This window comes from Mauremys reevesii, unplaced genomic scaffold (assembly GCF_016161935.1).
Source record: "Mauremys reevesii isolate NIE-2019 unplaced genomic scaffold, ASM1616193v1 Contig136, whole genome shotgun sequence".
Lineage (NCBI taxonomy): Eukaryota > Metazoa > Chordata > Testudines > Geoemydidae > Mauremys > Mauremys reevesii.
In genome coordinates this window covers 101,050-173,138 of record NW_024100756.1, presented here as the reverse complement: position 1 = coordinate 173,138, position 72,089 = coordinate 101,050, and the positions used below count along the sequence as shown (strand labels likewise).

Sequence of the window (72,089 nt, the reverse complement as noted above, 5' to 3'; positions counted from 1 at the left end):
CAGGCAGAACAGCACAAATGAAAGTAAATGCTAACAAGCTTTCATACACAGCATGAGCAAAGCACATTTTCTTTCAGTCAGTGAAACACAGTGCGAAACAGCAAATACAATGCTATGTTTGATGTGGAATGAGTACTGTAGTAGTAAGCCATGTAATGAAATTGGGAAATACCGTATAAGCTACATTTCATAGTTTGCTTCACTGGAAACTGTAATTGTTCTCTTTTCTTTTTCTTTTTTTTTTTAAATGAATACAGAGTGGATTTCTTCAATATGATATATTATTTGCTTCCTTATCACACACCAGATCATTGGGTTCTTGCGGTAAGATGTTTTCTATTGTACTTCAGGATTATGGTCACTAAATGTGGTATTATATAAGAGATTTGTAACACAGCTGGGTAGCAGTGGTCTCATTTCCCATATTGCGGGTTTTCAGTGAGTTCAGTGCATGCAAAGGAAAGTGGAATGTAAATATAACTCTTGACATTCCAAGAACTGAGCTTTTAAAAATAAAATGATACTGTGAAATTCTGTTGTTAATGTTACTTGAAAGAATGCAGTTTGTAATGATTTGATCAATGAATCCACAATATGCTTTTCTCCTGTGTGTTAGACATCACAAATGAGAATATGTTAATGGATTGTTTTTGAGAAGTCATTATAAAATAGCAGAATTTATCACTTTGCCAATATAACTTGCGTATATTTAAACTTACAGATAGCATTGATGCAAACAAAATAATTATTAACAATTGACCCCTTGTGTGATGAGATGAGATATGAAAGAACATGTCTAAGGAATTGGAGGTGATTTTTAAGATACTTACTTTTACAGTGTATATGAACTGTTAATGTGAAAATATTTACACAATGAGACTAAAATCTTCCTGTTAGCTACAAAGAAAAATTGAAACAGCATGTGCTTACTAATGTACTTTGAGTGGATTTGTGTAACTACTTCACAGAATGTGGACCCGAAACGGTAGCATGTTGCATGAGTGTGAAGGTGTTATCAACATGGGGCACAGCAAAGCAGGTGATACATTGTATAAGAGTGTGACAGTAATATGAAAGCGTGTGTGTGTGTGTAAGTATGTTAATATATATACCAGTGGTCCCCAACCTTTTCGTCTGGCGAGTGCCAAATGAAGGACCGTGATGGTGCTCGAGCATCCGCCAAAATGCCTCTGAATTTGTGAGCGGCGCCTCTTGATGGCGCTGCTTGCGCCAACAAGCGATGTCATCCAGAGGCGTCGCCACCAAATTTGGAGGCATTTTGGCAGATGCTCGACCACCAGCCAGAATGCGGGCGCATTTAGATGCCCCCGTGCCCGCGGGCACCGCGTTGGGGACCACTGATAGATAGATATCTAATGCGCAATAAGTCATGGCAATCATTAAGTAAATAGCGATAGAAAGGATTTCTATCTCTGTACAGAAACTGTTTTTTTTAAAAAAAAAAAGGGAAAGAAAAGCTCATTTATACAGTCCACTAATGTACTCTCTCAAAGTTTCAGATACTTCATCAAACGATTAACGAGCAACTCCCCATCTGATTGGAAGAATAAAATTCTTCAGCATAATAAACAAAAAGTGATGGCCACAACTGCAGACCACTTATCTTAAAGGTTTTGAATACAAAATTGCCATTATCATTTATGTATGTGAAATTATCAGGGGTGAAAGTAAATGTGGAAGATTACTGGTGTCCACTGCACCAGCGTCCTTGCCATGGCGTGTGGGGTATGCTCTGGGCCCTCAGAAGGGATGGGTCTTGGGTGGAAGATGTGGGCTGGGGGGCCAGATTCCCTCAGCCAGCCCTTCCTGACAGCTGCTGTTGTGGTGGGAAGGAGCCCCAGGCCCTTTTGAATCACTGACCCCCAAGGCAACTGCCCCTTTTCCTCCCCCACTGTTGGTGGCCCTGCTGGTATCATCCAGCAGCGCTGTCAGACCCTATGGCAGGGCCACAGATGTGAGGAGAGGAGTAGCGGGGACAGGGACCTGAAAGCATAAAGCACTGCCACAGCAGCACTGTAACGTCGTCCGTGTGCGGGCCGGAACCGGTGGCCAGTTCTTACCAGCATGCTGGCTCAGCCCACTTTCACCTCTGAGAATTGTGATATTTTTTCTAAATAGAAGTGTTATTAGTTTGCAGAAACGTATTTGCGGCAGAAAGACAGCCTCTTGTGATGTTTCTATTGAATTGATAATGCTGAGTTTAGAAGACAAGTAGCAATTGTTCTAGTGAAAGAGTCAGGTAATAACTTTCTCCCATGTACTATAGACTCATTAGGCACATGTGAAGGTAACCGAAAAAGTGGAATTATGTTACGGAACAGACCGTTATCTTAATACCCCTAAAGTGGGGTAACTCACGGGTCTGGTTCTGTAATTGTGGCTATTCATCAATAATATCTTCAAGTACCAAAAAATTAGATTGGGGTGAATGGTTGCTATTGATAGACCAGTTAAATAAAATTGGATATTTTTATATTCAGGTGCAGTAAAGTAAAACTTTGAAAAAATAAGACTCACAAAAAAGAAAAAAATGTTGCAACCAGTGACTGGATTAAAATAGCGACAGTAATTACTAACTCGGGATTTGCATTTAGAGTGTTGGTCGTGACATGATCAGCATTTCATTGCGCTATATTGATTTTTTTTTTTCAGAAAGCGTGGAGGACTACTGCATATACTGCAACCTTGTCAGTTGTGAAAAGGAAAGTGAGGATTGCACGATGGTAAGAAACATAGGATTGTATCAGAAACATATGCCATAAGCTGCTTAAGAATCAGGATTCTTGTAAAAATTCCACAACAGTAAACATTCCATCATGGTGATAGGCCAGAGGTGAGCAAACTGCGGGCCGTCCTGCCCGGCCCTTGAGCTCCTGGCCGTGGAGGCCCCTCCCGTTCTGTCCCTCCTCTCCCGCAGCCTCAACTCGCCGTGCCGCCAGCACTCTAGGCAGCGGGATTGCGGTGGGATGGCTGGCTCCAGCCATTCAGTGCTGCTGCCAGTCCTGGTGCTCTGTGTGGTATGGAAAGGGGATGTGGGCGGGGTTGAATATGTGGCAGTGGGTCCGGGGGGGCTGACTGGTCGCAGCTGTGGGTGGTTTAATTGGTGTGGGCGTCCCAGGGTGGGGGGGAAGGTCGGGGGCGGGGATGTGGATAGGAGTCAGGGAAAGGAGGCGGGGTGGGGTTAGATAAGAGGTCGGGTTCCGGCAGGGTGGTTGGTGTGGGGAGTCCTGGGAGGATGTGATCAGAGGACAAGGAGCAGGGGAGGTTGGATGGGTCAGAGTTCTGAGGGGGGCAGTCAGGGGGCGGAAAGGGGCAGATGGGGACAGGGCCCAGGCTGTTAGGGAAGGCTGTGCCTCCCCAACGCAGCCCTCCATACCGTTTGGAACCCGATGTGGCCTTCAGGCCAAAAGTTTGCCCACCCCTGTGATAGGCATATCTTAGGTAATGCTGACGTGGATGGAATAGCATGAGCGAATGGAAAGTATTTGTAACGTTACAACTTCTCTGATTTCATTTTCTCAATTGTTACTTATCAAAGGTCCAGTGTGATTCTTGCAAGAGGTGGGTACATATGCCCTGCATTCCAGAAGGAACAAATCATGAAATCCTCACTGATGAGGAAGAAGAATACGAGTGCAAAAAAGTGCATAGTTCAGTTCTTTATCAGAAAAATGACATTATCTGTAAATAGTTGTTGTTAAAAATGGCTTTGAACAAAAGCTAACCTTTTATTTATATACGGATTACAATAAAGTTTTTAAAATTGGAAAAACACTTCTCTGTATTTGTGTCCCTGTGTATAAGGCAAATTATACAGGCAGCAAGAAGGGAGGGAATAGTGAGTGTTTTGGACCACAGAACCCCATCCCGAGCCTGCAAAATCCGGGACAGAGGCGCAGGAAAGAAGGGGGCAAAGAGGGGGACTGAGCAGCCCTGGGTCCCTCCTGCGAGGAGGCATTGGGAAAGCAAGGGAGCATGCAGCATTCAGACAGACGCCATTGTGCCAGTAAACACCCGCCTGGCTTTTGTTTCTATCACTTCTCCTTTGTCTAAGGTGGGTGTAGCTCCCCCTGTCCAGGAGGGTGAGGCTGGGCTCCGGGCTCCCACCGGACCATTTCTCCAGCCAAACCCGCTCTGCAAGGATGCCTTTTGCAAGCGCTTTAAACCCAGGGCATCTTTGCGAGCTGGCTGCTGGGGAGAGGGAGTAGAGGAAAGGGGCCAGGGCTCATTCTGGCTGGAGCATCCACTGGGTGGATCAGTTTAGCACGCCTCGCAGCCGTCCTGTTCTCCTTTGCTAGCTGCATTCAGTGGGCTGCAGGGAGTGTAGCAGGACAACTGGGGGCAGGTCTGCCCTTCATGGTGCTAGGATGCGTGTGTCTGTCTGCAAGTGTCGAAGCCAGGCAGAAGAGGAGCAGTTTCCTAGTCTACAGCATGAGGCTTGGTGTAGCTTGAGGTGCTCCCAGTTTTGGGTTTGGAGACAGAAGGTTGTGATAATATAATAGGAAAAATTCCGACTGGCAAGGGAGCTCTGACTGAAAGGAAAATGTGATAGCCCCCATCACAAATCATGTCATCCCGAGGAGAGCGCAGCTGGAAGGAGCAGTTATTAAATCAGGTGTCCTTCCCAAACTTAGCCACACACACCGATTTTTTTGTCAGGGCACATCACTAGCCTCATAGTGTGTTCCATGCCCACTACACTCGAAGGGTATTTGCACGTTGGTCTGGTGATCCCGGTCAGTTAGAACCACATTCTAGTTTTCTAGTAGCTGAACAGTAACTATATCACAGCTGTGCACCGAGACACGAGCCGAGCTTTTTCATTTGGGGCTGCCTTTTCATCCTCTAACCCATGCCCCCGAGTTCAGGTCTAGTGTATTAATTTCCTAGGTCTGCCTTTCTTCTGACCTGTATTGCATGATTCTTTTCAAATGTGAACTCTCTAACCCTGTAGGTTAACCTCCAGCCGGTACTCGAGAGAAGATCCTATCCCTGTGGAAAATGACACTCCCTCCATTCTCGGGGCATGTCCAGCTTCCAGAGAGCTGGGCAAGAGACTTGTTTGAATCTACATTTAGAAGTAGGCCTTCCCCACAACAGTTGAAAGTGGTGTTGCAGCCATTCAAAATACATTAATAATTTTACATATTGTATTGTTGTTATCTTCCCTCAGGGGACCTTGAAGTGTACTTGATGTGGATTATTCTTATATAATTACTAGTGTAGTTACTTGTAATCACATGCGTTATGGGGCTACTTGATAACACACGCAGGTGCTCATTACTGTCCCAGCGGGTTTCTTGTAGCAGTAAAAAAATCAAATATCCTATAACAAAATGATTGACTTTTCCAACACGCATGCGCATGTGTTCCTGGTATTTCCTAAAAGGGTTTAGCCAACACTTTCAAACTGTTAGGATTAAGAATGAATCATTTTTATAGTTACCTGTGTGGGGAATTTGAAAGTGAACTGCAAATATTCTGAGTGTCTGAATGCAGAGTTGAGGGTATGTAAGATTTAAGGAAAGAGTCCTGTTTTCCTGATACTTTTTTAATGCTGAACTAAAATGTAGTCTGAGAAGCATATTAGCAATGCCTAAGATTGTTCAAGATGTGAGGACGCTCTACAGAAAAATACCTTTTTATACTGATTTAAAGGAACACAAGAATAGGGAAAACATTGCATGTTAGAACTACACTTGCAGAGTATTTATAGAGGAGATATATAATTAGTAAACAATGCAAGTGTGTGCATGCATGTGTGTACATATAAATAGCATGTTAATAGTCCTAGCAGTAACTGAAACCAGTCATTCTGTAGTACACCATGTTATATTACAAGTGAAATGCATTTATAACACAACTATCTATGAACTCTATTTTGAATTAGTAGGATCTCTGTAACCTTCTGGCAAGAAGGATGTACAGCTAAATACACCTCTATCCAACACTGTGGAGGTTAACATTCTTTTCTGTTTTATTCACCTGACTTGCTGGATCCCAAATCTGCCACTCAGAACTCCAAACCACGGCTATCATTTTCTACAAAACCCACAGTGCTCTTGTCACGAGAGGAATGTGATTCGGCTATTAATGTTATGAAATGGAAGACAGTCTTGACAATTTTTCTGGTGGTTGTTGTATATTTAATAATACTGTCTTCAAACCCTGGAGCAGCCACATGAAACTTCTCAAAGAGCCACCATTGTGATTCAGAAGCAGACGTTTGTATCTGAGCATTCCTGTGTGAATGCATCGGAGCTCGATGAAGTAATTCAGGTCATTCATGCAAAAAAGTAACTTGTTCCTATGTTTTAGAAGAATGAATTCTTCTATAGCAATACTTCTGTGATAATTGGGACACCACCGTATTAGCCTTTGAGCTGCAAATGTAGCAAGATGGCTAACTTAAGACAGAAAGGTTGGCAATAGCATTTGTAAACGAGGCTTCAGCTGAAAAGTCATTGCTAATTTTTTTATGTTCAGTGTGCATTATAGATAACTTTTAAATTGAATGCTCCTGTGCCAATTAAATGACTATTGATTAGCAATATGTATAATTTAATAGTTCACAAAGGAATGGGTGTATTGGTTGAGCCTTACTTGCTTTGTCAATATTGGGAAAGCAGAGCATGGCCAACCATTACCTTAAGAAAGTTGAGATTTATCATTACTTTGGCAAACAATTCTCTCTTATCTGGACATTTATTTCCACAGTTTGTTTTAAATACAGCAAAATAATATTAGCTAGCTATCTCCATTACAAATCTTGTGGTGTTGTATTTGGGGAAAGAGGGTTTTTTTAACTCAACCTCAAAGGTTAAATCCTCAGCTGGTATAAATCAGCGTCACTCTGAAGTCAGCTTACAGCACCTGATGATCTGGCTCATCATATCCTCAGGTGTTTCAAATGGCACCGTGAACTCAGGGCTGTACCTTATGACTGGAGAATTGCAAATTTAATACTTCTCTTTTAGAAAGGGGTAAAAAAAACGTGATCTGGGAAAGTACAGGCCCGTTAGTTTGGCCTCAGTTGTATGCAAGGTCTTAGAACAAATTTTGAAAGTAGTTAAGGACATAGAGGTAAAAAGGCAATTAGGATAAAATACATGTTTTTACAAAAAGTAGATCGCTGAGAAGATAACTGATTTTCTAGACAAAGGAAATCGTTAGGCGTAATCTACCTGGATTTCAGTAAGGCAATTGATCCAGTTCCACAGGAGAAATGATTAGTTTCTCTGGAAAAAGATCTTGGAGTCATCGTGGAAAGTTCTCTGAAGATGTCCACGCATAGTGCAGAGGTGGTTAAAAAAAGAAAACAGGATGTTAGGAATCATAGAAAGGAGATAGAGAATCAGACTAAGAATAAATAAAAGCCCTTATATAAATAGAAGGTACCCCCACTTCTAGACTACTGCGTACAGATGTGGTCTCCTCACCTCACAAAAGATATACTGGTACTAGAAAGGTTCAGAGAAGGGCAACTAAAAGGATTAGGGGTTTGGAATGGGTCCTGTGAACGGGCCGCACTCACCCCCGCGGCGCCTCCTGCTGGTGACTCTGGGAATTAGCTCTATTCCAGCGCTGGAGCGCCCTCTGCAGGCTGGTGATCCGCCTGTCCTTTGGCCCCCCATGTCCCTCCCTGGACCCGGTGCCCTTTTACATGGGGTGCTGCCCCCTAGCAGTAACCCCTTTCTCTCTGGGTCTCCCTCCTCAGGAACCCCCACCCTCTATCCCCACCTTGCCTCAGTAGATGGCTACTGTCAGTCATTGTCTAGCCCACGTCCTGGGGCAGACTGCAGTATCAGCCTACTCATCACTGGCAAGGTTGGGTTTGGACCTGCTGCCTTGGCCTACCTCTGGGCTGCCCTCTGCAACCCCTAGTACCTGTTAGCCCTCTGCTAGGCCGCAGCCCGGGGCTTTCAGGCTGGAGTTCCCAGCTCCTCAGCCTTTCCCCAGCCCTGCTTCACTCAGGTATCCAATCTCTAGCTCCTGCAGCCAGGCCCTTCTCTCTCTGAAGGCAGAGAGAGACTGTCTTGGCTTCTGGCTTCCCTGGCCTTCTTATAAGGCCCTGTTGCTCAGTTTGGGGCGTGGCCCCCAGCTGCAGCCACTTCCCCAATCAGCACAGCCTAAAGGCTGTTTTCTTGAGCCTTGGCCCCTTCCCAGGGCTGTTTTTAACCCCTTCAGGGCCAGAGCAGGGGTCCACCCTGATACAGTCCCATATGAGGAGAGATTAAAGAGGCTAGGACTTTTCAGCTTGGAAACGAGGAGACTAAGGGAGGATATGATAGAGGTATATAAAATCATGAGTGATGTTGAGAAAGTAGACAAGGAAAAATTATTTACTTATTCCCATAATACAAGAACTAGGGGTCACCAAATGAAATTAATAGGCAGCAAGTTTAAAACAAATAAAAGGAAGTTCTTCACCCAGTGCTGTCAACTTGTGGAACTCCTTACCTGTGGAGGTTGTGAAGGCTAGGACTATAACAGCGTTTAAAAGAGAACTGGATGAATTCATGGAGGTTAAGTCCATTAATGGCTATTAGCTAGGATGGGTAAGGAATGGTGTCCCTAGTCTCTGTTTGTCAGAGGGTGGAGATGGATGGCAGGAGAGAGAGCACTTGATCACTACCTGTTAGGTTCACTCCCTCTGGGGCACCTGGCATTGGTCACTGTCGGTAGACAGGATACTGGGCTAGATGGACCTTTAGTCTGACCCAGTACGGCTGTTCTTAGGTTCTTATAGTTAAATATGAGAAGATGGGGATTAATACAAGAATCGAAAAGTGGGTAAGGAACCGGGTAAAGTGAGACTACAACTGGTCATATTGAAAGGTGAACTGTCAGGCTGGAGGAGGTTACTAGTTGAGTTCCTCAGGAATCATTCTTGGAACCAATCTTATTTAACATTTTCGTTAATGACCTTGGCACAAAAAGTGGGAATGAGCTAGTAAAATTTGTGGATGACACAAAATTGGGATGTATTGCCAATACAGAGGGGACTGGAATGTCATACAAGAAAATCTGGATGACTTTGCAAATTGGAGTAATAGACATGGGGTGAAATGTAATAGTAGAAAGTGTAAGGTCATGCACTTAGGGACTAACAGCTAGAATTTTTGTTCAAAATTGGGGACGTATCAGTTGGAACCAAGAGAAGAGGAGAAAGACAGTGGTGACTCTGTGCTGTCAATATGATGCAGCTGTAAAAAAGGCTAATGCAATTCTGCGCTGCATCAGGAGGTATTTCCAGTAGAGTTAGGGAAGTGTTAGTACTGTTCTACAAGGCACAGATGAGACCACATCTGGAATCCTGTGTGCGGTTTTGGTCTCCCATGTTTAAGAAAGATGAAATCAAAGTGGCACAGGTGCAGAGAAGAGTTACTAGGATGACCAGAGGCCTGGAGAAGCTACCTTACAAGAAGAGACTTAAGGAGCTTGGCTTGTGTAACCAAACCAAATGAAGGCCGAGGAGATCCGATTGCTCTCTATTAATAAATGACAGGGATAAACACCTGGGAGAAGAGCTGTTATTTAAGTTAAGGGCAATATTGGCACAAGAACAAATGAGTATAAACTGGCCATCAATAAGTTTAGGCTTGAAATTAGATGAAGGTTTATAACCATCATAGTAGAGCCCTGCAGTGGGACTGGGATCCCGTAGGGACTGAAAGAGATTAATGTCTGTTATAAGAGGAGTTAAAATGTTTTTTTTACATGGTTAAAGCAAGATTTGTTTTATTCTTTGGGTGGTAAAAATTGTGTCTGAATTCTATTTATGTATATAACATATTAACCAACTGTGGTGGGTGGTGGTTGTTGGGTTTTTTTTGGTAGCCCAGGGGAATCTGTCCCTCTTGTGGGATTTGCAGAATCTACTTTGTTTGCGAATGGGAGTGGGATAAATATAAAAGAAACAATGCAGGAGTAGGTGGGAGAAGATATTGCAGGGCAGGATGGGAGTGGGTTTAAAAAAATAGTCCCACATAGGGCTTTACATCAGATGAGTGAAGTTTTGGAACATCTTTCCCAAGGGGAGTAGTGGGGGACAAAAATCCTAATTTGTTTCAAGACTGAGCTTGCTGAATTCATGGAGGAGATGGGATGATGCGATTGCCTACAATGGCATATGGCCCCTCCGCAACGGCTATTAGCAAATATCTCCAACAGCACTAGATGGGGAGGGCTATGAGTTACTAGAGAGAATTCTTTCCCAGGTGTCTAGCTCAGGGGTGGGCAAACTTTTTGGCCCAAGGGCCACATTGGGGTTCAAAATTGTATGGAGGGCCGGGTAGGGAAGGCTATGCCTCCCCAAATAGCATGGCCCCTGCCCCATCCACTCCCTCCCACATCCCACCCCCTGTCTACTGCCCTCAGAATCCCCGACCCATCCACCCCCCAACCCCGCTCCTTGTCCCCCGACCTCCCCTCTAGTGACCTCCCCACCCTAACTGCCCCCAGGACTCCATCCCCTATCTAACCCCTACTTCCTTTCCCTGCCCCCTATCCACACTCCTGCCCCTGACAAGCCCCCCGGGACTCCCACGCCCTATCCAACCACTCCCTGTCCTCTGACTGCCCTGACCCACATCCACACCCCTGCCCCAACTGCCCCCCATTTTCCCTGGAATCTCCGCCCAATCCAACTCCCCCTGCTCCCTGTTCCCTGACTGACCCCCTGCCCCTTATCTAATCCCATGCCCCCCCGCTCGCCACAGCCAGTCACGCTGCTGCAATGCTCCCCGACAGGAGCAGCGGGCCGGAGCGCTAGGGACGTGGCTGCGGGGGAGGGGAGACAGCGGGGGGGAGCAGGGATTGGACAGGATGGTCCCATGGGCCGTGGTTGCCCACCCGGTCTAACTGGTAAGTCTTGTCCACATGCTCAGGGCCTAACCAATCACTATATTTGGGCTTGGAAAGGAATTTTCCCCTGTATCAGATTGGCAGAGCCCCTGGGTTTTTTTTTCCTTCCTCTGCAGCATGGGGCCTGGTTCATCTGCTGATTCAAACTAGAATACATGATGGATGCTCTGTAACAAGAAGTCTTTAAATCATGACTTCATTCAGTAACTCAGCCAAAGGTTATGGGTTTATGGGAGGAGCGGATGGGTGATATTTTGTGACCTGTGATGTACTGGAGGTCAGACTAGATGATCATGATGGTCCCTTTTGGCTTTAAAGTCTATGAGACACTTGTTTTACTGCAAATCTTTAAGGCGGAGGTCTGATTTACCAAAGTTGTTTTCAGAGTGTGTTATTTTTTTAAGTTAAATTGGTAAAACATGGAAAGTTTTTATAGTTTGGGAATTTTATTTTTTAGTCAAGTTGGGTTGACTAAAAATGGTGACCTTTTAAACTTATTGAAGCTATTCCTTTCTCCCTGCACCCTAAAATACTTTTTTACTTTAGAGCAAGCTCTTGTTGTGAAGTGTCTTGGTGCTGAACTGTCACTCATAGCTAGAGAGAGTCCTTCCAGAACACAGCTCAGGTATGTTTGGCCTAAAAGTCGTGGGCAGCTAATGCTATGCACATGTTAGGGTAAATGGAAGACTTCGTCCCCACTGCTATCAAGATGGCACCTTTGAACAGATAGTAAATTACTGAAGAAAATAACCTGGCTGTTCTGAGTGTGTCTGATTCTTAATACTATTTTTACATAGCATTTCTTCTTCAGTTCTGATTAGTCTATGTGAATACTCCAGGGGGCCAGAGAGGGTAGACAGCTGGGCGGGGGGAGGAGGATTGGACAGGACGATCCCGTGGGCCATAGTTTGCCCACGTCCTATCTGGCCTGTGTGAGCTTCTGGCCGGGGAGGCGAGCCCAGGCCCTCCCCCGCTATCTCCCTTCCCCCTTCTCTCTGTTGCTTGTTTCTTGGAGTGGCTTCTCACCTCAGGGGTATGGGTCCTTTGGGCTCGGCTGCCGGCCCCCACTGCAGCTCGGCTGTGGCTCCTCTCCCGTCCCCAGCCTCTGCCCCTGGCCCTGCTTCTGGCCCCAGAGCTGTACAGGGAGGCTTTGAAAGATCACAGTGAGCCATAGTAATACTGTGCTCTACCTGGTCCTGCTGTTCTGGGGCCCGTTGGGAATTGTGTGGTGCTTGGTGTACATCTATAAATATTACACAGTCACCGATCCTATTAGTTGTCAGGCTGTACAGTAACAAATAGGTAACTCAGGTGTTCTATGGGTGCTGCAACAGCAGCGGATTCAGCTAACACAGACAGTTACCATGGTTGATATACATCAGAACCTCAGAGTTATGAACACCAGAGTTATGAACTGACCAAGCAACCGGAAGTACACAATCCAGCAGCAGCAGAGACCACAAAAAATGGCAAATACAATACAGCACTGTGATAAACATAAACTACTTAAGCGTACATAAACTCCCCCCCCCCAAAATGGAAAGCAGCATTTTTTTTTCCACATAGTAAAGTTTCAAAGCTGTATTAAGTCAATATTCAGCTGTAAACTTTTGAAAGAACAACCATAACGTTTTGTTCAGCGTTACAAACATTTTGGAGTTACGAGCACCTTGGGAATGGAGGCTGTCCATAACGCTGAGGTTTCACTGTAGTCACATTGGAAAGTGCAAGTTAAAATTCAGAACTCCCTTCCCTTGCTCCCCTAAAGGTTTAAACAAGACGGACTTACTGACTCTTCTTCAGAGTGCTTGTGCACAGCGTCACTCAGAGCAACAGCCCTGGTGAGGATAGCCTGCTAGGGGTGAGGGAATTGCTCGGTTGCGTGAAACTGAGTTTATGGCGATGCTATTGGATACTGGCACCGTTTTCTACAGGTGGTGGTGATTTATAGGTGATATCTCACTCCTGAGGTAACAAAGGTAGAGAGAGCACAGCTGCTGCTGGCGTTGTGAAGCTGTCCGCGTGTTGCTAGCCTGGGTACTGGGGCCACTATAAGGTGGGTGCATAACTGGCTGGATAACTGTATTCAGAGAGTAGTTGTTAATGGTTCCCAATCCTGCTGGAAAGGTATAACAAGTGGGGTTCCGCAGGGGTCTGTTTTGGGACCGGCTCTGTTCAATATCTTCATCAACGACTTAGATGTAGGCATAGAAAGTATGCTTATTAAGTTTGCAGATGATACCAAAGTGGGAGGGATTGCAACTGCTTTGGAGGACAGGGTCATAATTCAAAATGATCTGGACAAATTGGAGAAATGGTCTGAGGTAAACCGGATGAAGATTAATAAAGACAAATGCAAAGTGCTCCACTTAGGAAGGAACAATCAGTTTCACACATACAGAATGGGAAGAGACTGTCTAGGAAGGAGTACAGCAGAAAGGGATCTAGGGGTTCTTCTTCGAGTGCTTGCTCATACTGATTCCCATTAGGTGCGCTACGCGCATGCACGCCATTGGAAGATTTTTACCCTAGCAACCCTCGGGGTCGGCTGGGTCGCCCTCTAGAGTGGCGCCGCCATGGTGCCAAATATATACACTTGCTGACCCAACGGCCCTTCAGTTCCTTCTTACCGCTCGTGTCGGTCATTGGAACAGTGAAGCACGGCTTAGCTGATCTCCACTTCCCTAGCTACTCGTAGTTATCTCGTTAATACTTGTGTATATAGTTCAAATTTCTATAGTTGTAGTTAATTTTATTAGTTCATAACATAGTGTATATAGTTCAGAGGGGTTTGGGGATCCCAAGCCAATGCCAACAGGAGATCCCCACGACTCCAGTCTTAAGTGCCTCGGGGAATCTCACCGCAGATAAGTGCCGATTTGCAAGGCCTTTGCCGAGGACAAAAAGGAGCAGGGCTTTGCCTCAAGCAGCTCCTGATGGAGGCAGATCAGACCATCCTCTGTCGGCACAGCAGAGTGGCACCGCTCACGATCGCGTCCCGCAGACGCTCGGACGCTGCTCACAGTCCCGCACCGCTTCTCCTTCTCGTACCGGTCGCACTCGCAGCACCAATCAGCGTCCCGTTCGCCGGCCCGGTACTCTCGGCACCGATCCAGCTCCCGGCACTGCTCCAGGCACCGTGACTCTCGCAGCCGCTCCTGTCGTCGAGCCTCGAGATCTCGGTCGACCTCCCGGCACCGTTCCCGTTGCAGGTCCCGATCTCGTTCCCGGTACCAGTATGGCTCCCGGTACCAATCCCCGGTGCCGAGTAGAGCAAGATCGGTCAGAGAGGGAGACTCTGCCCAGGGCTTTTCAGCCCCTCCATGGCCATCTCGACACACATCAGGGTCGTCTCATGCGGACAGTTCCTATGCTCAGGACCGTGATTCCGATGTGCCCACGAGTCTTCCAGGAGACCCAGGCCCAAGACCAAGGCCCCATCAGTGGTCATTCTGGATACCTTGGGCGTACTCACCAGGCCCAAGGTGTACCGGTAGTTTCGCCTCGCTCTGTCCCATCGGAGCACCGAGTGCCAGAGGCTACTGTTAGCCATCCCCCTCCGACCGGTATGGAGGAAGCTCCAGTTCAGCCACCAGACTCCCAGATCCACCTGGAGCAGGAGGTCATCCAAGAACAAGAGCCCACACAGGACCCGCTTGTCCCCGGCCTTTCCTCTTCCTCCTCTCCAGATGAGGCGGTGGCAGGAACATCCTCCTCGGGCCCTTCTCCAATCGACCTAAGGGACCATCAGGACCTCCTGAGATGGGTGGCACTCAATATGAACCTCCAGGTGGAGGAAGTCCTGGAAATAGAGGACCCGGTAGTAGATATCCTGTCGGCTGACGCACCCACAAGAGTGGCTTTACCGTTTATCCGGACGATCCAGGCCAGTGCTGATACCATCTGGCAGTCTCCAGCCTCTATCCCGCCTGCTGCCAGTTGAGTTGAGCGCAAGTACACGGTGCCCTCTAAGGGCTACGAGTACTTGTATGTGCATCCTCCTCCCTCGTAGTGCAGTCTGTCAATGAGAGGGAACGCCATGGCCAGCAAGCGCCGGCTCCAAAATCAAAGGAGGCTAGGCGTATGGACTTACTGGGCCATAAGGTGTACACGGCAGGGGCCCTACAACTCCGGGTGGCAAACCAACAAGCCCTGCTTAGCCGCTACAATTATAACACCTGGGCAGCAGTGGGTAAATTTACGGAGTTAGTCCCTCAAGACTCCTGTCAAGAGTTTGCCGCCTCTTGGAGGAGGGGAAGAAAGTGGCGAGAACTTCCTCCAGGCCTCGTTGGATGCAGCCGACTCCACAGCCGGGATTCTGGCCTCGGTGTTGCCATGAGACGCATTTCATGGCTTCAGGTGTCAGGCCTCTGCCGGAGCTACAGCAGGGTCATTATGCGCCTCTGCATGCACACGCCGGTGACTCAGCACAGGCCTTTCCGCCCCAGCCTCACTGCCCTTACCCTGCACCTAGACAAAGACAGGACTTTGGCAGAAGGCGTGGCCGAGGCGGTCATAGGCGACAGTCAGGACCCCAAGGGGGCCAAAATCAGGGTCCCACCAAACCACCAGCGGGGCCAAAGCCAAACTTTTGAAGGCACGCCCGAGGACGGCATACCAGTTATTACCCAGGATCCGCTTTCCTCCCTTTACACCTGCCTCTCCTTTTTCCTCCCTGTGTGGTCCCATCTAACCTCGGATCGTTGGGTCCTATGCATGGTGGAACTTGGGTACCGCCTCCAGTTTATTTCACCCCCCCAACCCCGCCACCCTCCATCCTCATCCCTCTTCAGGGATCCCTCTCACGAGCAATTCCTCTCGCAAGAGGTGCGGATGCTCCTTGCCATAGGAGCTATAGAGGAGGTACCAAAGGACGAAAGGGGCAAGGGATTCTACTCCCGCTATTTCCTAATCCCCAAGGCGAAGGGAGGTCTCACACCTATCCTAGACCTGCGAACTCAACAAGTTCATGATAAAGCTCAAGTTCCTCATGGTATCCCTGGGGACCATCATCCCATCCTTGATCCCGGAGACTGGAATGCCGCCTCGATATGAAGGACGATATTTTCACATTGCCATTTATCCTCCACACAGAAGGTACCTCCGGTTTGTGGCCAACCATCAACATTTCCAGTTTACGGTCCTTTCATTTGGCCTCTACAGCCCCAAGAGTATTCACAAAGTGCATGGCCGTAGTCGCCGCCTCCTCCGCCGCCGGATACACGTTTTTCCGTATCTAGACAATTGGCTCATTCGAGGGATCTCCGAGGCCCAAGTCACCCATCATGTGGGCATCGCCAAGGACCTATTCCTGCCTAGGCCTGATGATCAATATAGAGAAATCCACTCTGATTCCCACACAGAGAATAGGATTCATTGGGGCCATCCTGGACTCCAATCTCACCAGAGCCTGCTTACCTCAGCCTCGGTTTCAGGCGATGGTAACAATTATACAAGGTCTACGGAACTTCCCGACAACTTCGGCTCACACTTGCCTCGGTCTCCTGGGTCACATGGCCGCCTGAACGTTTGTGACCAAACATGCCAGGCTATGCCTCCGCCCCTCCAATCGTGGCTCACCTCGTAAACCGCCCGGCAGAGACAGCATAGACATGATCATCACGATCCCCGCCCCTGAGCATCCTAGGCTCTCTCTACTGGTGGTCGTTGCCCTCCCTGGTGTGTGCAGTGATGCCGTTCCATCTGCCTCAGCCCTCGGTGTCCCTGATGACGGACGCCTCATCTCTCGGCTGGGGTGCTCACCTTGGTCAGCTTCGCACTCAAGGCCTTTGGTCAGCTCAAGAGCTGGCCTTGCACATCAATGTCCGAGAGCTGAGAGCAGTCCGCCTTGCATGCCAGGCGTTTCAGCAGCACCTACAGGGCCGTTGTGTCTCAGTGTTCACAGACAACACAACGACCATGTATTACATAAACAAGCAGGAGGAGCACGGTCCTCCTCTTTGTCAGGAAGCCATCCAGTTCTGGGACTTCTGCATAGCCCAATCGATAGACCTGGTAGTGTCCTTTCTCCCAGGGGTTCAGAACACTCTGGTGGATTGCCTCAGCAGATCCTTCCTGTCTCACGAGCGGTCAATTCGTCCGGACATTATCCATTCTGTTTTCCGGAAGTGGGGCTTTCCCATAGACCTCTTCGCTCCTCACGAGAACAGGAAGCGCCAGACGCTCTGCTCATTCCAAGGCCTCTCCCGGCTCGATCTCGGACGCTTTTCTGATGCCGTGGACGAGCCATCTGCTGTACGCTTTTCCACCGCTCCGCTGGTTCACAGGGTCCTGCTAAATCTCCGCAGGGACAGAGCGCACCTGATCATGATCGCCCAGCATGGCCAGGCAGCACTGGTACACCATGTTGCGAGACCTGTCGATAGCCAACCCGATTCCCTGCCTCTTCGCCCAGACCTCATAACGTAGGATCACGGCAGACTTCACCAACCAGACCTGCAATCCCTGCACTCACAGAATGGCTGCCGGGTAGTTAAACCGATCCGAGTTACGTTGCTCTGCCTCGGTACAACAAGTACTCCTGGGTAGTAGGAAACCTTCCACTTGGTTAACATATCTGGCCAAGTGGAAGCGTTTCTCCTGCTGATGCGAAACGCACAATCTTACTCCCACCGAGGTCCGGATCCATTCCATCTTGGACTACCTCTGGCCTCTCAAACAGCAGGGCCTGGTGGTATCATCATTGAGGGTGCACTTGGCAGCCATCTCTGCCTTCCACCCAGGGGAGAGTGGCCGCCCGTATTCTCGCACCCTATGGTTTCTAGGTTCCTCAAGGGCTTGGAGCACTTATACCCCATGTTCGCCGCCCGCCCCAACCAGACTTATGACTGCCCCATTCGAGCCGCTGGCAACCTGCTTGTTGCTATACCTGTCCTGGAGGACAGTTTTCCTCGTAGCCATTACATCGCCAGACGAGTCCCCGAGCTTTGGACTCTCACGGTGGACCCACCGTATACTGTGTTTCACAAGGACAAGGTGCAGTTGCGCCACATCCGGCCTTCCTCCCTAAGGTGGTATCAGCCTTCATATCAACCAGGATATCTTCCTTCCGGTCTTCTTTCTGAAGCCACACTCATCACGAAGGGAGCAACAATTGCACTCCCTAGACGTCGTAGGGCGCCACATTTTATATTGAGCGGACAAAGCCCTTTGTAAAATGCCCCAACTCTTGTCGCAATGGCAGACCGGACGAAGGGCCTACCTGTCTCCTCCCAGAGGATTTCATCTTGGGTGACGCCATGCGTCCGCATCTACTATGACTTGGCCCATGTTCCATCGAGCCACCTTGCTGCACATTCCACCAGGGCTCAGGCTCCTTCTGCTGCCTTCCTGGCTCACGACTCATCCAGGAGATCTGTCATGCAGCTACTTGGTCCTCGGTCCACACCTTTGCCTCATATTATGCACTGGTCCAACAGTCCAGAGATGATGCAGCTTTGGCTCAGCAGTTTTGCATTCTGCAACATCTCACTCCGACCCCACCGCCTAGGTAAGGCTTGGGCATCACCTAATTGGAATTGATATGAGCAAGCACTCAAAGAAGAAAAGAAGGTTACTCACCTTTTAACTGTTGTTCGAGATGTGTTGCTCATATCCATTCCAAACCCGCCTCCTTCCCCATCGGAGTAGCTGGAAAGAAGAAGGGCCATTGGGTCGGCAGGGGTATATATTCGGCGCCATGGTGGCGCCACTCTAGGGGCGACCCAGCTGACCAATCGAGTGTTGCTAGGTAAAAATCTTCCGACGAGCGTGCATGCGGTGCACGATACCTAATTGGAATGGATATGAGCAACACATTTCAAGAACAACAGTTACAAAGGTGAGTAACCGCCTTTTATAGTGGACCACAAGCTACATATGAGTCAACAGTGTGATGCTGTTGCAAAAAAAGCAAACGTGATTCTGGGATGCATTAACAGGTGTGTTGTGAGCAAGACACGAGAAGTCATTCTTCCGCTCTACTCTGCGCTGGTTAGGCCTCAACTGGAGTATTGTGTCCAGTTCTGGGCACCGCATTTCAAGAAAGATGTGGAGAAATTGGAGAGGGTCCAGAGAAGAGCAACAAGAATGATTAAAGGTCTTGAGAACATGACCTGTGAAGGAAGGCTGAAAGAACTGGGTTTGTTTAGTTTGGAAAAGAGAAGACTGAGAGGGGACATGATAGCAGTTTTCAGGTATCTAAAAGGGTGTCATCAGGAGGAGGGAGAAAACTTGTTCACCTTAGCCTCTAATGATAGAACAAGAAGCAATGGGCTTAAACTTCAGCAAGAGAGATTTAGGTTGGACATTAGGAAAAAGTTCCTAACTGTCAGGGTAGTTAAACACTGGAATAAATTGCCCAGGGAGGTTGTGGAATCTCCATCTCTAGAGATATTTAAGAGTAGGTTAGATAAATGTCTGTCCGGGATGGTCTAGACAGTATTTGGTCCTGCCATGAGGGCAGGGGACTGGACTCGATGACCTCTCGAGGTCCCTTCCAGTCCTAGTGTCTATGAATCTATGAGTCTATGAATCTATGATGCCTGCCATAGTTATTGCTGATTGGCATGGGAAAGCATCCTATTGTGGAGGAAGAAATAAGGCTTCCATCCCAAACCTTCAGCAGAGGATTAAAACTTTCATTGCGCTGTCTCAGGAGGATACGGAACCATCCCTGTGTACATAAACAAACTGCTCCACCTCGCCCCTCTTGCCTAATTCTGCAAGGGGAATGAAAAGCAGATAATGCTACCTCTTGGTTGTACCGCCTCTTCTAATATAAGTGAATTAATGAAAAGTCGATAGCTGTGCCCTGTGTGGCAGAGCTCTGACCTTGCTCCTGTGGGTCCTGCGCTTCTAGGCGGTTTATGCTAGCCTCAGTGGCTCACTGTGACCCTCCACGTAGCCCTTCTCTCTAGGGCCAGGGTTACAGTCTACTGAGCCCTTTTCATCATAGGCCTGCAAGGAGGTTGGTAAGAGAACTCCCACAGTCTCTGTTCAGCCTCCTGTCCTGACAGGGACCTGACTTCCCTTCCAGGAGCTGTTCCTGTAGTGGTGGGTTGGGGGAACCTGGCCCCGCCTCTACTCCGGGTTCCAGCCCAGGGACCCTAATGGTAGCAGTTGTTGGCAGCCAACCTTTCACTGCCAGAGTTGCTACATTTCCTGGGCCACTTCCCACAGCTCTCCTGCGTCTCCCTTCTTCACCCTTACCTTAGGGCTCCTTTAACGATGTTTTAGGGTGTCTTCAGTAACCAGCCCTTCAGCCGCACTTCCTCTCCTCTGGCTCCTGACTCCCTGCTGGACTGGAGTGAGCTCTTTGATAGTATCAGCAGGGCCTTAATTAGAGTCAGGTGTTCTCATTAGCCTGGAGCAGCCCCTGCTCTGGTCAGTCAGGAACAGAAAACTGTTAATCCAGTGGCCAGTATATCTGCCTTCTGCTATTCTGCTGTACCCAACTGGCCTGGGTCTATCACACCTGTTAAATTGGGAGCACCGTAAGTACACCATTGTAATAGGAAAAACAAACAATTACCTAAGGTTCCTTACCCTGCATCGGGCTTGCCTGTGCTCAACTGCTGGGACTGACTGGGCCATGTGGAATCTCAAACCGGTCCTGGTTCATGGGCATAGCTGGATCCCCGGTGGCATGTTCTATATCCTTCACTTCCTCCACCTCCTTGTCCTCACTGGTCACACCAGGGGCTCAGGCTTGGGCTCCTGAGTTATCCACAATGGGGAGTGTGGTTGTCATGGCAGATTGACTGTTGGCCTCTCTGGCCTTCTGATATGCCTGATGCAGTTTCTTTGCTTTCACATGGCCCTGCTGCTAGTCCCTGTCACCCCTCTTCTCCTGCATCCCCCATGCAATCTGCTCAGAGGTGTCCACGTTTCTGTGGCTGCCCGTAGCTGTGCTTACACAGCCTCTTCTTTCCAGAGGCCCAGGAGATCCACTATCTCCAGTTTACTCCAAGCTGGAGCACATCTGGCCAGCATGTTTGGCTGGGCAGTTGCACACTGGAATGGAGAAATGCTAGGAGACAGTCAAGAAAAAGGCATTTCAAAAATGTGTGGAACTTGAACGGGGAAGGGGGCGTTCTGGTCTCAGTGGTCCCTGGACAATGGAGTTTGCAGTTGTGACTAGAGCAGTCAGCGTCAGGCACGGTGGGATAGCTGCTGGAGGATTGTTAGGACTGACAAAGGTAATGCAGCACCTATACTTGTGCAGCATTGACCTGGGTTCAACGCCGCTTGGGGAGGTGGTGTTACTGTGTTGCTGTAATGGGGTGCTTACATCAGTGGGAGAGACATTTAAGTGTAAACACATGCACAATTAGGTCGACACAAGACAGCTTACATCAGCCTAACTTTTAGTGTATGCCAGACCTAAGCGCCATTTTCATTTGGTAGCACAATAGCTTCTCAACAAAGATAAATCTATCTCTGATTTCCTGGCAATGATTTGCAGTGTTTCATAACTAATACACTTTTTCTCTCTTAATAATCTCAAACATCTGATTACTTTATTTGCCATTACATCTAAATATAGTTCTGCTTGAAGAAACAGGTCATCCTACAGATGCGCTAATATGGGTAGTAGTTGAATTCATGTTTACATTTGAGTGCTTGCCCATGCTGGCATAAACAGTGCTTACAAACTCAGCTATTTTGCTTTCTGAAAACTGTAAAACTTGTAAAGAGAAAAGCTCAGCAGACACCTAAAATGAAGGTATAATTTTTCTCAGCAGAGAAAGCGAGGCGTTCAGAGAGAACACGTGTTAATGTTTTGCATGCATAGCAACACATCAATGGAAAGATCTTTAACAAATTGTTTTTGAGTGATCATAAAAATAACATAGTAGGAGGCATCTTTCTGAAATGCATCTCAAGTGTGGGACCAGTAGGGTAAAAATTATCCCTGTAGGAGATGGAAGTCACTTGCCTATGTCCACACTAGCACTTTTGTCAGTAAACTTCTGTTGGTCAGTGTGAGGAAAACACCCCCTGACCAACATATGTTTTGCTAACAAAACTGCCGATGTGGATTGCGCTGCAGCGGTACAACGGTGCTGCTGTAAGGTCTCTGGTGTAGATAGACACAGCCTAAGGAATCACAATGTCAAATTAGAAGTTATGCTCCAGCTAGAAATTGCTAACCATGGTTCCAGAGGCTGGAATGTGATCCAACATTGTAACAGAGTAAAATTCTTTCTAGCCCTGTCTGAATTATTATGAAAGTGAGGAGTAATTTTTAAATCCATAGTCTTTAGTGCATTCAACTAATAAAAATCAAAATTTTGAATCCTAAGCCTTTTAAAAATCAGTTGTAGTAATGTTCTCCTTGTGTTTCAGGTTCAGTGATATACACTTTATATTAAGGAAAAAAGCAGATATAAAATGAGCTGGGTTGTGGAAGAATGGAAAGAAGGCCTTTCCACAAGGGCCCTTCAGAAGATTCCAGAGCTTGAAAGTCAACTAGACAAGCTTAAAAAAGAATGACAGAAAAGACAGTTTCAGCTTGAATCGCTGGAGGCAGCTTTGCAAAAGCTCCTTCATGGCCTACCCCAACCCAGGCATCCTTTTTTTCATTCACTATTGAAATGTCAACTCCCGCCTCTGATTGGCCCATAACACATCCATTTGTTAAATTTTTAAACAAGTACCTTTGTGTTTTCTCCCATGCTGACTGTCAAGATATGCTTGGGAAGAGCCCCCCCTAACCATCTGCAAAGTCCCCTCATCTTCTTTCAAAGCCCTCCTTACAACTCTCCTTTGCTGTGGTGCCTACAAAAAACTTAACAGTTAAGCAGTGGTCTCAGTACACAAGCTGCCTATCCTAGTGACCAACGTTGTCTCATTGTTTCCTTGTACTCTCCCCTTTTTCCTTGTCTTGTGCCTAAATTGTAAGCTCTTTGGGGTAGGGATAGTCTTTTTATTCTATTTGTACAGCGCCTAACACAGTGGGGTGCTGGTCCATGACCAGGGCTCCTAGGTGCTACGGTAATAGCAAACAGTCACCTATAAAATGCATCTAGAATGCTGTGCAAAGGTTAATCTTATGAGACACAGTGGAAAAAGTAAAAAATTTAAAAAATACCTTTATGTAAATCGTTTTGATAAATTGATTGTATAAGGTGCTTTGTAAAACAAATTATTTCTACAAATGGATATCTGTGAACACTCATCACTTCATATAAAATATATTTTTTATAAACATACCGAAATTGTCATGTTGATAGCTTGCGCCAGTTTCTCATGTCAGATACTCATTGGTACTTTGTGAAGGATTGGCTCAACTTTTTGTACCAAACAACAGGCTCATTCAGAATTTACACCAACTTGTCTATATGAACGTGGTGGTTTTAAAATACTGAGTACGCTCTGTTGTAATGGCCTATTAAAAATTGCTGCTTTTATTTTCATAGATTCTTAGGCCAGAAGGGACCACTGTGATCATCCGTTCTGATCTTTTATGTAACATAAGTCACAGACCCTCCCAGAAATAATTCCTAGAGTAGATCTTTTAGAGAAATTTTGACTTAAACATTTAAAAATAGTCTGTACAACAGTAATAATTACCCACTTATGCATCATCAGCATAATTTGAACCCCAAACCGTCGTCATTGTAGCACAGACGGTTTATCGCTTGAGCTAAAAGGACTAACTCTTCAGTACAGAGCCTCCAATTTAATCAGGGCTTTAGTCACAGAAAAGCCATAACACTTAGGTTTATAGCTGATAAGATTAATATCTACATAACGTCATTGCTGCCATCAAACAATTGACATGCCAGTAAAATGTAAACTACTCGCTAACGTTTTTTTGATGCTAATACTCACTCTGTGAGCAGTGATTGACACCTGTGTAAAGTAGTGAAGGAAAATTACACTAGCCCACTATCCAGGCCTTGCTGTGTATTCAGTCTTAAACTGTCACTGGCCTCTTGCTCTGGTAGTACTTTTTTGGTACGATTCCAAGTCCAATATCTCAAACTGTCAGGGATAGGAATGTATGCCGTATACCCAGGGCTGGCTCCAGACCCGCGTGGGGCGGTATTTTGCTGGCAGGGCGGCAGGCGGGTCCGCGGACCATCCGCAGTCATGCCTGCAGGAGGTCCAACGGAGCCACGGGTCCAGCGGACCTCCCGCAGGCATGACCGCGGAGGGTCCGCTGGTCCCACGGCTCGGTAGACCTCCCGCAGGCATGACTGCGGACGGTTCGCTGGTTCCGCTGCTCGGTGGACCTCCTGCAGGCATGACTGCGGACGGTTCGCTGGTTCCACGGCTCGGTGGACCTCCCGCAGGCATGCCTGCGGATGCTCCACTGGAGCCGCTGACCAGCGAACCTCCGCAGTCATGCCTGTGGGAGGTCTACCCGAGCTGCGGGACCAGCACCTCCCGCAGGCATGACTGCTTGGGGTGGCCAAATTTCTAGAGCCCCCCCTACGTATACCTTGCAAAGGCTGGGGATATCAAATCTGTTTTCCAATGCTACATAACGCAACACCGATCATGAGAGAGAGGATCTTGAAATTGCATTATTCTGATTACTATCTTGCATCCCTACTTCAAATCAGACATGGCTGTTCCAGCTGCTATCTTGAGGAAACGCAATTTGAGCATTGATCTCTAACACTAGTCATTCAGGAAATACTGGTTGCTAACACTGACAGATTTGAAGGGAGAGGAGCAAGATGATGATCAGAGTCGTATGGCTTTTAAGTTTAGCTCTTCTAATGATGTGCAAGGGCTGTAAGCACTTTACTGGTCTGGATAGATGCTTTTTATAGCCAATAAAGTCTTCCAAGAACAGGTGTGGGACCACTGATTAGAGAAATCATTTTAATATTAATACCTAGGTGGAAACTAAATGACTTGTGGGGACTATGTATTTTGATTTTAAATGTTACACAGGGAAGCCTTGATACGAACACTGGTAGAATAGCAAAATAGCTTTGCGTGTAACTGAAATTTCCAGTGCTGTCAGGGCTTTGAAATGTAGTGAATAAAAATACTCAACCACCACTTTATCAAGCAGAAATTGTTTCTTTTATAAGTGCTCTCCACTCTTCACTCTGAAGAAAGATGTGTATTCCCAGGCTTGATCAAAATCTTAAAATAAGGTATTTTTTATATATAATTGATTAATCAAAATTAGGTTGAAAATGAAAAAAATGAAGTAGCAACACTAAAAAGAGAAAACCAGAGCTTGATGGAATTGTGTGATAATCTTGAGAAAACGAGCAGAAAATTTTACATGATCTTCAAGTAAAAGAATCACAAGTTAATTATTAAGCAGGACAACTAACTTCAAGCAAGAAACAAATTGAAAGACTAGATCGGAAACTTAAAAGGTGAGACCTTACTGTTCTCCTTTAACTTAAGTGTGGCTGTTATCCTGTGTAAGTATTATTTTGCTTAGACATGTAAATGACTCTCAAATTACTGTCTTTGTCCACTTTATCTTACTTTAACTATACTCCATATTTAAATAGACGTTTGAGTTTGTGGCCAAAATTTTCAAACCTGGGTGCCTAAAACAAGGTTCCTGAGTCTCACATTGTTGTACTTATTCTGATGCTCCGGGAGTGTGGCAAGATGAACCCCCAAAGTCTCATGGCCAAGCACCCTATTCTCAGAGGGTTTTTTTTCTTGAAGTCTATGGATTTTGCTGTGTCAGTTTGTGACCGGGTTACTTCTTATTTGGTGTATCTTTTGATGTAAACATTCCAATACACCTCCGAGAGGGTCATCCTGTCCTGGTTCCCATTTAACCAGTTGTCTTTAGGGCTGCCAGCCTTCACCTCAGGGTTGTCAATTGGCCCTTCCTCAATCATGGCTACGCTTTGATGGTTCTTTGGCATCAACAAATCTCGAAGTGTCTTCGCTTCTCCTTTCTTGACCATCTGGTTAACAATGGCCTTCACACCTTATCTTTCCTGATGCACACATTCCTTACTCACACAAACAGATTGAGAATACAAACAGTAGTATTTTATATCCAGCAAAAAGGCACTGCAAATTAAACCTTGCTAAGTTTTACAATCAATAACCAAGACAATTTACACTGAGACCCAGGCCTTCAATGTTCCTCTAATCTACTTAACATACACACAATACAGAATCCTGTCTCTTACTAACTAAATCTGAAAACAAAGAGCTAAAGAAGGCCCAATTTGTAATGCATATAGGAAAACAGAATCTCATACTCCCAGAGGGTCATTTCTTTCTGCTATTAAAAAAGGGTGGCTAGCAGGATGAAATCAAATCATGCATTAATTCTTCTAGTGCTCTATAAAATCCTGCTCCTACAAGGGTGAGGCTTCTAAATAAAGTGGTTTGATTATCTGATGTGATGCGCACCTGAAACTCCCACTAAGCCCAGTGGAATTCATAGGTACTCAGCACATGTGAATATTTGGCCCTTTCTTTGCTGGGCAAAGTTGTGTTTCAAACCTGTTAGCTTAACAGGATTGAAAAACATACAGACTCTTTGCCTCTCAAGATAAGGCCTTTATGTACGGCCCTTGCTTACCCTTACATTTTGTCAAGACAACTTTCATTTTTTTATAGCAGAGCTTGGTGGATGTCCACCTTTAATGGTCTCCAGGCCAACAAAGCCTTCTGCTTTTTACAGCATTAATTAGTTCTCTTTCAGAGTTGCTGCCAGTAGAGTTCTCATGGATGCACATGTACCAGTACCAGTATAAGCAATCCCCAGCTGCAATCCCACAATGCAACTTTCCTTCCAGAGGGACTGTCTGGTAGCCAGGACGGCTCCAGGCTCCAGCACACCAAGTGCGTGCCTGGGGCGGCAAGCCACGGGGGGTGCTCTGCCAGTCGTCGCGAGGGCGGCAGGTAGGTTGCCTTCAGCAGCATGCCTGTGGAGGGTCCGCTGGTCCCACGGCCGGGCGGACCTCCCGCAGGCGTGCCGAATCCGAATCCACGGGACCGGGACCTCCCGCATGCAAGCCGCCTAAGGCAGCCTGCCTGCCGTGCTTGGGGCGGTAAAATACCTAGAGCCGCCCTGCTCGTAGCACTCTTGAACTTCACTGTCCAGGTGCAGCGACCTGGAAGCTGTCCTTACTTCACTTTTATATGCCAGCATGTTTCTTCACAGCAACATCTGTTCCTGTTCCCTGCTACATTTTCACTGAATGTAGATACCTAGCACTGTCTCATGCTGCTGTCTATTCCAAGAGAGGGGTGCTCAGTTTCCTTGTACTGTGGGGGAAGGAGCATGTGCAGGCACAGCCAGAGCCCTCTGAATGAACAAGACTATTTACAGCAATTTGCTGAAGGCTGTGGCAAAACTCAGCCTCTTCAGAGAGGAGTTTCACTGCCACACAAAGGGAAAGGAGCTGAGGCAGTGGTGGCAGAAGGCGAAGAAAAGAGAAAGTTTGGAGCCACCTGCATGACCTCTCTCATAGTGAGCTGGGTGCTATATTCTGGATCTTACCTCCTCCCTTTAACTCTGTGGATACTCTGCGTGTCCTGGTGAGGAGAAAGAAATCCCTCCCTGGAGCAATGGATGAGCAAGAGGTATCTGGCCCTGACCAGGAAGGAGACAATAAGGAGGGCTACAGCAAGGCAGGTGCCAGCCAGGAGCTGTTTCATACCTACCCGTGACATGCACCAATATGTTTCCTCCTTGGGTAACGGGAGATTATGGTAGGTGAAAGTGATTTATATCCCTTTAAATAAACTATTGTCTGCTGATAGGCCCTAACTTTTGGCAAATGCATATGTGTGTGCTTACGTTGTCAGTTCCTGCCAGACAGTGAGGTGGTGTTTCCCATATATCCACCACATACCCTCCGACTATGGCTGCAAACAGTCAGCCATTACTCCGCATTCCCACCTTGTCAGTCGTCCGTAAAAGACACTCTGGTTTGGGTTCTTACATTCTCAACCCTCCCAAATTGATCTGCCCTCAGCTAGTTTCTATCAGGCGCTGGACCCAAATCCAGATCCAGTGCCCACATTATAATCAGTGTACTAAAACTTCTCTTGAAAACATGATTTTACTGCATCAATAGCAGAGGCTGAGAACAGAAGCAAGTAAACACACGCCAGTTGGTGCTCCATCCGTTAGTATCTTGCAGTATTTTGAGGTACAGACAGAGCAGCCTGTTAATTTTTACACACAAAGCTTTCTGGTTTGTGGGCACAATTTCACAGAACTTATTTTCAGTGAGTAGTATGTAAGACTTGCCCAAACATTATGTTGAAGATACGCTTTGCTCAGCCCAGTGTGATATGGCACATCCCCATGCCCCTTTGCCAGGACCTCTGAGGGGATTCTTGCAGAAAGCAGCATGGCTGCATACTGCCATGGCCAGACTAAGGCCTCTTAAACAGCTCTTTCTTTGCCACTTTGGGATCATCAAGGAGCATGACTTCCTGAAACAAGTGCAGTTGTCTTTATGAAATACTATCCTTTTTCTATATCAGAAAGAAGCCCACCTCCTCCCCAAGGCATTGGGTTAAGAAACCCTGATCTACTCTCCATGTAAGGTCTAGCACTCGTTATGGTATAGTAATTTGGAGGCAATCCACATAGTTATGCTGTACAGGGTGGGAAAATCTGAGTAGCTGCAACAGTTATGTCAGGGAAGGCTGCCTCCTTCCTCTCCACCTAACAGTTCTGTGTTTATCACTAACTTTGAGAGTGGGGCTCTCCTCAAGATTCTCCGTAACACCTGCACAACTGTCTGGTCACTGTCAGAGCCAAGAGGACGCACACAGAGAAGGACATGCTCTGTGAGATTCTGCAGGTCTAAAAGTGAAATGCAAGGGCAATAAGGCAGCGGTGTGAACAGCTGCTGAAGGAGTAGAGGAGGACAAAGATGCAAAAAGAAATGCTGCTGCTGCTGCTGATCCAGCTGCTCAAATGAATTGTTGATCAATTATTGATTAAGAATCTCACTGCATTAGTTCACCCACTCCAAAGCATGGATAAATATGGGGTGTTGGCAGGGATCATAGACACCTCATCCCCTTGTGCCAGTTCCCGCTGTACTTACTCTCATGGACAACATGTCAGGGAACAAAGAACTTTGATTACATGTACAGTCATCTGTGATGCGCTGACATCCAGTCTGCATGTTGTACTTGTACCTAGTCAAGTTATATAGCTAGTAAAGTCAATTATCAGTTATCTTTTTTTTTTTTGGTATGTCTAGCATGCCGTGGTGGTAATAAAGTACATACTTGAAAGTTGGTGCAACTTTATTGTGACTTTTTGGTATTGCAGTGCTAGAAAGTAATATAACCAGAAAGGCATCTATACCTCTAAACAAAGTCAATGCATGTATATTACAGAAGTGCTAGCCTTTATTGAGTCTAGAAATACACCACCTGTAATGTGACAGCGTTTCTATGACCATCAGTTATCTTCCACACTTCAACAACAAATGCCTGAAAAGTCATGAATGTCACAAATTCCACACCTGTTCTATTAATAGCTTCATAGAAACAGGGTTAGGCTATTACCTACTGTTGAAGTAAGCTTTTAAAACTTCCTTTACCTGAACCGCTTAGCAATGCAACTGTTAGCTAGCCTATTTTAGATCCAGCCCGTCCACCTCACTCATCCACCCTGGCAAGAGGGTCTCTCAGAGAGTGCTGCACGCTGTGCAGTGCATAAGAACTGAGCATGTTTTACTTGTTGATATGGAGCTTTGGCATGAGACCCTCCACCTATCCTGTCGTCTTCCACCTCTGCCCACTTCACATTCCTTCTTCAGCTGCACAGATAAGAGTCAGATCTTTCCTTGTTTCTGTCTAGCTTGATAGTATGTGGTTTCTAAGCCAGAGAATTAAGGGTGGGCAGTTTCCATAAATTATGATTGGCACAGAAATGTCATTAATTCCAGTTGGATGGAGTGGGGTGTCTGCTTTCAATATGTCAAAAAGCACAGTGTTTCTAAAGCCGTGGTTGTCCTGAATTTCTCTGAACCAGCCAGTGTTTGTCAGTAGCGTGTCCCTTATGATCTACCAAGGCCTGCATACATTTTGAAGGTACCTTTTTTTAATATGCTCAGAACCTGGGAAGGGTGGGCACAGAATGGGGATATTCCCCACCTATTACCCCAGCACATTTAGAGAAACCCAGCTTATTGAATCCACTTTTTTTTTTTTTTGCACAACGATCTAGCCTAACTACCCCGTACAGCAGGGTGTGCTTTATTGTGTTGCATACCTCAGTGATAACTGTCCTTACCATTGATTTTTTTTGTAACACCAAATTGATTACCCCACTAATTGGTAGCAAACTGGTGGTGTAAGATTCCATAGGGCAATCACCACTTGTTTCCCCACTGTAAGGGCAGCTCTCACCTTGCTGTTCCTGTGCTGGGGAGGGCCGAGCTGACCATGCAACTCTAGGAATGAACTTCTGCATCTAAAAAGTTCTAGAACCACTGATTGTCCCACCACCCACTAGACAGGCTCAAAACTGCCACTCCATCAAATGTGGTTGTTCCATGAATAGCCTCTGCATTTATTTTCCAGTTATCCTCAGTTGACTCTTTGAATGCTGAGTCTTTGGGAATATAGCACTAGAATGTCTTGCCAGAGTGCAGCACATTTTTGCCAATACAACTCAACGCTATGCAGACGACATGCCAGCAGAAGTGGCAGAGTGTAAAATGCACTTGACCAAAATAGTTTTGGCAGTGTCACCATGACAACAGAATTTTTACCACTGCCACTTTCTCGTGCAACTTTTTAGAGAGACAGGCTTGAAAGTCTTCACCTAACACTCTATATTATATTAATGAGCGTGATAAAGTGAAAGAGTTTGGAGGTTATATGACTCTTTGGGGGATTGTTGTACATATAGCAGTAGCTTCATAAAATGGAATATTAATAAAACAATTTAATTATGAACATTTGGAGAATCTGCCTATGTACAGTTTACAAATGGTTTGATATCGGGACCCTGTGTCAGATTGCAAACTCTATTTTGAATGTGGGTCTTTAGCTTCTGTTTTTTTACCTCCATCTTGGACTAAAATTCCAAGTGGTGAGGGCCTGGGGCTATCAATGATAGGCTGTGAAACTTTGATGATCATTTAAATGGAGCACCCTGGGACAAAGCAAGGGCTACTATCCAGGCTAAACTAGCTTTTCACCATCTAAATTTAGAAAGCAGCAAAGAGTCTTGTGGCACCGTATAGCCGAACAGACGTTTTGGAGCATGTGCTTTCCTGGGTGTATATCCACTTCGGCGGATGCCCCCACGAAAGCGCATGCGCCAAAAGGGCTGGAGGGCGATAAGGTGCCACCAGACTCTTTGCTGCTTTTATAGATCCAGATAACACGGCTACCCCTCTGATACTTAAATTCTAGGAGTGATGGTAACTACAACAGAATCTGTGGTCAGGTACTTTCATTAGCTGATGAGGCTGATTGGGAGTCACCTGACAAAGAAGGGGGAGATAAGAAAAGAGGGTTTCTGACGAATCCTGGGGAGGGAGGCAAGGACAGAAAAGACTGCAGATACTCCATGATTCAGGGGAGAAACCATGTGCATGAGGGCAGAGAGAGGAAGAATCCTGAACTAGAGGACTCTGACCTAAGACCAAAGAATGCTCTAAGAGTGGTGACGAAATTGAGGCAGGGAATTGTGTAGAGGGTTTTATTATTTTTTTGTTCAGATCTGTATACTTCTTGTGCTTGCTAACAGAGTGTTTTTTGGGAACCCTTGTAAAGTCTGTGTGTCTGTGTTCAACTACTACCTATCACTGAAGAGGTGAACTGTGTACCTGGAGCGCTCACAATGTAGAAGCTCTGGGAAAAGGGTGTGTTTAAGTCTGCAGGGTCAGTGCTGGCCTGGGGCTTAAGACAATTAGGTTGTGTGGTCCTGTAACTGGGAAGTGGAACTAGGAGCCTGGGCCCTGGAAGTGTACCAGCAAATCCAAGGGAAAAGGCAGTTGCTGCAGCCTATTCAGGCCAAGGGAAGCTTAAGAGCACAAATCAAGCATATTGGGACCCAAAGGCAGCAGTCTTGTGAATGTCCAGCAGAGGGAGCCTTATCAGAGCTGTGACTGATTTTAAGAGGGGATAATGGTTGTAATTGCTCTTCATCTCTGTGTCCTTTGTGTATAATTCTTTAAGTTATGAGTTTTCTGAAATATTAAACCTTGAGTGTATATATAAAATATAAGCTAATTGTCTCTTTGATAGAAGAAAGAATTTAAACAACAACCCAATATCACTAGAAGTGAAAGTACAGATTCCAATATTTATTTGAAGGTGTGGTATTGTCATCTAGAATCACATTTTTAGTGATATATCTTTATTATGCCTAATTTTATATTCCTTGAGCAACCAAAATTGCCATTCGATGTGCACTGGGGGCTCTTAAAAATGTCGGATTGGGCCCTATTTGTTTCTGTAACTAATTCCTTGTACTTCTAATTCTCTTTTAAGCAGGAACAAATCTGAACTTGAGAGAAGTCAGCAAACATTGATTACAGGAGACTTATCACTCAGGAGGACCCCACAGAAGAATTTTTCTGCTCTTTAACACCAAATCAAAATCACAATGATCACTCCCCCCTAGTATGCAATTGAATAAAATGTAAATTCTTGTGAAAGTACAGGTCATTCCTGAAAGCATAAAAGAAAACAAAAGGTGAATGAAGAAAACAGCTGACCATGTGTTTGGCTTATAATCTGTTAATGTCTATAATTTTGCAGTATTTGAAAATTAATTCCCATGAGTGACTATGTAGGAATTGAAGTGAGCATACTTTGTGAGTCCAAGACTATGCTTTGTCTTGATTCAGGGGAGGTACAAATGCAGATACTAATATGGACGTAACACACGCATAGGCGGCAGGTTCGTATAATTTTGGTGGAGCCCAAAATGGTGGTCCCCACCCTGTAAGCTGATATAAAATGAAGCTACAATGCGACAGCACCACAAGATTACAAGGGTCAATTAAAAGTGGAAAGTCAGAAGCAGCACTTGCCTGCTTCAATATACGGTATTATATTTTGTTGCACCTGTTGTGACGAAGTGGGAATGTTCTTAATGTTTTCTCTGAATACTGTGTGGGTGCCTCAGTTTAGCATGCAAAGTGCCAACTGACGGTGTTGGGGACAAAGAGATCAGGTAGCCTCCTTGTCCGGAAGAGACACAGAGGCCAGATGAGGGAGTGTCAGTTTGGAGCTGGCTGGGGAAATCGGGAGAGGCCCAGAACTTGGGTCTGGGCTCCCCACCCCCCAAGATGGACCTGACTGAGGGGTCCTGTTTTCTGGACCTACAAGCTCTGTTTTAGACTGTATCCCTGTCATCTAATAAACCTTCTGTTTTACTGTCTGGCTGAGAGTCACATCTGACTGCGGAGTTGGGGTGCAGGGACCTCTGGTTGCCCCAGGACCTGCCTGGGCAGACTTGCCATGAAAGTGCATGGTGTGGAAGGGCATGCTGAATGCTCTGAGGTCAGACCCAGGAAGGTGTAAGCTTCTTGCCCTGGAGACAGTATGCTAAGAGAGGAGGCTCCCCCAGAGTCCTGACTGGCTTTGTATGGAGTTGTTCCAAAGCATCCCAGCATCCCCTTCCACACCATGCGCTTCCCGGAAGTCTGCACAGGCACTGACACTCCCTCCTCTGGCCTTTATCTCTTTTGCAGGCATTAGGAGGCCACCTGATCTCTTTGTTCTCCAACACCTTCAGTTGGCACCTTGCAGGAGAGTGGCCCAGGCCATCAGTTGCCTGGAGGCAGGGTTGCAGCCATTCTCTGTGAAGACGGCATCACACTGGCCCTCTAGGGCTTTACAACAATCACACCCCCTTATCCCACCATCTAGAGCCTTAAGAAATGCATTGGGGAAACTGAGGCACACAGACAGTATTCAGAGAAAACACCTGTATATGACCAGTTACATACTTTGAAGGGTGTAAAATAATCAAATATTGTGCTAAATACAATGATACTCCAAACTGACCACCAAATTTAAGTTGCATGTTTTTCCTCTGGTGAGGGTTCTGGGGTGGGGCTGGGGATGAGGGGTTCACAGTGCAGGAGCGTGCTCGGTGCTGGGGGTGCAGGCTTTGGGGTGAGGCAGGGCTGAGGATGAGGAACTTGGGGTGCAGACAGGCTGCCCCAGGGCTAGGGCCAGAGAGGACTCCCATCACCACCACTGGCAGCAGCAAGCTCCAGGAGGGACCCTCCTGCCCCCACGGCACACACACTCTGCACATGCCCTAGGGCCCCTCTCAGGTCCAGAAAGCTCACTCCCTCCCCTATGATGGGTACTGGGCGTGGGGGCATAGGTGGCCTTCCATGTTGCTGCCCTCACCATAACTTCACTATGGATGGGGCTGCCCCTTGCCCAGCATGGGGCAGAAGTGGGGTAGGCAGGGTGGTGGCTGGCTATGGGACGGGGGAGCAGGGTGTCATAAAATTCACCTAAGCCCTAGCTGCTCAGGTCTAGGAAGCCTCCGTCTCCCATCCCTCCTGTGGCGGGTGGGTTGGTGGGGGCTGGGGCTGGGGGCATTGCCTCCACCGGTGGCTTCCTGCCGCCCGTGTGCAGCCTGCTGTGCCTCACTGGGGTAGGAGTAGGGGCTGGGGCAGGGGGGGAATCATAGGGTCAAACACTCAAACATAATAAAAAATCATAGGGTCAAACACTCACGGAAGCCCCAACAGCTGCTAAGGTGAGTGATGTGTGTCTCCTGGCCCGTTTGTGTCTCCTCCAGGTAGGGGCAGGAGAGGAGAGGGGAGGGGAGGGGAGGGGAGGCCCCCTCACCTCCCCTCCCCCTCCTGAGTGCTTCAGCAGCAGTTAGCATTCCTCTTATGCTAATGCTGCAGCCCTTAGGCTACGGCAGCAGCAGCAAAGGAGAGAGAGACGCGCTGTGCGCTCTCTTTACATTCAGGCAGGGAAGCTACGGGGAGGGGGAAAAATCTAGCTCCAAATATTGGTGGAGCAGAGCTCCTGATTATGAATATTCCTGGGGCTTTAGCTCCAAGAGCCCATATAAGTTGGCGCCCATGAACACACATACATCCTAACTAATTATGTTCTATAACAAAATATTCAGGTAAAATTTTCATTCAAAATAATTGAAATTCAGTTTTGCCGGCTGGTGAATCGGGGGCTTGAGGGATTTAGTAGTAAGTGCTCAGAGTTGGAAATGCTTACCAGTGTTGGGGACTCTGGTACCCCAAACGGCAAAGTTTGTTGTCTGACCGCGAGAGACAGGCAACACCAGCAAAGTTCAAATATAATGCTCTTTATTGAAGAGTGCACACGACAATAGAGAGCGAGCTCATCTCCAAAGAGAACCAGCTAACCTCTTTACAAAATAACCTAGGTTTATATAGACAGTTCCGTCGCATCATCATAATTGCAATTACCTAGTTAAGTAGTCACTCCCCTTCTTTTGAAACTAGAAACTGTTACCATACATTCATTTTTATGTTCTACAAGATTAAATGTTTTACATGATTTATGATACTTTAACAATCACCAATCAATCTAAAATGTAATTGTTAGGAATAGACATAGAACAGAAACAGGGAGTACTGCACAGGGAGTTTGGAAGTTTGGAAACTTGGCTTCTTATGAGTTCTTTAAACGAATTGTTTCTACCTCAGTACGTTTGGTACCATGCTAGGAATACAGTCCCTTTCTTATCTCATGGTTGCTTAACTTTGTGAGAGACAGACCTGTAACTCCCTGGGACTTTCCACTTATGAATTACCCATAAACCTCTGTTAGGTGTTAGCCTGACTTTGTTCAGGTTGACACAACTGGCTTTGGGTTACATTTTATTTAGGCCTAATACCAGTGACAAGGTACCATCACACAATTTGCTTGAGTTTAGGGTTGTGAAATTCAGACTCTACAATATAAAACAAAAACACTCAGATTTCATGGACACCAAAAGAAGGTACTGCCAAAACTTGCATTTGGCTACCTAGCTGGAGTTGAGATCCCCAGTCCTTGTTCTCATTTGAAAGCTGAGATTTCAGATGCTTTTGGAAGAGGCAAAGCACTCTGGCTATGGTGTTCCTTGAGAAAGTGGCTGCTACAGTTATGTAGGAGTTAAAGTGGAGAGAAGCAAGATGTGACTTTAGGCTGAGATTTTCAAATGTGTGGTGAGTCCCATTAGCAAGAAGTTAGGTGTCCAACTCCCACTGATTTTTCTTTTGAAGCTCCTTTGAACCTTAATGCCTGATTTTTAATTCATGCTACAAATGAATGTTAATGCCAGGGGAGCGACGGGAAAAAATTCTTCATTCAGGAGATATTACAATATACATTTGTACTCCTGGTATTGGTCCCTCAGTCTAGTGGTTGCAATTTCATTGTGGCACTGAGTTCCAGATCTCAGTTTTCAGTCTCTGAACGGTTCGGTTTTAGAAGAACTCCTGTTGAGTTGTTGTCTTAATATATCACTAGAGATTAATGAGGGCTGTTGCTTTTATCACCCTTGTCTAATATTAGGCATAAGAAATGGAAAGGGAAAGATTATGTATGAAATGAGGCAGATTATTAGCAAATATTCACTGTCAATTTGTAGGTTTTAAGTTTGAAGAACTCCAAGAACAATACAATAAAGAAGTTGAAGAAAGAAAAAAGCTGAGAAATATCCAGATTAAAGTATGGGGCTAGAGTATCTCAGCATTAGAATCTCATTTAATGTGTGACATGGAGAAAGGTGCAGTTCTTCAAAATTAGCCATATGATTTTTCAGGGAAAGTGGTAACATTAAATGTGCTCATTGTTCATACCACTGAGATTAAAGTGTAGATTTAAGAAGAGTAAGCAGGGGGTATGGTTAATTTCCTGACAGCATTTTTGAAAAGTTAGTACTAATTAGAATACACAAAAAGGACTTTTTAAACATATTGTTTTCATGTAAATAATCACACGACTGAGAATTTCTCAATACTTAGTTATCACGAGGGATAGAATTTATATGGAATGTATATGTTTTTGCATTTAAAATCTGAAAATGATCTCTTATGTTTTCTGTTTTAAAAGCAAAACAAACAAAAAACCTAACCTACTCAACTTGGGCACAGTTGTTTTACCACCTTAAGAATATTTATACTACTTCAACATGCTTACATCCTTTTTAGGAAACGTGTACTGAAAACCTACAAACAAAATTAATGAAATACGTGTACAATCACTTTCTAGTAAATTTAGAAGTTGATTTACACGATAAACTCAGTGTAAATATCCAGGAATATTCCCATTACTGTTTTTCAGTAGGTGCTTCCTTTGTAGCACTTTTAAAGACTGATAGCGCCTGTAGCGAGGCGAAGACTCACCGCTGTGGCACCTCCTGCTGTTCGCCTCTTTCCAGCCTTTGAGCGCTCTCTGCCGGCGGATGTCTCGCCAGCCTCAGGCCCCATGTCCCTCCCAGACCCCGGTGCCCTTTTCTCAGGGTTCTGCCCCAGCAATACCCCCACTCTCTCTGGGTCTCCTCCCAGGAGCTCCCAACCTCTAAAACCACCTTGCCTCAGTGGCTACTGCCAGTCATCCTCTTGCCCCCACTCACTGGGGCAGACCGCGTCTGTAATGGCCACTCATCATTGGCCAGGGGTTAGGACCAGCTGCCTCTGCCTATTCCTGGGCTGCCCTCTGCAGCACCAGTACCTCCATAGACCTCCATCAAGACCCGCAGCCTGGGGAGTTGCAAGGCTAGAGCTCCCCAGCTCCCTTGCCCTTTCCCCAGCTCTGCTCTGCTTCGGGTACCTTGCTTGCAGACAGCTCACCCCTCTCCTCCAGGGCTGAAGAGAGAGTCCTTCAGGTGCTGGCTCACAGGCCTCTTATCAGGGCCAGCTGGGCCCTGATTGGGTTGGCCACAGCTGTGGCTGCTTCCTCAATCAGCTTCGCTTGGCTGTTTTGAAGCCCTGCTTTACTGGAGGGGGGAAGCTGCTCCACTACTGATGTCAGGGATTACATTCTTGTGAATTTTGGGAGCAGAATTGGGGCCCTTAGTGCTTTAGTCAAAACCCCATTCAAATGTTAGACATATTGGAAAACCAAGTTCAGTAAGTACCAATAGCAGCTTTTTTGTATTTTTAGAACAGAATGGTCTGATCCAGTAGGGCCAATGGTCCATCTAGCCCATTATCCTGGCTTCTGGATGGTGGCAGATGCTTCAGAGGGAATGAACAGAACAGGGCAATTTATTGAGTGATCCCTCCCCTGTCATCCAGTCCCGGCTTCTGGCAGTCAGAGGTTTAGGGAAAGAAAATATCTGATATTAGAGCCAAAGCATGTTTTTTGAGTCCAGGGATTTTGTAAAAGTAAGTGCAAATAAATGAGTGTCTCTCTTGTGTGTGGAATGATTTACATGTAGAATTCTTGCTAATGGGATCACCACACATTTGGAGATGACTAGAGCCCACAGTCTAAAATGTAGCTATATTTGTCCACAGAACACAAATGAGGATCCGTTCTAATGCACAGTAAGTCTAGAACGAAATACAAAAATGAATATTATGCCTGTCAACAGCTAGCTTGACAAAACCGATCTGATCGTGAGGAATGTGCAGGGAAGGTACCTCAATGTTAACTGATAGGATGCCTCTCTTAAAAACAAAACAAAAGCTTGATATACTAAATATAAGGAACCACAGGTCAAACTTCTTGCCATTGAGATGCTGGCCAGCTTAGATATATCTGAACTGCAGATAGTACTCCCCCAACCCTCTTCAGCTGCCTGTGATGTTAATCAGCAAAGTATTCCAGTCAGTTGACTGCTGGGGTATAAAAGCAGACTGGTGTAAATCATATAGTACTTTGTGCTGATGGACGATCTGTGTCGCGGACTCTGTTATCCAAAATTGCAACTGACAGCTTGACCAATTGCCCTATCTTATTTCCATCATACAGAAGTGAATTAATTCTCTTATGAATTGTCAGCTATGTAAAGGTAGATATGCTTTCCCCCACTCTTTTAAAATAGAAAATAAATCATTCTCATCCTCAAAGTACTAAGAGTCACAGAAAGATTGCTCGGCATCAGGCTTCTTCATCAGTGTTCTCGTGGCAACAAGAAAAGACACACAGCTGTCCTTCATCCAGCAGTCAAGAAACCCTTTAAAGAGAGGTTTTTACTTCATCCCATTTTCCATGGGGATAGGAGGCAATTCCTAGTCACAGTGGCTTAAGATCAAAGAAGACAGATTTCAACAACAAGTTCCCTGAAAATGGTGGTAATTCTTCCGTCATCGAGCAGTTAAAAACACAGAACCAAGGTATCTTGCAAGTGTAGTTATGACTTTAAATCTACTTTGTAAATAAGAACATCTTATTTTTTTAAAGAGAATTAAAACCCTCTGTGTTTAAGGACTTCATTGAAGACTGTTTTATATATAAAAGGGGAGTAAAATACCTACTCAACGTGTAAGACTTTTGGAGATCTCTGGGTAAAAAACCCTATATACATGTTTATTAATTATTTTCTTGGTTTATAAAGTTTTTCCAGTATGAAAAAATTAACTGAGCTCAGAAACTGACTTGTTTTATTGTGTTTTTGAATTTAATTCTTTGGCAGGTTCTGTAGAGTAATCTGTTCTATCAAGAAGTCATTTTTCAGGGAGATCCTTGCCTGCTTAAACTAGAACCATAGTTGAATGAGCATCTGGAGCTTCTTCAACTGAGAAGTCTTCTGAGCTTAAGCTCTCTAGTGTAGCCACTCTAAGCCGATGGGATAGAGGTCTAGAGGTCTCCCGTTGGCTTAATTCATCCGGGCCCCGCAAGCGGTGGCAGCTATGTCTCCTGTTGACACAGTGCTGTCCACACCGACGCTTAACTCTGTGTAAGTTATGTCGCTCAGGTGGGTGACTAATTTCACACAACTGAGCAACAAACCTTATGTCGACTTAAGCTGTAATGTAGCCCTAGTGTCAGTGCAGCTGTGCAGGATACCCACTTGGAAGTCTTTGTAAACATTTAATAAACACTATAGGAAGAACCTTATCTTCAGCAGATAAGGTGACAGGTGACTTAAGGCCATTTCATGTCTTCTGCTCTGCCATTCTGTCTTTGGTCTTCAGATTTTCTGTCAGTAAATTTTGTTACCTTGTTGGAAGTGTTTGGGACAGTGTCTGTATCCTCCATTTTTTTTCAGTGAATGGATGGGTCTCCTTTCTTAGATTTCTGCTTTAATCCAATTAAGCCAAAATCATTGGCAAGTGGTCTTTGAAAAAGATCATTTTTTAAATGGTAATGCTGTTCTGCAGGACAGTTATCTCAATTCAAACACTCACCCTTTGCTTACTGTTAGTTTAAAAGGGAAGAGTTTTCATTCAAGGCTTAGTTTATGTGCACGGTCACATTGTAAAGTTAATTGCAAACCTAAGATGAAGTTTCAGCTTTGGAAGCCTGAAGGGTTGGTTGGTTGGTTGGTTGGTTTGTTTGTTTGTCTGGGTTTTTTTGGAGGGTGTTGGGGGGGGAGGAAGGGGATGGGGCAGGGAGAAGGGTCAGTGACCGAAAAAAGGAAAATTCTCAACTGCCATTGGCTGCCATCTGTTTGTTCGCAGATAGAGTACCAGTGGAATAGGTCCTCATAAAAGAATGATCAGATCATTCATTTCACATGCTAATAATCTGAAATTGATGACTACTGTTCTTCATGTGCAAAATTCCATTGAAGTCTGTGGAAAAGAAACTATAGATTCTGAGCCTCCCCAAACACACACACGTGTATCATGAAAAAAACAGTTTTGATTTTTAGATAAGTGGTTTTAGTGATGTGAAAAAAAAGACCCTATATGATATTTACAAAAGGCCCCTTCCAAAAAGGGAGACATGCATTGAATAAGTTAAATGAACACTATTGGGTTAAATTTGGCCCCAAATATAGGTTTCTAATAGCTTTTCTTCAGAAGCAGCTTTTTCAAAACTTAAGACCAAATAGAAATGTTTTAATAATGTTTTAGAAAATTCCAGTGGAGGTAGTTCTTATAAACAAAGAGCAGTGATTCTCAAGCTTTGGTACTGGTGACCCCTTTCACATAGCAAGTCCCCCACCCCCATATAAATTAAAAACACTTTAAAATATATTTAACACCATTATAAATGCTGGAGGCAAAGCAGGGTTTATGTGAAGGCTGACAGCTTGAGACTCCCCACATCATAGCCTCACGACCCTAAGGGGTTGCAACCCCCAGTTTGAGAACCCCTGACAAAGAACCTCTGCAAAATTTGTGGCCTAAACACTGCAGTGTTGTGCCAATGCATAAGAATCAGAAAATGAAGCTAGTAAAAAACAAAGTGAAACTGATCTACAGCCACTATCCAAGTTCAAAAATAAATATAAATTGTGCCAACCAGACTTGTAAAGGCCTTTCAATTTTTCCAATTTGATGATATATTTTTAAAATGTTTTTATATTGCTACATATTTAACCTGATAAGCAGTTTTAAATAGTTTTTTTCTAATTTGCATCTTATCAAGTGTCTAATTAGAATGTGTAGGCTGCTTTAAAGTACTAATACTGTAAGTACAGTGAAACCCCGTTATAACGCGATGTTTGGGGTCCAAAAAATTCCATGGCGATAAATGCAGGGTCGCGCTTATAGCGGGTTTCAAGCTGGTCAGTTTAAGTCAGTGGTCCCCAATGCGGTTCATTGATGTGCTCTGCCTAGTGCCTAGTGCCCCTAGTGCCTAGTGCCTGAGCAGGGGAGAGAAGCCGCGGCCCCGTGCCTACCGGGACAGAGAGCACCGCGCCCACAGCCCTGGAGTTCTCTATCCCCAGCAGGCGCGGGCCACGGCTTCTGTCCAAACGGACCATGAAATCTGGTCTTTGTGTACTTTTATCCTATTCTATACAGATTTCATGGGGGAGACCAGTGTTTCTCAAATTGAGGGTCCTTACTTCTGTGCTGCCTTCAGAGCTGGGCTTCCAGCCAGCAGCTGCCACTCTCCGGCCTCCCAGCTTAAAGGCGGCGCCACAACACCAGCAGCACAGTGGTAAGGGTAGCAGCACCACAACCCCACCCTCCACAGTAACTTTGTGACACCCCGCCCACACACACAATACCTTTTGGATCAGGACCCTACAATTACAACACTGTGGCATTTCAGATTTAAATAGCTGAAATCATGACATTTATGGTTTTTAAAAGCCTATGACCGTAAAATTGACCAAAATGGACCGTAGGCCCCTACCAATAATATTCCATAGAGGAAGATTGACACCTGGTGGCCAATTGTGACCTTAAAGGGACACTGTCATATAGTTTAATATTTTCAGCCTAAACTGCCATAAATTCAGGGGAAAGTTACTTGGATTCTAAACTATCGCAGGCTCAATACTTGGGTAAACTCGAGTCAAGGATGAGAGTGCCTTACAATAAATTTGTAGTAATTAAAAATAACAAGTATTAAAAATACGGGAAATTCAAAGTTAAGTTAAACGTAAATTGCAACCCAACATTTATCAATTTGGAAATGTATAATTCAGGCTCTCAAACAACCTCAACTCTGCCTTTTCAGTGACTCTGGCTTGGTCTACACTAGGCGTTTAAATCGGTTTTACGAGTGTAAAACCGATTTAACGCCACAACCGTCCACACTAGGAGGCACCTTATATCGATTTTAATGGCTCTTTAAATCGGTTTCTGTACTCCTGCCCGACGAGAGGAGTAGCGCTAATATCGGTATTAACATATCGGAATAGGGTTAGTGTGGCCGCAATCGACGGTATTGGCCTCCGGGAGCTATCCCACAGTGCACCACTGACCGCTCTGGACAGCATTCTCAACTCGGATGCACTGGCCAGGTAGACAGGAAAAGCCCCGGGAACTTTTGAAATTCATTTCCTGCTTCGACAGCGTGGAGAGCTCATCATCACAGGTGACCACGCACAGCTCATCAGCACAGTTAACAATGCAGTCTCCTGAGAATCGAAAAAGAGCCCCAGCATGGACCGCTCGGGAGGTAATGGATCTGATCGCTATATGGGGAGATGATTCAGTGCTAACAGAACTGCGTTCCAAAAGACGAAATGAAAAGTATTTGAAAGAATTTCTAAGGCTATGACTGCTAAAGGCCACAGCAGGGACTCCGTGCAGTGCAGAGTGAAAGTTAAGGAGCTCAGACAAGCCTACCAGAAAACCAAAGAAGCAAACGGAAGGTCCGGGCAGGTCGAAAAACATGCCGCTTATATGCTGAGCTGAATGCTATTTTCGTGGGCTGCGCCACTAGTACCCCACCCCTGACTGTGGATTCCGAGGTGGGGGTTGTAATCTCTGCCATGTCTGAGGATTATGCAGACGGGAAGATGAAGAGGAAGAAGAAGAGGAAGACCTCGCAGAGAGCACACAGCACTCCGTGACCCCAGCAGCCAGGAGCTTTTTATCACCCTGACGGAATTACCCTGCTCCCAGCCCTCGCAAGCAACTATTGCAGAGAATGACGCCTGGAAGGGAGCTCTGGTGAGTGTACCTTTGCAAATAGCAAACAGTGTTTTTTAAGCAAGCCTTTTTTAATGATTGATTTGCCCTGAGGACTTGGGATGCATTCGCAGACAGTATAGTTACTTAGAAAAGTTTGTTAACATGTCCGGGATTGAGAGGAAATCCTCCAGGGACATCTCGATGAAGCGCTCCTGTAGGTACTCCAGAAGCCTTTGCAGAAGGTTTCTGGGCAAGGCATCCTTGTTCTGCCCACCGTGGTAGGACACTTTACCATGCCATGCATGTAGCAAGTAATCAGGTATCATTGCGTGGCAAAGCATCGCAGCGTATGGTCCCGGGACTGCTGGCATTCAAGAAGCATCCGCTCTTTATCTTGTTCTGTTATCCTCAGCAAAGTGATATCGTTCAGGATAACCTGGTTAAAAATCAGGAATTTAAGTAAGGGGGGTGGCCATTTTTCTACTGGGTTCGTGGAATGCAGCAGCTTAAAAACACTTTCCTGCACGTAGCGGCCGGGGAGGAGGGGTGAAATGCCGATGATCTTTTCTGTTTGGTCACCGGCGAGGCGAGCTTCCCAAGCTACCGGACAAGCAGTGGGTGGGGAGGGGACGGTTGTTGATTAGCAGGGAGCTAGCGTGGTATTAGCCATGCGTTGGGGGGGGAGGGGTAAATCACTGAGACAGTGGCTTACCATGGCCGCATGCAAGCTGAATCCTGATGCCTGGACCTGTGTCTGTGAGATCTGTAACCCCAGAGATGCAAGCAGTCACTATTAAGATGAAAAATGCGACCTTGTAGGGAAATCACATGTGCTATGTAAGGTGAATAGTGCTTTTCACTGTGAAAGAGTATAACCATTGTTCTGTAAAATGTATCTTTCTAAATATTTATCTCCCTCATGCAGCTGCAAATTTTTCAAGCCCTCCTCCATCCCAAAGGCTAGCACAGATAAGGCGGAGGAAAAAGAAGATGCGAGATGAGATGTTCTCAGATATTATGGAAGTTACACGCAATGAAAGAGCTCATCTGAATGAGTGGAAGGACGTGGTTTCAAATTACAGGAAAGAGGCCAGTGAACGTGAGGACAGGAGGGATGAACGTGAGGACAGGAGGGACAACCGAGATGAGAGGTGGCGGCAGGAAGACCGGCAGGAAAATCAGCGGTGGCGGCAGGAAGATCAGCGGTGGCGGGATGCAACTCTGGGGCTGCTGCGTGATCAAACTGACATGCTCCGGCGTCTTGTGGAGCTTCAGGAACGGCAGCAGGATCACAGAGTGCCGCTGCAGCCCCTGTATAACCACCCTCCCCCCTCACCATGTTCCTTAGCCTCCTCACCCAGACGTGTAAGAACGCGTGGGGGGAGGCTCTGCACCCGCCCACTCCACCCCGTGGACAGCCCAACCAGAAGGATGCCGTTACTCTGAATTTTTTTAATGGCCTTCTCCATCCCTCCTTTCCTCCTCCCAAAGCACACCCTTACTTCTCTCCTCTTTTTATAATGAAAAATAAAGAATTAATGCTTTTAAATGAGAGTGACTTTATTTGCATAAGAAAGCTGTACTCGAAGGGGGAGGGCGAGTTGCTTACAGGGACAGAGTCAATCAAGGGTGTTGGGTGTTCAACAACAAACACAGCAGTCACAAGGTACCCTGGACATTGAAGAAGCTCGTTTTCAAAGCTTCTCTGATGCGCACCGCTTCCTGGTGTGCTCTTCTAATCTCCTGGTGTCTGGCTGCGTAATCAGCGGCCAGGTGATTTGCCTCAGCCTCCCACCCCGCCATAAAGGTCTCCCCCTTACTCTCACAGAGATTGTGGAGAATACAGCAAGCAGCAATAACATAGGGGACATTGGTTTGGCTGAGGTCTGAGCGAGTCAGTAATGTGCGCCAGCGAGCCTTTAAACGGCCAAATGCACATTCCACCACCATTCTGCACTTGCTCAGCCTGTAATTGAACAGATCCTGACCACTGTCCAGGCTGCCTGTGTATGGCTTCATGAGCCATGGCATCAAGGGGTAGGCTGGGTCCCCCAGGATAACGACAGGCATTTCAACATCCCCAACTGTTATTTTCTGGTCTGGGAAGTAAGTCCCTTGCTGCAGCCGTTTAAACAGAGTAGTGCTTCTGAATACGCGAGCATCATGAACCCTCCCTGGCCATCCCACGTGGATGTTTGTGAAACGTCCCTTGTGATCCACCAGTGCTTGCAGCACCATTGAAAAGTACCCCTTCCGGTTTACGTACTGGGTGCCCTGGTGCTGCGGTGCCAAGATAGGGATATGGGTTCCATCTATCGCCCCCCCACAGTTAGGGAATCCCATTGCAGCAAAGCCATCCACTATGGCCTGCACGTTTCCCAGAGTCACAACCTTTCGTAGCAGCAGCTTAGTGATTGCTTTGGCTACTTGCATCACAGCAGCCCCCACAGTAGATTTTCCAACTCCAAATTGATTCCCGACTGACCGGTAGCTGTCTGGTGTTGCAAGCTTCCACAGGGCTATCGCCACTCGCTTCTCTACTGTGAGGGCTGCTCTCATCTTGGTATTATGGCGTTTCAGGGCAGGGGCAAGCAAGTCACAAAGTTCCATGAAAGTGCCCTTACGCATGCGAAAGTTTCGCAGCCACTGGGAATCGTCCCACACCTGCAACACAATGCGGGCCCACCAGTCAGTGCTTGTTTCCGGCCCAAAATCGGCGTTCAATGGATAGAATCTGCCCCATTACCATCAGGATCTCCAAAGCGCCGGGGCCCGCGGTTTGAGATAATTCTGTGTCCACGTCCTCATCACTGTCATCGCCGCGCTGCCGTATCCGCCTCTTACTCGCCTTGGTTCGAAGGTCCTGGTTCAGCATATACTGCACGAGAGTGCGCGAGGTGTTTAAAACATCCACGATTGCGGTATGGAGCTGAGCAGGGTCCATGCTTGCTGTGCTATGGCGTCTGCACGGTTCACCAAGCAAAAAGGGCGCGAAACGGTTGTCTGCCGCTGTCAGGGAGGGAGGGAGGGGTGAGGCTGTACCCAGAACCACCCGCGAAAATGATTTTTGCCCCATCAGGCACTGGGATCTCAACCCGGAAATGCCAAGGGGCGGGGGAGGCTGCGGGAACTATGGGATAGCTACGGAGTAGCTACCCACAGTGCAATGCTCCAGAAATCGACGCTAGCCTCGGACCGTGGACGCACACCACCGATTTAATGTGTTTAGTGTGGCCACGCACACTCGATTTTATAAAATCTGTTTTACAAAACCGGTTTATGCAAATTCGGAATAGTCCCGTAGTGTAGACGTACCCTCTAGCCTCTAATCTTTCTTCCTGGAAAATGTGCCGTTTTCAAGTCCTTCACATAAGAGTTTGCGAGATAAGATCTCCATACTGAACTGGTGTTTTGATCAAGGGCTTTTAGTACTGGCTCCAGGACAATTTGTAAAAGCCAGTGTATTATTGGTTTAATGAACAGACCACTGCTGTCCCTTTGCAACTTTTTTCCCTTCGAGTGGTTATCCATTTCCACAGTTTGCTGACGGTGTGCAATGCACCCCACTCACCCATGTTCAGAGTCTCATGCACCTTGAGCATCCTCATATCCTGCACCGAGGGCATAAAAGGGTGGAGCAGGCCAGCCACCACTCAGTTCCTCTCATGCCTCCTGGCTTTGAGATGAACATGGGCAGTGAGCAGTGCTAACAAAATACCTGGCTCTTTTTAAATCTGTGCAGCATGTAGATAGAGATAGCTAGTGGTTGCTCATTGGCATTTTGGTTTTTTAACCAGAATAGCTATTTCTTTCTGGTGTCAGGATGGCTTTTAAGTCCCCTGGATTTACATACTGCCCATCAAACACGGGCACTATAGCCTGTAATGTTTGGCATTTTCCAGGAACATTCCCCCAGACAAAATACATATTTGCAAGTCCTTCACTTGCAGGACCTGCAAATCTAGAGAAGCCCTGCTCCAGATGTACTTAATGGGTAAAGCAATGAGAGTAGCTTCAGGGCCTGGGTCAGATAACCATCCTGTAAATGCCTTCTCTGCTCCTTAGAGTGCTAGTACAGGGTCCCTCGCTTCCTGGGCCTCATCAGCAACATCCTCTTTCAAAATCTGGCATGTCGGACAAGAAGCTTTCTGTGAAAAAGGTACAGGGCACGGAAGAGTCCAGAGATGATTCCAGACTAAGATCTCCTCAAAGAGAAGGATGGAGAACTCCAAGCTTTTTTGCAGACCCGGCTTATGCTTATCTTATGTCCGGACAAAGTGTCTTTTGGACACATGCTGTGTTCCTACTGACAGTTGTCACAGACTTGCATCTGAACCAAGGCCGGCTCTAGCATTTTTGCCGCCCCAAGCAGCAAAAAATAATAATAAAAAGAAGCCGCATTCGCGATTGGTGGCAGCTCTACCGCCGCTTCTTCTATGGCGGCAATTCGGCAGCAGGTCCTTCGCTCCAAGAGGGAGTGACGGCCCCACTGCCGAATTGCCGCCGAACTGCTGCACGTGCCACCCCTCTCTTCATTGGCTGCCCAGGCACCTGCTTGCTACACTGGTGCCTGGAGCCGGCCCTGATCTTGCCTACTTTTCAAATGTTAGGCTGTCTTTTATTTTGATCTTAACTCTGAATTACCTTGGTTTCTAATGCTTCATTTTGTTTGTTTTTCATAACTGCAGAATTACGAATTTTTAAAAAAAACAAACTTACATGTACTGTCAACTTTACTCACAGAGTTTAATGATTTGTTTTGTTTGGTTTCTGCCTGGGGATTTTCTTGATAATTTCTTTAAGACATTTTGAAATCTTTCCCATGCAAAGAAAGAAAGCTGGCAGAGAGCTCCCGGTGTTATGCAGAGAACAATGGGGGAGCTAAGAAACGGGGAACATTGTAGTCCTTAGAAGTATGATAGGGGTCCCTCAGGTTCTGTGGTTACCAGGAGAACTGGAGGTTCTGGTGGAGCTACTGAACTTTGCAGGCACTCTGAGTTGAGATTAGTGGAGAAACTCTGAGGGGTGCAGGAATGCCTGAGAACATGGGGAAGTTAGTCCAGCTGAATGTTTTGGCCTCTGCCAATTGCTGCAGCTCCACAGTTTCCGTGTGTATTGGGTAGAACATTATAACTCATGCAAGTCATGGATTCCACGATTCTTCATATTTCTCTTTAGCTTAACTCTTTTCCCATCCCCTTTCTGCCATACACACTTAGATTAAAGAAGTTATGTTGCTGTGGGAAAGGCACCACCACATATGTCTTCTGTAAGTGTGATGGTTGTCACCTACTCTTTGCAGTCAGGGATTTTATCTATGCATGCAGATTCTGCTGCCTACTTAAGAATATTAGAAAATGCTGCTGCTTGTTAGAAAATTCTGCTGCTTCCTACATCCTATATACAGGATGCTGAAGATTATACCATCATATTGTTGCCGGCTCAAAGAGCCCGAGGCGGAGCAACAGCAGGTTCGTTGCCCGGTGTGCGTAGCACTAATTATCACACCAGGGTGGAGAAGCAATAACCAGGTTTATTTGAGCCCATATATGGTGCCAGGGAGACAAACCAGTCTCAACTCCTGCACACCGGCGCGCAGGCGGGATCCCAGCATTTATACCCCCCTTGTTTGTGTAAGCCTTCTGTTCGGTTTTTCCCCTCACCCTTCCCTTCCCAACAGCAGTTACATTAGGCATTACATTTCAGCGTGTTAGAAAAGTTCTCATCCGCATGTTTATCTCTGGCCTTCACAGCACAAACGCATACAGATTTTTCTCCCCCCTCTCCCCCTCCTCCCCTTCAAACTCCTGCATCTGCAAGCTGAAACAGCTGACAGTTACCCATTTTGCTTGCTGTCTGTTAGCATCTTAGGCTGGTTAAAGTTCACAGCATGGAAGACCTCTGGTTCACTCAGGCCTGTAGTCACAACTTTGGTTTACTTAGGCCTAGTGACACCAACAATATGAATGGGGGTTAAGAATTTGCCTCTGCAGAGGTACGGTAATGGCTGTTCTTTGCTGCCTCTGTAAGGACCCCATTGAGAGAAGGTCTTGGCTGGGAGTAGGTTGAGGCCAGGGACAATGAGTCAATCCAGGGTTATTACCATGTTTGTATACAGATGTTCAAGTAAGTTAACAATGAGAACTTTTGACCTGTGAATAGGCCCTCTCCACTTCACTGACTGATAGCAAAGTGCAGAGGAAAGATTGATTGGTTGCTACTTCTGATGTCACAATGATGCTACTTATGAATCACCTGAGTTACTGAGCAAATTGCACAGGAAAGTTTGATTGGTTGGTTCTTCTGATGTCACAATGATGCTACTTGTAAATCACCTGAGTTACTGGTATAGCTCTGTCACCATCACCTCTGTTGAGACTGTTGAGAGCTTTTTAGTAACTAGGGAATACATGAAGAGTTTGGGGTCTTCTGTCATTGAAATAATCAAAGCCAAGAATAAGGTGAGAGAACAAGCAGTGAATTTTATTAATATTGTGATTTTTTTAAAAAAAATGTCTCTGGCAAAGTAAGAAACTATTTTATGCAAAAAAATAATGTAATCTAAAGTGTAACTCTGCTGAACTTGGAAAGTAGATTCATTTATTATACTGTGAAACTGGGATTTTTAGTTCCACTTTAAATGCAAACGTCAACCTGTTGGGTGAAAACCAAATCCACTTCAATTTAGGCTTAAACAATTTATTTTAGCCTTTATTATATATGTTTTTAGACAATGCTACTATCACGTATGAATTACATAAACATGCAAAAAAAGATAAGGCAAGACAAGAAAGTGCTCAAGTTTATCTTTCTTGGGGACAGGGTGACTCTTCTCAAATCTCTGCTATGCTTGGCTATTTTTCCTCTGTCTCTTCTCCACTATTATGTCAATCATCTATTTTTTAATCCTCTGTTCTGTAACTTTGCACAGACTCAGTAGAGGAAGCTCCCTCATCTGTGTCGTTATGCATATCTATTCTACTCTCACCCCCTAATTAAAAGCAGGGGCGGCTCTAGTAATCCGGCCGCCCAAGCAGGGCGGCATGCCGCAGGGGGCGCTGCGGACGCTGGTCCCGCGGCTCCGGGGACGTGCCTGCGGAGGGTGCGCTGGTCCCGCGGCTCCAGTGGAGCTTCCGCAGGCATGCCTGCGGGAAGTCCACCCGAGCCGCGGGACCAGGGAACCGTCCGCAGTCATGCCTGCGGGAGGTCTACCCGAGCCTTGCGACCAGCAGACCCTCCGCAGTCGTGCCTGCGGAGGTCCACCTGAGCCGCGGACGAGCGCCTCCGCAGTCATGCCTGCGGGAGGTCTGCTGGTCTGGCGGCTCCGGTGGACCTCCCGCAGGCATGACTGCGGAAGGTCCGCCGACCCGCCTGCCGCCTCCTGGGAAAATGCCGCCCGACGCGTGCGTGGCGTGCTGGGGTTTTGAGCCGCCCTGATTAAAAGATTCGCCTGCATAAATCACAATAACTAACACAGATTAATACATTTTTGCTTATCCTGCTAAAACTTACTTATATCTGTGTAGTTCCCATCGCAGCTATTCCTTGCTGTCACACTCCTGGCTGCATGCAGTTGTACTTATATTACAACTGCAATTTTTATTCTTCGTACTCATCTGTTTCTGTGGCCTTGAGTTTTTACTTGTTAGCTGGTTGAATAGGCAGGTGGGGATGAGGGATTGTACCTGACTTGTACAATTTTGCTGCTTGTTAGAAAATTCTGCTGCTTTCTACATCCTATATACAGGATGCTGAAGGTTATACCATCATGTGAATGGGGGTTAAGAATTTGCCTCTGCAGAGGTACGGTAATGGCGGTTGTTTGCTACCTCTGTGAGGACCCCATTGAGAGAAGGTCTTGGCTGGGAGTAGGCTGAGGCCAGGGACATTGAGTCAATCCAGGGTTATTACCATGTTTGTATACAAATGTTCAAGTAATTTAACAATGAGAACTTTTGACCTGTGAATAGGCCCTCTCCACTTCACTGACTGATAGCAAAGTGCAGAGGAAAGATTGATTGGTTGCCACTTCTGATGTCACAATGATGCTACTTATGAATCACCTGAGTTACTGAGCAAATTGCACAGGAAAGATTGATTGGTTGGTACTTCTGATGTCACAATGATGCTATTTGTAAATCACCTGAGTAACTGGCATAGCTCCGTCACCATAACCTCTAGATGTGACTGTTGAGAGCTTTTTAGTAACTATGGAATATATGAAGAGTTTGGGGTCTTCTGTCATTGAAATAATCAAAGCCAAGAATAAGGTGAGAGAACAAGCAGTGAATTTTATTAATATTATGATTAAAAAAAAAACTTGTTAGCTGATTGAATGGATGGGTGGGGGGATGAGAGATTGTACCTGACTTACTGAAAGCTAACAGCTCTCTTCTCTACCCTGCTATCTGCTTGGTCAAGAACTTTATAGATGAGACACAAAAACCAATTTTCTGATTTACAGACTGTTTCAGCAAAATCTGACAATCTCAAGCAGCAGAACTACATACAAAAAGCAAACATTCCTATTTTCTTCCAGAATTGTATATAATAATTTCTCTAACATTACTTAGTACACATTTCACTAACACAATTCATTACACAGTTCTCCAACAAAGCTTAACTATGTATGTGCTTGCTAATGGTGGCTCCATAATTTACAGTTGAGCTTTAGAGTTACAAACACCAGAGATACAAACTGATCAGTCAACCACACAAATCTCGTTTGGAACCGGAAGAACATAATTAGGCAGCAGCAGAGACACATCCCTTCTACCCCACCCCACCCCCGGCTAAAAAAGGCAAATACAGCACTGTACTGTGTTAAATTACTAAAAAATGAAGGGAAAGCAGCATTTTTTCTTCTGCATAGTTAAGTTGGAAAGCTATGTTAAGACAATGTTCAGTTGTAAACTTTTGAAAGAACAACCATCATGTTTTGTTCAGAGTTACGAACAACGTCCATTCCCGAGTTGGTAACTCTGAGGTTCTACTGTATATTTAAGTCCACCATTTCCCTATGCCCTTAAAAGATTTAAATAGCTTTATATGAGCTAAAACATCCATACTTTTGCTTATGCAGCACCAGCACAGGCAGAAGTTAATAAAGCCTATTAGTAGAACTGTATTGCAGTCTGTGAGGCTGGTACATAAATAAGAAAAGAGAACAGTGCTGTCCACTTAGAGTCACAGACCTGCATGATCCAGGACAGATTTTTTCTCTATCCTTTGGACCCTCTAAATTCTGGTGGTACCTCTGGATCCCTTCCATGACAGGAAAGAATTCACACACCTTACTGAAGAGTTTTAAAGTGCTCAGAATGCAAGATCTTGGGTCCTTCCAAGACCTCTCTGTTTTGCTGCAGAAGAATCAAGGGGGAAAAGGCCCTCTTGTATTCAGTGCAAGGAAGCCAAGAAATTTCTGTGGCTATAGTTCTGATATAATTGAAACGTTGAAATAATTTGCATTAGTGGAGCAAACGTGTGTTAATCATATAAAATGGATTTTTTTTTTGCTAGCTAAAACAGATGCCAAACAGGTGTACACTGATAAGAGTAAAGAAATAAAGCCAGTCAAACCCAGCCTTTCATTAAGAGGCAAATCCTTATTTGGCCCCATCTTTCCATATCCATGAAGAGGCCTACACTTTGCTATATGGGATAGGGTGGGCAAGATTTCAGCAGCCTGCACAGCACTTCCTTTCTCTGCAGGAGCTTCCTTGCCACTGCATGAAGTGGTTGTTTGGTTTAGTGGGTCAGCCACTGCATTGATATACTGGACAACGTAGCAGGAGAACCATGGAAACTAGTGGATCATCTGCTGCTCTATGACTTTTGGGATTAGTGATTGGTTCCTTTTTTCCCCTACCTTTTCATTTTTTTTAATTTTTTTTTTTAATACCAGTTACGTGGGTGTGTGCTGTGGGGAAGATCTGCACCTTGAAAAGTTTTCCTTTATGGATAAGTTGCTCTGATAGACTGAACAAATAGCAGGCCAGCTCTCTAATGAGGCAGCCAGCAATGCAGTATTGTTATTGTGGTAGAGTGAATAACGATAACAAATATCTAAGAAACACAGATATTTTATATATCCTAAAGCCATTTGAAAGTGTCATAAAAAGACGTTTTAACAGCACCACTGTCTCCTTCTTTGAAAATCATTGGCTTTTCACCCTATTTAACATGGGGAAGTTAGTCCAGCTGAATGTTTTGGCCTCTGCCAATTGTTGCAGCTCCACAATTTCCGTGTGCATTGGGTAGAACATTGTAGCTCATGCAAGTCATGGATTCCACGATTCTTCATATTTCTCTTTAGCTTAACTCTTTTCCCATCCCCTTTCTGCCCCTCCATACACACTTAGATTAAAGAAGTTATGTTGCCGTGGGGAAAGGCACCACCACATATGTCTTCTGTAAGTGTGATGGTTGTCACCTACTCTTTGCTGTCAGGGATTTTATCTATGCATGCACATTCTGCTGCCTACTTAAGAATGTTAGAAAATGCTGCTGCTTGTTAGAAAATTCTGCTGCTTCCTACATCCTATATACGGGATGCTGAAGATTATACCATCATATGAATGGAGGTTAAGAATTTGCCTCTGCAGAGGTACGGTAATGGCTGTTCTTTGCTACCTCTGTGAGGACCCCATTGAGAGAAGGTCTTGGCTGCGAGTAGGTTGAGGCCAGGGACAATGAGTCAATCCAGGGTTATTACCATGTTTGTATACAGATGTTCAAGTAAGTTAACGATGAGAACTTTTGACCTGTGAATAGGCCCTCTCCACTTCACTGACTGATAGCAAAGTGCAGAGGAAAGATTGATTGGTTGCTGCTTCTGATGTCACAGTGATGCTACTTGTAAATTACCTGAGTTACTGGCATAGCTGTCACCATAACCTCTAGATGTGACTGTTGAGAGCTTTTCTTATTATAGTCTAGCTTCTTTACATGAGTTTGAAATCCGATTGAATTGCAGATTATATTAGTAAATATGTTCAAAATAGTTCAGTAATTTTTTTCTGATCAATCAATGTGCCGATTCTCTGTAAATTTAAAGTTGCATTGAATTTATCTCCTGTGCCTAAACACTTATTAAAACTTTAGCACACACTTGTCTTCTAGCCAAGTGTAATCTGTTCTCAGTTTGGTATGGGATACCTGTTTGAGTGTTCACTAAGTCATGGAACACTGTAAGCAATTTTGGGGCAGAGACCATGACTTCCTTGTATGTATGTCGTTTTTTGTTGTTGTTGTTTTTTTTAAACACTGCCTACTAAAGTGGGATTTCAATCCTGATTACGGGGGCGGGATTGCTATTGTAGTACAAATAATAAATATTACCCTTGCATCACTGTGATTTATGATTAAACTTTGTATAGCGTGAAATGTTGGAGCAAAAAATGGACGACCTACTGAGTCATCAGAGACAATTTGTCGAAAATAATCGTCGGTCCGTAGAACAGAAAAGAAAAGAAAAGGAAAAGGTAAGACAAGACCCATTTTTCACAAGTTTAAAGTTGCCTCCAGACTGCTATTACCAGAGCGAACAAGTTGTTCATTGAGTATTTGTCCATGTAGAAGAAAAACGCTGTGATTCCATATTTGATGTGTGCGCCCACATGCACACTGTCAAAATTTTTCCCGTAATGGTACCCCAGGGCCAGCTTTGGCAACCTCTGGAGCCCTGTGCTTATGCGCCGGTACATGGGGCCCTGCTGGTCCCACACCCTCTCAGTTCCTTGAATGGATCTGTATTTGTTAGTGAAACAATTTACTGGCCTACCACGAATTAAGTTGACTAAAGCCATGTTCCCTAGCTGGTGATAATAGTAGTCTGGTGGTTATAACTTGGTAAGAGGAAGTGAATCCGTATTTCTTCAAGGTAGGCTGGGCAGGCAGGCTACCAATGTGTTCACCTCTAATTTATAGTTCGATGACAAAAATAAAATCAGAAAAAAGTTTGAACATTTTGCTAATAATTTGCTCACTTCTTCCTGAGTTTGACCCTCCCCGCCTGCATTCTTCTGCTCCTGGCAGGCCAAGCCAGGGTAGGAGTGGGCCTTTGGAAAGGGTCTGAGGGCAGAGAGGCTGGGTATAATAAGGGGGTGGGGAGACATAAAGATTTGGGGAAATGGATCACTGGGATCCAAGAGGGTGGGGACTTCATAGGATGGGTCTCTGGCTGGCAATGAGAGTGGGAACAGGCTGTGGGGGAGCTTGAGGACATGGGATGGAGCAGGTGTCTTGCTGGAGGATAGGAGGGTGCTTAGGAGAAAGCTGAGGGGAAGCACTAGCACTTCACTACCTTCTCCAGCTGACAAACCTGCTATGATTTGTTAGAGGAGTCCTGCAGCTGCTGCCAAGAGAAGTTTGGCAGAGAGGTTTGTTGCCAGGAGACGCCACTAGTGCTTTCCTCCCTATCTTCCTCTGCTTTCTGCTCCCCCACTCAGCCCTCTCTTTTCCTTACCAACCCCAACACCCCCGACTAAAAGTCCCGTGCCCCTCATAGCCCTATTCCCTCATATAAATCCCCTCTCAAATTCATGTAGAGCCCCAACCATAAGGACCGTGGGGCCTGGAAGAAGCCACAAAAATGAATTATACCCAGATGGATATCTACTTTGCATCTCCTAATGGTTGCAGGAGATGGGCTAGATTCCTAAGGATCTTAGGAGGTGTGCATTAGTGAAGTTCTGCTCTTCCAGACCTGAGGCGGGAGGAGTCAATGCCCCTCTACCAAACTTCTGTTGCTGCCCAGTCATGTGTTAAGTCAAATTGAAAATAACTAAGGCATTTTCCTCATGAAAAACATTTTGACAGCAATAAGCTAAACATGTAATCATAGCAAAGAAGGGAATTCCCCGCACCCCAAAGGATCATGATTATTGGGGATTAGTCTGGTTGCTTAGTTGTAATGCTCAATGTTGTTATGGAGATCTACTTTTGAATCGATATATAAGCTTCATTCCATTATTTGCTAGTATTTTTTTGATCCACCTGTCTTGGTGTAGCAGATGAAGTAGGCTACTCTGATTGGCCAAAGTGAGTCATGGCCATTAGTGGCCATAACAGAATTTATGCTTTACTTAAAAATGGGTTTTAAACTCTTTTTGCTTCTGTCAGAGAGCGCTTTAGTGTAATTAGTAACTTTTTAAAGAGGCAATTTACAGTCCCTCCCCCACGTTTTCCAGTGTTAATAGTTATAGTAACTTGACAAGAAACATGTAACTAGAGTGTGTTTCTCTCTCCTACCCCTCCCCCCCCCAGTCTTCTACATTTCTAAGAAGTGTTTCATCAGCTACATGACTTACTGACAGGGGATCTGCCGTGCGACCAGATAAACCAGGACTTGCAGCAAGCCAACGATGCTCTACGAGCAGAACTCAACAAAGTAGGATTTTTAATATCTGAACTATTCAAATGGAAGTGGTGATGCTGAGTTTTTATTTTATGTAAAATTTAACTGTCCTCTTTATTGTGCTTGAAGATCTATACATGACTAATATTTAAGTGCAACTAAACATATCACAGGTCAGAGCAAGCTGCAGTATGTTCCTGTCACAGGGTGAGCTGGTCCATTAAAAGACTGGGGCACAGCTGCACCTTTTGTCAGGTTTAGCCCATCTCCCTGTATGATGGGAATAAATACAAGGGTTATGTGACAGAAGCATGCATCTAAACCGGGCCTGCTGGCAGGTAAAAGGGCAGCCTGTGGTCATTCAAGAGAGAGAGACCCCCCCCCCTCTGCCCCAAAAGTTCAGAGAGAGACTCTCTCTCGTTAGTGCCCAGGCAGAGGGCCTGTGAAGAGGACAGGTGACAATTTTCCAGAACTCCAAGGCAGAAGCCTTTTGGGGAAAGAGAATTACAAGGAATTGGAAACTGTGCAGGGATAAGCCTCCATTGATGGACTTGCAGGATGCAGAAGTCCCAGCTAGGAGAGGGGTGGGACTACAAGGATGGGCCTGCTCTGATCAAGACCTGGAAAAACTTGAGGCATTATATGCGGAAAAGAATAATTGAGGCTGGTTAAGGGTATGTTTGAGTCTTGTGTTATGATAATAAACCAACCTGGAAGAGAGCACTACTGTAAAATCACCACATGTGATATCTGGTTTGATGCAAGATTAAAGGTAAACTGAGGTAGCAGATGGGCCCAAAGGCAATCTGGGGGTAATGCCCTACAACCGTTCCCTTTAGCCTTGTTCTGATATGAGCACTGCTTCTTTTCTATCCACACTCTCTAATAGAAAACTGCTTTTTTATTTATGATAGACATGGTCTACACTGACTTCATACAGAGGTTCTAAATTTGTCCACGATAGCTGTCCGGCATAGCTATGTGTCATCCTAGCTGTGTGAGCACATTAATCAAACCTTTTCTACAGAGGTGGTTAGTATTTTCTCTACACATACTCTTCTTTCCAGGTTTACTCTTGAAACACTCGATTCATACTCAAACTTGGACATCTATAGGTTTTTATCCAGAAAAGCCTACTCCTTTCTAGAATGGAACTAGGTTATTTCATTCTCATTTTTTACTTCCTTTTTAATTTGGAGTACTATGGAGCTATTATGACTGATATAAAACAGGTTAAAAAGGTTGAAAACCAGTTAGAATTTGGTGGTGGTACAGTTATGATCTTGTTAACTTCCTGGTTTAGATAGCGACATAACGGGTCGGCAACCTTTCAGAAGTGGTGTGCCGAGTCTTCATTTATTCACTCTAATTTAAGGTTTTGCGTGCCAGTAATACAATTTAACGTTTTTAGAAGGTCTCTTTCTATAAGTCTATAATATATAACTAAACTATTGGTGTATGTAAAGTAAAAAAGGTTTTTAAAATGTTTAAGAAGCTTCATTTAAAATTAAATTAAAATGCAGAGGCCTCTGGACCAGTGGCCAGGACCCAGGCAGTGTGAGTGCCACTGAAAATCAGCTCGTGTGCCGTCTGTGGCACGCATGCCATAAGTTGCCTATCCTTGCGATATAAAGTCAGGTGATAAATTTAAGATAGAGGATAGCACGACACTAATTTCCCTTGCCCCTGAAGAATGTGGTTATGGAGACAGAGGTGCAAGCTGAATGTCTTTGTTGGTCCATAAATATGGGGAATTAAGATGTACAAATACTGGTTTTTCACAACATGTAACCTATTCCTTGAGTATATAGTAAGTGGAAAAGGTAGAGTAATTTGTCAATCTCTTGGTATTTGGATTGTACCGAATTGAGTCTAGTTTGGTGTTGATCCTTTCTGTTTGTTGGCTGTTCAATGGCATATTTGGTGATAGCTGATCATCAGTCCAACACCTAAATGTTACCTCTCAAATGAGCAGCTGAGGACTGAGTGGGAATGGGGAAGCATCTTCTAAGCCCAATAGGTGCTCGCTTTGACAAAATATGTTATGTTAAAAAAAATGGAGAGCAAGTGTTAAATCTGCTGCCCTTATGATTGAGCTTAAAAGAAAGCACTGGTTAGGATTCCCAATGATTACCAGACTGTACTATGACTATTGCTTAAATTATGAATATATTTATACATTACAACCATATACTTGAAAATGTGCCTGAAAATATTTTTCATAACCTTGCCCAGTCTTGAGTTAAAGATTTGTGTTACCTTAACCTGTACTGTTTTTGGTATGATACAGAATATAGAACCCAGGACTGGACAGTGAAAGGAGGATGGATTTTTCAGATATTTGGGCTTTTTTTAATTGCACTTTTTTAAAGCCATCATGCTGAGTTTCAAGGTTTAGGGCCAAATACTGCTCTTAGTTATACAACACAGAAGTCAACAGTTACTCCAAACTTCTCTTTCTGTAGGAGGAAGCAGAACGTAGCTTATTCTTTTGGCTTTGTTTTCTAAGGTATCTCTGGAGCTCATCATTTAAAGGGACATCAGGAATTTTTAATTTTTTAATATAGATTCAATATAACTACAAATAAAATGTGATGTGTTTTCCTCATAGGCAATAGCAGTGAAACACTGTTTGCAAAAGGACTCCAGTGAGCTTAACACAGAAGCTGTGCAGAGCAGAACAGGCTTTACTAGCAAACCAGTCAAAGGAACTGGAATAATTAATAATTTAAACTGGAAATCAGTAAGAACTGGTGCCATTTATGCCTTACCGACTCCCAGGGGAACTCTGCAAGCTCTATGTTGGAGAATAGTGTATTTCCACCAGAAGTTGTGTTTCAATACTGTCTTATTCTGGCTGTCCTTTTTTGGAGCATCTTAAAAGACTGTGACAAAGTTCCTCCTCTGCCTTGGTGGGTCCTGCACTTATTGGCGGATTTGCTCACCTCAGATATTCAGGGCAGCCCTCAGTTTGGCCAGTTTTATGGCTCAAACCTGCCATTCACTCAGCTAACCACATCACTTGCCAGCATGGGGAAAAGGAAGGAGAACAATCTCCACAGTCTCTGCTGACCCACCTAGTGGGCCAGGGAGACAGGCCAGGGATCTTCGCCTCTGGTGGGACCCACAGTCCAAGTCAACTCCTCTTATATCCAGTAGGAGGGAGGGGAATGAGGGGAACCCAGGCCCTCCCTCTACTCTGGGTTTCAGCCCAGGGCCCTGTGGATCGCAGCTGTCTACAGTGTTACGTGTAACACCTGTGTGACAGCTACAACTCCCTGGGCTACTTCCCCATAGCCTCCTCCCAACATCTTCTTTATCCTCACTACAGTACCTTCCTCGTGATGCCAGATAGCGTTTGTACTCCTCAGTTCTCCAGCCGCAGGCCCTCTCACTCTCAGCACTTTGCGCACCCTTCACTGACTGAAGTGAGGTCCTTTTTAAACCAGGTGTCTTAATTAGCCTGCCTGCCTTCATTGGTTCCAGCAAATTCCTGATTTTTCTGGAACTGCCCCTGTTATCTTACCCAGGGAAAAGGGACCTGCTTAATCGGGGGCTAATATATTTGCCTTCTCTCATTCTCCTGTAGCGGGCCCCTGCCCCATGGACCCAACCGGCTTCCGTGCCCCTTCAGCATAAGCCATCTGCACGACTTAAAGCCGGTTCATTTCCAGACCACGCCAAGGAAACATCTATACGCGCTCGTGCTCCACACTCTGCACTTCCTCACCTTTGCGTCCCACCCTGACACAAAGTGGAGGGACCTCCTGCCACCTCTAGAGGGTGAGGAGCCCCGGTGGGCCAGCCTATACTCCACCCTGCTCCCAAGGCCCGCCGGGGATGTCAGTTGGTCGCTTCTTCACAGGGGTCTGAGCACGAGCGTGTAATTGGTGCAGTTCACCCCCATCCTGGACACCTGCCCTTTCTGCTGCGTGAGGGAGACTCTGGTGCACGTTTACCTGGAGTACGCCAAGCTGCAGCCTCTATTCTGGCTCCTCACAGATATCCTGTTGCATTTCTGGCTGCACTTTCCCCCTCATTTCCTTATTTATGCACTGCCTATCGGTGGCCTCACAAAGTCACGGGACCTCCTGGTCAACCTCCTCCTGGCCCTGGCTAAAATGGCCATCTATAAAACCAGGGAGAGGAGGTTGGCCTGTAACTGTGGGGCCTCTTTCCGGTCCTCCATCCATTCACGCAACCGGGCAGAAATCCTCTGGGAGGCGTCCACTGACTCCCTTCATGCCTTCGAGGAGCAGTGGGCGCTGTCCGGGGTTCTCTGCTCAGTGTCCCCATCTGGTTCCCTTCGTTTGAGCCTTTGACAGCATGTCTGTCCCTGTTATTTCATTAGTTGTCCCCTGAAACCACTTGGTTTCCAGGTCTTGTTGATCCCCCCTTTAAGGCTGGGGGGATCTTTTAGCAGTGGGCTCCCCACTTCCTGCATCCCAATAGGATCACTCTCCTGTAGCCCTCTGGCCCGACCCTGTCACAAGACCTATAGCTGTGATACAAGATAAGGCCCCGATCTTGCAGTTTTTGCAATTGATTCCATGTGGACTGATCCAAGGCCAAAAATTGGTTGTATGGTCAGAGTTTAAAAAAATGATTTTGCACCAGCATACTACAGATAGGGTTACAGTTCATATGGAATTATTTGTTTAATCTAATTATGTAGTATGGTTCAAGAGACTCTTTGTTTAGTCCTAAAAAATAGAATATATTAAATATCTGAGTTCATTTGGAACTTCTAGAATCAGTAGCTGCTTCCTAAGTATAAGTGTGTTTTGCCTAATTCTAAGATTTCATGGAGGAGTGGGTACTTTTTTGGTCACACAATCAATTTAAAGCAAGAGAAAATCCCCCAAATGATTTGTACATTTTAACTTTTTCAAGGACTATAGACTAGCATTATCAACAAAATTCTAACTATGAAGCCAGATCCTGCTCTGGCATATATCAGCATAGCTCCATTGAAATCAGTAAAGTTATTCCAATTTACACAAAAAGCATCTGGCTGTAACTTTTGATTTTTAAAAAACCTTGATTGTAGATTAAAAGATTTTTCCTTTAATTTGGCATTAGAAGGAAAATGAAAGGGAAGAGAACTCAAAATAGTCGTAGAAGCAACATCAGCGACTAGGTTTTTTTAAGTTCTTCTATTGTGCCAATTGCTGTTGTATCTGAATGCTTTCCAGAGTTAAGAATAATTAAGTGACTAGCATCTGTTATTTGAGGTTTCTATTTCTCCCATATCCCCCAGAGCAGTTTTCAACCTGTGGTGCACAGACCTCTGGGAGTTTGCAGACTGTCTAAGGGGTTCTCGAAAGGTTGTCATTACAATGGAACAGTGGTTTTCAAGCCGTGGCCTGTGGGGGTCCACAGACTATATCTAAGATTTCCAAAGAGGTCTGCACCTCCATTTGAAATTTTCTAGGGTCTGCAAACGGAAAAGAGGTTGAAAATCACTGTCCCAGAGGGCAAAGTGTGGAGGGCGGGAGCGGGCGCGGGGAGTGTAAATACGAAAAATGGTGATGTTAGTTGTCATTCTAAGTTTTTGCAGGAGTGAATTTCATAGTATTGGGCCAGCTCCTGAAAAAGCCCTGTCTGCTGCATCTGCTAGTTTTACTTCTGATGTGTAGACAGTTGTTCCTGAGGAACACAGCTACTGAAGTCTGAGAGAGTAAAATGGTATATTGGGCCCATTTCCTTTACAGCTTTGAAAATAAAGACCGAGATTTGATTCAGTGTTCTGTTGGGGAATGAGCGGAGTGAGTGAAACATAGGACTGATGTACTCAAGTGAACCTGTATTACTGAGGAGGTGTGCTGCTGTGTTCTGTAACTCTTGCAGATTTTGCAGGGCAGAAGCATTCAAGTCTAAATACATTGGATTGCGATGATTCAAGCAAGAGTTAATGATGGCCTATGCGATTGAGGCCAAATTGTAAATACAAATGATGGGATGTAGCCTTACCAGATTAAGGTAGGAGAATGCATTTCTTGTAAATAGTTTTGTGAACGTCCTGCATCAGAGCATGGGATTTTTTTTTGCAGCTATGTTAGGTTGTTGGTTCCAGCTTTTTGTTGAATGCTTCTTAATCAGAGCCACTTGTACTGAGTCACAGCAAGAGGGCTGGGCATTTCAGCCATTTAAACCCCTTGAATTTTGTTGATATTTTGAACACAGGAAGCTGAGAATTCATACAGCTTTGAAACATTTGTCATACATCAGCATTGTCTGAAAATGTTGTCGCTTGACACCTGTGTCTTTTAGAATGATTGATAGAGTGTGTGTGTGTGTGTGTGTGTGTTTGTTACGGTATAGCAGTTGGACAGTTTGGACTAGAAGGTTGTGAGACAAAAGGAAAATAACTAGAAGCATCAACGGTTTTAGTTATGTTCTTTGGGTGACTTGTTTAAATAGCTGAAAATACAGACTTGCTGTGTCGGCAAGGTTTTAATTTGTTTTCCATCCAGACCCTCCCTTTTCTTGAATTTGGCTTCTGCGCACTGGTGCCCATCTGCTCGTAGTAAGTAGATGAAGAAATGATGGCTTGCTTCCAGTAGAGTCCCACCAGTGCCATGCCATCTGTTACCCAGCAATGCAGGAGTTGGGTGGAAGGAGTTAGTTTCTTAGAAATAACTTTTATTTCAGTTCCCAGGTAGGACATAGTTGTATGGGGTATTTTAACTTTTCTTAAAATATTTGGAAAAAAAGATGCTTAGAAAATGTACTATCCCGAGCCCCCAGGTATTACTGACTAATAATACTTTACATCTAATGCTATCTTGCTCCCAAGAGCAACTTCATATATTTGACTCATCCACACTGAGAGATGGGTGGTCTGAGAACAGGAGCTAGAACTGGAAAGTTCTCCTGTGTTCTGATACTGACTCCCCTCTGTGGCTTTGGGCAAGTCACTTAACTTCACTGACGCTCTGTTTTTGTGGGCTGAATTCTATCCTGTGTCAAGATCTGCTATAGGCAGGCACCAGAGAACTGGTTGCAGCTCCCTGGTTCCATATCCTGAGCCACCTAAGTACTGCTGTGATCTGTGCCAGCTGGGAGACGTCCCAAAAGGATTGTCTGCCCTCTGAGGACTGCCAAGAGTGCCGTTTGTGTTCCTAACTCATGTATATGTTTCCAGAGTCTTCATGGGACTCAGATGGGTAGTATTCCACATCACACTACTCTCAGTTTATTGACTTAATCAACTGTTTTGTAACTAATGTTTTGTTGTAGGAAATGGAGGAAAAAAACCTTCTTCGCTGCCAGTCTGATCAAAAATCTCAAGAAATCCATCAGCTGCAAGAAGAACTGAAAACAGCTAAACAGTTTCTGAAGGAGACCCAGAATTATGCGGAAGAGATGAAAAGTGAGATACACATTTCTACCTATTTAAATCCTGTTACAAACTATTACTTCAGTGTGCAGGTTCTTTAAACCTCATTATCAATGGTGATTTGAAGAATACCCAAGAAAAAAAGTTCCCATTGTGTGATATAGTTAAATTAACTTTCAGTTAATACACGCAATTCTCTTTCCAAACTGAGATGGAACTTCTTTATACAAATATATAGTACTAACTCATAAAATTATATGGTTTTAAAGCAATTTAAAATGAGGAATAAATATGTCCCAAAGAGAACTATATGGTCAGCATATTAAATACTACAATGTGCTCCTGTGTTTTAAAATCCCAAACAAACAAATATACCTCAAACTATTATCCTTTTAGCTTGTGTATGGTCGCCATCAAGCTTAAACGTGGTGAAATGTTACCTGCCGAGCCCTAATTTGACTTTTCCCTACATTTGTCTATTTGGTTGGGAAAATGCAATTTGCAGATTGAGGTTTAAGAGAACAGGTAATTCTGCTAAATAGCCATTGTAAAGAAGGAGACTGCTCCCACTTATCCCTGTAGAAGTCTAACCTTACTTAATGAGATTTCAAAATTAAATGTATGGACCCAGTCCTGCTCCCATTTTAATCAGTATTTTGCACTCTCAATCCATGAGGCCATCCAAATAAGTGCTTTGTGTTTTGATCTTATTCTTGGCAAGTGGCAGCACTTTCGGCTAGCTAATAAAATGTAACGCCTTCTAAGTCCATTTTCTTGCTTTCGCTATCTTCTAGCTGTGGTTCTTAAGGTGTCAAATGGTAGCATTATCTCCATTTTCTGGAGGGAATAATTATGAACAAAAAATAAGTCAGAAGATGTTTGTGCTGTAGCTGTGCACTGCAACCAACAATACCTCGTCTTAATTGAAACATAACTGAATGTGGGTGCTCAGAGTCCTAGGCTGTCACCCTTAACCCCCGGACAGTTCTTCCTCTCTAACAAGTCTCTGACTATCCTCTCACCCCTGCAGTGCCTCCTTCTGGTCATCCAGGGACTGAGCTCATTTCTAGCTGGAGCATCCTCTGCTGGTCACTATCCCTCTCCTCACTGGCCCCCATGTCCCTCCCAGACCCCGGTGCCCTCCCCGTCAGGCTCCTGCTCCCAGCAGAAATCCACTATCTGGGTCTCCCCACCCCAGGGAATCCCCACCCCCTATTCTCCACCTTGTCTCAGTGGCTACTGCCAGTACCATCTAGCCCCCTTTCACTGAGGCTGACTGCAGTCTGTAATGGCCACTCATCATTGGCTGGGGGATTTGGACCTGCTGCCTTTCCCTGCAACTCAGTACCTCTGTGGGACTTGGACAAGGCCCTGCGGCCTGGGGAGTTGCCAGTCTGGAGCTCTCCAGGCCTTTCCCTAGCCCTGCTTCACTCTAGTACCCCAGCAGCCAGGTCCCTCTCCCTTCAGAGCGAGAGGGAGACTGACTGAGTGCCTGGCTCACAGCCCTTTTATAAGGGCCAGCTGTGGCCTGATTGGGGACTGGCCCAGCTGTAGCTGCCTCCCCAATCAGCCCAGGCTTGCTGCTTTCCCCAGCCACAGCCCTCTGCAGGGCTGTTCCAACCCCTTCAGGGCGAGAGCGGGCAACCGGCCCGCCACACCCCTCTTTGAATCATCACCCTAAATAATCCTTCTTCACCCTAGGTGTTGATATATTTCAAATAACTGTTGATTGGTATCATTTCCCTTCCCCTCTGTCTGCTCCTCTTTCTCACCAAGTTCTGGGTCTTGGAGACATTGAATTTTCCTTGCCCTGTAGGAAGGGAATGCGTAGTCTTGTTTCATATGGTAAGTTGGTGTTATTCAATAGAATTCTCTTTGCAATACAGGAAATCTCTTGTATTGCCCGTGTCTCTTAATTTTACTCCATACATCAGTTCATCAAACACCTTGAACATTTTTATATATGCTGGAGTTTGAAGAGAGGAAAATGGACAAATAGGGCACCAACATTCTTTATCTAGCCATTGGTACTGTTGCCTGTCAACCATGAGTTTCAGAGTACAAGCCATCGGACCTCAGTGAAGATGGGCTGTAGAAACAGTTACAATTGTGAAGCATAGAGCGATTTGACTAGCAGTATGTTCTTTCTGCAAAACTGAATTCTGGCAATGCTAAAATTGTCTCAGCTATCCAATGTCATGGTTTGGGAATAAAGGCAGTTTTAGAACACATAAGTAATTATATTCTGAAATACTAAGAAAATGTATTGCTAGGTGAAAAATTGAAAATTGGCAATATTGCCATTTTATAGTGTTATCCATAAAAGCTAATATTGCATATTTGACATAGTTTGCTTTCACAAATTAAGCACTTTTTTTTTTATTACTAAAGAGAAGAGTTTGTCTCAGGAAATACAATTAGAAAAGAAAGAAGCTGAGATTTGGGATTTAGAGGAAAAATCAAGATTTGACTGAGGAACTTGAGAAAGTGCAGTCAGAGTTGCAACAAACAAGCTGAGATCGCTCATCTCCAAAATCTATCTGCAGCCGAGTTGGCTTGTTTAAAAAAGGAAATAGTAAACATCAAGGCAGAGCAAAAGAAACTTCAAGAGCAACTTAACAACTCGCTTCAAGAAAATGAGCAACTGAGCAAGGTAATAAAAGAAAGAATGAATCAGTAGCACGTTACTTAGTTCATGACAGGAAAATGGAAACTATTTAAAATGATTTGTCCTATATCTTGGTTGAAATGGTACAATACGGAAACTCACAAAGCCATGTTATTTTCAGTCTCTGTTATCAATGCGGATAAGAGCAATATCAATATCCTTTGCTGACAGTTAATAAGGCATTTAGCTTTTAAGAGCCCAAATATTAAATTGTATCCTTTTTAATATCTATTCTCTATTCTAATATAACATTTACTATAACTTCTCCATTAGTAGCATGGAAATGTTATTAAATCTGTTATCTTATCAACTTCTGGCTATCAAAGATACAGGAGGTCTTTAGCGGGACACCTGAAAACATGATAAAATGTGCACGTTTTGTCTGTTCTGTGGCCCAGGTTTTCTCCTCATTGGTAACAAAGAGGTGATTCCTCTCACCTGTAGAACTGGGAGGTGGACCAGTGTTGTTGCTGAAGGCCCCAGGACTAAGCTCCACCCTTCACCTCAGGCCACCAGAAAGTGTGTCCACCAGCAGAACAAGTTGGCGGTTCAGTTTCTCCCAACAACTTTGTTTTCTAATTAATTATTGTTCATTTTTCTGCCATATTGATTTCATTTCAACTTCTTGCTCCTCTTTCCCTCTCCTCAAGTAAGTTCTCTGGATCATAAACACGGCACCTCTCAGTAACTCCCTTTGACCGCTATTGCAGTGCTAGGAAAGCCCTGCAAGATCAAGCTAAGCCCAAGTAGTTCAGGGGGCAGCTTTTTAGGGGGCTTAGAGGGTTACCTATGTCTTGCTGCTCCAAGCCACCAACCCTTGCTCTGTGAGGGGCGGGGCTTTGTTGGACCAGCGCACTAGTGCCATGCATGCATCCATAAACACACCCATTGGAAGCCCTGACTCCATTGTGAGAAGGCTTGATCAGGAGCATGAGGATTCTCTCAAGGAGATGAGAACCCGACATAGTCTGCTCAGGAATAATACTTGGAAACTCGAATCGCTGGGTCCCAAAAGGCAAAAGTTGTCCCCTTTGTAAGGAAAATACATTACACAATGAGTAATGAGTAGGTTGTATAAACATCAGTCTTTAAATCTTTTCTCTTGCCTTCCCACCCTTAGGGCTGGTCTACACTGTGGGGAGAGTGTCGATCTAAGATAACTTCAGCTACGTAAATAGCGTGGCTGAAGCTGAAGTATCTTACAGATCTATTACCTTCTGTCCTCACGGCGCAGGATCGATGTCCACGGCTCCCCGTCGACTCCGCTACGCCGCTCGCTCGGTGGAGTTCTGGAATTGATGGGGCGCGTTCAGGGATCGATATATCGTGTCTAGGTGAACGCGATATATCAATCCCGATAAATCGATCGCTACGCCGATAGGCGGGTAGTCTGGGCGTACCCTTAGGATGTGTTTGCTGTGGTTTTCTCCTATATCACGGGTCTCCTGGAGTGCTCTGTATCAGACTCACTGCCTCCCTTCTCTCCCCTCGAGTATATCTGGGTGTGCAGAGATGTGTTACTTCTGTGAAGCCCATTCTCAGGTGGCAGGGTAATGTAGTTTGTTCATCTCTGTTTTCAGCCTGGGACCCTCTTTCAAGCAGGAAGGGGACCCAAATTTTAGGTCACAATGGAGTGGGAATTGTCCCTGTCTGTTTATCAGGTCAAGGACTCAGGCTTTACCAAGGAAAGGAGTTTGGAGTCTCCTCTCCCTCTCCATAGGCTTGCTCAGCATTGAAGGATTAAAGAGCACTTTAGCCAGTGTGTGCCCAGAAGAGAGGCACATAAGAATTCCATTCATTTCCGGTTAAATCTAGATGTTAAACTAAAATGTTATATAAATTGATTAGGAAAATGTGTAAGTTTGGGAACCTAAGTGCAGCAGTAGTCCTACCTGAGAGAGACATGGCCATGCCTCCAGAAGGGGTTTCTTCCAAAGATTCCATTGACCAAAGAGTGAGGACACTACAGCAAATTTCAAAACTCCAACTGTGGCCATTTCTTAGACTTAGTAAGGAAAATCTAGTTGGTGGCAAGCAAGTGGGCCATCGTCTCTAGGGTATGATCCTCAATTTGAGTGTGAGAGTTCTCTGGGTTACATTCTTGTCAAATCCTTGAGGTGTTGTGTAAGATATTCTTTCATGGCAATTTTTTCTCTATCTTGATGTGATTTGTAGCAAAGCATTCTTACTCTCTGGCTACAAGGAAACTGTTTACACTCATGAGCGTGAAAAAATCATCCATACCCGTGCATCCACTTTCATAAGTGCAAGGCTATTTGGGGAACCAGTGAAATTAGTAGCTGAGACAACAGAAGCCTGAACCCTCCTTGTCAAAGCCGGCATAGTAATCCATTGGTCACTGCCAACACCAAAGGTATTCATGAAGAGAGTGGTTTCAGAGTAGCAGCCGTGTTAGTCTGTATCCATAAATAGAACAGGAGTACTTGTGTCACCTTAAAGACTAACAAATTTATTTTAGCATGCAGAGGAGAGTATGAAGCAGAAGCTCACATAGATGACCTAAATCTTTTTCTTCCCAAACAATTAAATCTTCAGCATCACAAAGACAAAATGAGCATTTGTGTGTGAAGAGTTTACAATTCCTATACAAGACTCTTCGTTTTGACCTATCCTCTGTGTTGAGAGGTTTAAATGGCTGGTAGTATCACAGCAAGGCTGAGGTCTCAAGTTACACAACCCTGTCCATTTACAGACAACATCACTGTTTGTGCCATGACCAGCGAAACAGATCCATTCCCAACTTGCCAGCTGCTAGAAAGGATTCCAACCCCTGGAGTTCAAAATCAGAATATTCTGAATCCAGTGCAGGACATTGTTCAACCAGGTTAAAATAGGCATGGCCTGGACTCTAAATTTACCACTATGGTAAAGATTTACAAAGACCCAAAACTTCATCTCATCAATTGTATCCTGGCAGCAGTCACCCCCGAGCTAGTTTTCCCCAGTGACCAGGTTTGCTGATGCCATGCATTGGTAATGTCCTCTGAGTGGGATTTCTCAATGTGTCTCCAGAAATTCCATTTGTGGACACGTCATTCTCAGATCCTGTCCAAATGTCTCTTTTGGGGCAGGTAAGTACAAGGAACATACTTTAAGCCAACCCAGTTTTCACTTTGGCCCTTGTATGATTGCTACAGGAACACACCTCACTTGGTGAAGAGCATACCTGGAAGACAAGATGCCCCCAGGGTTATGGTGGGTCACTCAGAAAAAAGAGCGTCCAGCTTTCTGAACCGCACACCTTGTGCTGTACCGTTTTTCAATATGTCAGGGTACACTTCCTTTTAGTTTACTTTTACAGAATTCAGTAGTGTTGGAACAAAAACATAGGAATGGACAGATGGGTTCAAACTAGTGGTCCATTGAGTCTCCTGTATGTCATCTGACGGTGGCCAGTATCAGTTGCTTCAGAGGAAGCTTCAAGAAACCTATCTCCTGTTAGAGGTTGGCTTGTGCTCTGAAGTATGAATGTTTATATCCCTTTCAACATAAGTGAGTAACCAGAGGTCAGAACTTCTCTCAGAGGCCATGGAAATAATGTCAGATGTCGAGAAGAATCCGCTGCTTTACAAGACAATTCGCATAAAGGGAAGAGGAAAGAGCTGAAATCATCCTTCTAGTTCTTCACTAGCCAGAAGTTCTGGGAATTTTTGGACATGATTGATTGATAGCTAAGGAATCTCCACTATACCAGCAGAAAAAACAGCTCTCTTGACGCATGGGCCCCTATTTCATCTGTACCTGAGCTGCCTACAGTTTGACAGCTTGGATATCAAAGGAAAGTGTAGTTCAGCAGAGATTATCCTTTAGCCCAGTGATTTTCAAACTTTTGTCCTGTTGACCCCTTTCACATAGCAAGCCTCTGAGTCGCCCCCACCTCCTTATAAATTAAAAACACTTTTTTAGCCTGACTGATACATTTTGGTATCCAGGCAGAATTCAATCAGGAACTTTCATTCATTGTTCTGGTAAAGTTTCACTTATGGTGCAAAGGAAACAATACCTTACTTGCCAGGGTCTCTACTTCAAAATGAGACCGTGTTTAAACATGTCTTTTCACTCTGCCCCTAAGGTTGACCGTAACTGACTGATGTGATATTAAACATAACAGGGCAGTGTCTACACTGCATGTTGTAACATCGTGTTAATGAACACATTAATTAATATCTTATGAAACTTCCCAGGGCAGACATGCCTGTTATCTTTAAACTGCTTTTACTACCTCATTATGTCACACTCGACTTGGGAGAGCACATCAGTTCTGATGTATGCAGAATTTCCATCTAAATTATTAATGAAGTGATTCTTCTTATGACAGCACTATTCTTGCTAATAATTTAGATAGGCATGTGAACAATTCCATGTGCCACTGCAAGAGAAATTCTGGTAATGACTATATGAAGTTTTATTTGTAACACGCATAGGTTGGGTGTTTACTGCCAAGCAGAAGGGAAAAGTTTTAAACCTGTCCATCTAGGTGAATTTTTCTTATCAATTCCCTCTGCATTTTCTAGTCTGCAATCTGTTTCTACTTCCATTTATGGTGAATGAGGACTGTAGTTCTATGCTCTCTTCAGAAATAAACACATCAAAAGCACTCATGTAGCACAGTGTGGAGCCGGTATTGTGGCAAGCAGGCATTGAGTTACAGTACTCACTCCATGCCCAGCTGATGGAGCACTGTGCTTGATATTTACATTATCCTGAAGTGCGTTTTATAAGGCTGCCAGATATCTACCATCCATTTATTTTGGCACCCCAATGCACATAAGGTGGACAAACATGCCTGGACCACATGCTTTTCGGCCGGGTTCTGTCATTTGGTTATTTTGAATATTATATTTAGATTATGATTTCTCTATCAATGAAATCTACACACACGTAACTTTCAATAAACATGACTTTAATGTTTCTCTGTTGGAATTAGAAGCTGCTAGAATTCAATTGTATATTACTAAGTGAACTCTACTGTACAAATTCATATTATAACTTTTGTTTGGATTTTTAGTTGCACTGAACTTTTAATGGCAGGTGAGATGCCATTAGTGAGAGTATAATGCTTAGACAGAAGAATGAATTTTCCTATTAGCAACTAAATTTTTTTTTTATTTTATAGCTAGACAATCTGAAGGCTTTAGTTCAACTGAAGAAGCAAAATGGATTCGCTGACAGTAAACTGAAGACATGGATGCAATCCTGTAAGCAGCTGGGAAGGAAAAGAAATGTTGCCGAAACAAATTGCTGACCATAATGCTCTCTTAAAGGAGCACAAGCCAAGTATGGGGTAGTTGAAGAAGGAAATGCTATACTAGAATGATTGTAAGGCTGCAAATCATTCCTGGAAGTCACAGTTTCTGTGACCTCTGTGAATTTTGCAGTGCTGGTGCAGCTGATCCCAGGATCTCAGCAGCTGGGAAGCCCAGGAGCCAGCCG

General features: G+C 45.1%; 2 long non-coding RNA genes across 11 annotated transcripts in view; both read left to right on the top strand.

Annotated features, from left to right (window-relative positions):
• The window catches only part of LOC120393017, a 6,551-nt gene extending 2,908 nt beyond the window's left edge, over positions 1-3,643 (top strand). For 5 of the 7 annotated variants that reach the window (XR_005591860.1, XR_005591863.1, XR_005591861.1 and 2 more), the window contains exons 2-6: positions 258-324; positions 722-810; positions 1,515-1,631; positions 2,674-2,744; positions 3,560-3,643. This is a non-coding gene — a long non-coding RNA (uncharacterized LOC120393017). Of the gene's footprint in view, positions 1-257; positions 325-721; positions 811-1,514; positions 1,632-2,151; positions 2,261-2,673; positions 2,745-3,559 lie in introns of all 7 variants that reach the window. The other 2 variants (XR_005591859.1, XR_005591864.1) reach the window with 2 other exon arrangements.
• A 34,996-nt stretch (positions 3,644-38,639) lies between these two features.
• LOC120393020 lies at positions 38,640-66,445 on the top strand. Of its 4 annotated transcripts, none has more exons than XR_005591876.1 (5): positions 38,640-39,122; positions 54,647-54,751; positions 56,535-56,658; positions 63,868-64,000; positions 66,359-66,445. It is a non-coding gene; the product is annotated as an uncharacterized LOC120393020 (long non-coding RNA). The 4 variants fall into 4 exon arrangements; XR_005591875.1 differs by lacking the exon at positions 38,640-39,122 and adding an exon at positions 49,668-49,729; XR_005591877.1 differs by lacking the exon at positions 38,640-39,122 and adding an exon at positions 51,492-51,538.
• The last annotated feature ends 5,644 nt before the right edge of the window (positions 66,446-72,089 follow it).